This window comes from Prunus dulcis, chromosome 4, assembly GCF_902201215.1.
Source record: "Prunus dulcis chromosome 4, ALMONDv2, whole genome shotgun sequence".
Classification (NCBI taxonomy): Eukaryota; Viridiplantae; Streptophyta; class Magnoliopsida; order Rosales; family Rosaceae; genus Prunus; species Prunus dulcis.
In genome coordinates this window covers 1428772-1494956 of record NC_047653.1, presented here as the reverse complement: position 1 = coordinate 1494956, position 66185 = coordinate 1428772, and the positions used below count along the sequence as shown (strand labels likewise).

Sequence of the window (66185 nt, the reverse complement as noted above, 5' to 3'; positions counted from 1 at the left end):
TACAAAACTGGAGGTAACAATTCATGATTTTCCGTTTATAACAATATACACACACAACACCGTAAAACTATTATTAATCTTATCTCTGGAAATTGCACACAAATGCATAACCCATGGGATTGATTCAACGGACCAGAGATCTGTAAACAACAATCATTCAGCCTCAAATCACACCAATGGCTATTAAAGATTACATTAAACAAATTTGGTAAAGGGGGAGGGAGGGAGAGGAGAACATGAATTATTTAACAAAGAAACTTAATAATGCACTATTTCACAGCTTATATATTGCAAGTCCATCACGAGACTCAAAAAAGATTTAAAGGAATCAAAGCCATACAGTGTGATACACCATATTAAACGTTCCCCTGCCCGCCTTCCCCACCTCCCCCAAAAAAAAGATCAATATCCCCTCTATTTCCCTGAGCCGATAAATGTTCAGATTGGGAAAAGATATCTCATGTTTCACTCACCTTTACGCCATTGAATTCATCCTCTTAATTTATTTATTTATTTTTGTTCAAAAAACAGCAGAGATTAAAAAAGGAAACCACAATCAAAAGCATGGATGGAAATCAAAAACATATTCAGACCTGTCTCTTTTGGCATTTCCTTCCAATTGTTCAAGAGGCTGAGACCGGGGCTTAAGATTCAATTTTGGACGCTCCACCGCCTGCTTCCCACTATCAGAGCCTGCTGAACCAGGTTTTGGAGAATTCATATTTCCATACACTTCATTGACAATTTCGACATGAGACTCAATCACCCTTTGGTACTCCTATATTCAACCAAACAATGAGAATTTAGTGCATTCAGTGCAAGGTACCCTTAGATTTGAGAGACAAAACTCCCTATAACACACACTTTGATAACCTTGTCAATACCTGTGTATGATCGACAACTGGAGCTTCCAAACCATCCACTGGCTTTGTTCTTGGAAGCAACTTCAACTTAGGTCGCTCTATAGGTTCTGGAGAAGCTGAAGCCTGCAATTCAGCCTGACCAAATTTTCCATCAGTCTGAGCAGGTTGAACCCTGTTGCTATAAGCAGTTGCGTTCCCCGCCTGTACCTCTGAATTAATCAGGGCCCCAGAACTCCTATAATCAGGTAGCTCCTTCATGACACCCTGAATGCCATCATCAACTTGTAGACCCCTTTCAACATGCCTCGCCAATGTCACATCATGACGTTCTCTCTCAACCATCACATCCGTCCTCTTGTAAGTATCATTACCATAACCCTTGGAATGTAAGCCACTCTCTGATTCGGGAGATATAACAACATCAATATTTGTCTGGTATGGGATTGAAGGCTTTGACTGCCATCTACCCGAAGACACCTTATCCAGGGCACTGGCATTAGCAAGCTTTTGAACAGCACTTTGTCCAGACCAAGCAGATTGCACCGGCTCAGTAACACCCGCCATCTCCTTCCTCATTGCCCAAGCATTTGGATGAGCCCCGCTAACGCCGCGCCCACCATTGGCACTTAAAGTCTGAGAATTAACCCCTGCATGGGCTGCCTCGCTAACCCTTTCCGAGTAAGAACTCGCCGCCCCCCTGGGGGATTGTGGTGCTGGAGCCCACCCCTGCGCGCCAGATAAGCCCCCTGAAGACACAAACACCGGTTTGGGCTCGGCATGGGTAGGCAGAACCCGAATGCTATCATCGCTGATGGTCCGGCGTGGTGTGGAGACACCATCAAGGGGCTTGCGCTCATCCTCATCAAAGTTCCGGCCAATGTGCACGGAGTGAGTGAGAAACGGAGTCTTATCATCGAAATGCCTCGTGGCCGGAGACGTATGGGGCCGAGACCGGTGATCGGGCCGCCCCATAGGGTTTCCCCAAGAGGTGGGTCGGTCGTAAGTCGAACGATCCGTAGGCCTAACAACTCTGCGAAAAAGAAAATTCCAAAATTGGCTTGAAAATTAACTAGGGTTTTTGGATCCATTTCTTTGGGATAAGCGTAAACAAATCAAATAAAAACGCTAGATCTAAAAGCAGAGAATTACAGATGAATCAAAATCAATAGGGTTTTTCTTTTCATCGTTTTCTAGAGCAAAAAAAATATTCAGAAAAATAAGAACGATAGGATGGAAGAAAGAACATGAAAAGGGGTAAACGGGACTTACACACCAGGAGCAGAAGGGAGAGGGAGATCAGAGGGAATAGAACCGCCATGAAAGTCCTTAAGGGTCATAGTATTCCCACTCACTTTCTTCTTCGACATTCTCCCCCTCCTCTCTCTCTTTCTCTCTCTCTCTCAAACACTTGACAGATCTTCCTGAGCTCCGCTTTGATTTGTTGTTGAAGACGATGGTACTTTTGATTGGAGATTTGGACAGAAGAAGACAGAGATATAGAGAGAGAGATTGTGGAGAAGAAGCAGAGGGAAAGCTCCCGAACCTTAAAGATCGCCTCTGCTTCTCTCTCAAAACTATTTTGCTTATTGGGACTTCACCACTTGCGTTCTTTTCCGTCCGTACTGTTCGTCAGACTTTCTATTAGATGTGCCTCTCTCACCTTCACTCTGAGCCGTCCGATCATTAACCGACCTATGTGATGTATTTATAAGATATTCCCTCCATTTTTTCCATTTTTTTTTTTTTTAAATAATGTTATTAAGCATTACATAAATGGTTCTTCTTTCTTGTTTCTCCTCCTTTTGATCCTTTGCTAAATTGCCTTTTGCATGGGTAAGGTCTTGTAGCTCAACTGTGTAAGAGTAAATATTCATGCACCCGTTTGGTAGTCGCATGTTTGAATTCTGCTCCTACAATATTGCTCGTATTAAAAAGAAATAACATTTACGTAGTCTCAAAAAGAAATTAACACATATATAGTACATTAGTCTTTAACATTGTCAAAAATAAGATAAACCAGGAAGAAGAAAAAAACAATATCTTACATCTATCACATTTAATGTGTCTATTGTTGATCAAAATAGCTAAGAAAATAGGCAAATGAATTGGAAATAGCCAATTCTCATGATCATTTAGGTTTACATGAGCTAGATTGTCTTTTTTGTAACCAAGACAGGTGAGAAGTTGTCGATTTAAAGTTCAATTCAATTTCAATTGGGCTTTATTTTCTCTTGTTGGGGTAAAGATTAAAATTTCAACAAAAATAAAACCAGAAAGGCCCGAGTCCTAATATAGAGAGACAAACTGCGACTAGGACTAGGAGGACCAGAGGTTGGCCCAAAGTGGAATGAAATGAGTAGAAGTAGAGGTTCCACTTGAAGCATCGCATGTAACATAGGATAAGGGTTGATGAAGGAAGGAGCGTCGCCTCTCTTTTCTTTTGTTCAGCCTGTTAATCAGTTGATTAATTAATATACATATTATATTAAATGTCCTTAATTATCTCCATCACCATTCATCATGCTCATCAATCACCATTCATCGTGCCTTGTTTAGTTCTTTGACTTTTATTTCATTGTTTAGTCATCCTTTTGTATAACTTAAAAGGTTGTACACCCTATGAAATTCACTGAACTATAAGACAATGTTCCTTTTATAACATGGATATATTTTTGCTCATCATTTTAACAAGGCTTAACCTAGTTGTGGTTGGGAACTCGTGGACTAGAAACCTCACATTAATATTTCACGTGGAAAGGTTCAATGTTCTGACCATTCTTGTTTGAATTGTCGGGCTTTAATTAGTTATTTCTGTTGGAATTTTAAAAAGGTTTAAAATTTTAACCGTTTTAATTAATTTAATTATTTTGGCTGTTTTATTTATTTATTTATTGTGGGGGTTATAAATATTTAATTTTCAAGTTTTATTTCTATATTTAATGCCTTAATTTTCTAGTTTAATGTGGTGAATGTTACATGTTATTGGATGCCTATAAAATGCCACTCCTCCTTTATATTTGAACAACCACAATACACCATCAGAATATCACATACCACAATCACCACCAATATCTGATTCTCTCATCTTCTACTTTTTATACTTTCTCTACTTATATTATTATTCTGGGCAATGGTTCTGTGACTTGGATACCTATATTCGTCTATGAACGTGCTCGTAGCGGATCTTGAGTTTGTGTACAAGAGGTCGTATCTTGGAGTCTTGTAGACCGTCAGTACCTGCACATAGGAAGGCTACAAAGGTTTTAAGATAGCATCTTTGACGTGCTTCACCGTACCAAGCTCACCTTTTTACTTATAATTTATTTTGCACAAGGTATTCATTAACTTGCAGAAAATCAGCTCTGAGGGTAAAAAGAGTAAGGCTTCCAAGTACCACTTTGCTCAAATGAGGGAAAAAAAATGCTCTCAATCCAATATAGTTGCAAAGTTCAAGGTCAAGGTTCAAGGTCTCACTCTCTGGCGTGAAAAAGATATGCACAAATCATAAGACATGTTTTGATAAGAAAAGAGCAAATTACTCCATATTCCATTGCTATACCAACCCAAAGAATACGACCTCTCGAAGATATATACGGTTTATGCTGAAAAGATGCAAAGTTGTAATTGGAAATTCGTGGACCAAAAACCTCACATTAATGTTTCACGTGAAAAGGTTGAATATTCTGACCATTCTTCTGCAATAGTGATGTTTTCGGGGTTTCCTGGAAATTGCTGGGTCTAAATGTTCTCAGCGCATGTCTCTATCTTGTTGTATTGCTGTTTGTTTCCTCTGCGTACCTTTTCTTTTGGGGCCCTTGGAATGAATTCCCTTTCTGACCCAACAAAGGAAGAATTAAATGGTGGGGACTAAAATGACTACATCATGCCAAACTCTTGCAACAAAACCATATCTTTTGGCCGATAATGTTGATCCAATGATAAGTACATCATCCAAAGTAAAATAAAAATGTTCGTGCTGTTAGGAAATTACGCAGATTTCCCTATAAACCAGATTAGTGAGAATGCGAAATAACAGAAGAAATAAGACACACAGATTTGATAACGGAGTTCAGCCAATTGTGCCTACGTCTCCGGACCTGCTGCAGATCATTTTACTAAAGGGAGAAAATATACAAAGTGTTTACAACACTCACAACTCACAACCCACCCCGAATTATACTAAGAATTTTTCTCACAAAATTCTTTCACAAGCTTTGCTCTTAAGCTTTTCTCTCAAACTCTCTCTTATTCTTCAATTCTGGGATGCATTTCAAATGAGAGTTGTGGGGATTTATATAGGCTTCAAAAGAACATAGGTTGCCTAAGTTAGGCACCCCTTATTTTGACCAAAGATTGCCTAAGTTAGGCACCTCTTATTTTGACCAAAGAATGCCTAAGTTAGGTACCCCCATTTTTGACCATGAGTTAGGCATCCCCTTATTTGGACCAAAGAATGTTTGGTGCCTATCTCTTTGACACGTGCATCATATTATCACTTTATTCTAATTAAATAGATAGAGAGCTTAATTATTAGTTCAATTGATCTCAAAGTAGTAAAGGCTGTGGGAACACCTCGTGGCATTTACTCAAAAAAAAAAAAAAAAAAAGTAGTAAAGGCTGAACTACCAATATACTGAGATGGTAGCATATTGATCTCCTTTTGTTCGTTTTTCCATTATTAAATTGAATTCTTTTAATCAATTACCAATTTCAAGCTCACCATGGTTCCGTTAAAAACAAATATGCTCCAGCCCAGCTTGGAGGGATAAGGGTACGATCCATAAAATGAATGCTTGCGGAAGAATTTGGAAAAGAACAAGGGAGAAGAGAGACTAGGGATGTTAAGTTTCACGTTCGTTTATAGTTGGTTTTTTCTTTTTTAGTATTAGAAAATTGAGGTTTTATTTTAAAGATGATGTGTATAACTTGAACTCCTTGGATTAAATTTTAATGAGGTGTCACATGGAGGAAAGAAGTGAAGCAAATCATAATAGAGAGAATCCAAGCAGAAGATCTGGATCCCTTCATTAACTTGCAGAAAATTAGCTCCGAGGGTAAAAAGAGCAAGGCTTCCAAGTAACACTTTGCTCAAATGAGGAAAGAAAAAGAACTCTCAATCCATTATAATTGGACAAGTCTTTTCTCTAGCAAAGTTCAAGTTCTCACTCTCTAGTGTGAAAAAGATATGCACAAATCATAAGATATGTTTTGATAAGGAAAGAACAAATTACCAAATATTCCATTGCTATACCAAATATGGTGGTGGATTAAGAGCTTGGTGGATTAAATGGAGAGTATGTTCTTTCATAGAGTAGTAGGAGCAGGAGAACCAAAGTCTTTCCATTTAATTTCATAGTAGGAAAAGAGGAAGTGTGCTGGTGTTTCTTCCAGGAAGAGGAATTGTGTTTTCCTCATTCAATTTCATAGTTTTTTTTTTTTAAAAAAAAAAAATAAAGTTGGAAGCTGGTATATATATAATATTAAAGAATTTTGGGGCCCCCTTAGTTGGAGGCCCATGGCTAGGGTCCTTCCAACCCACCCCTAAGGCCGACCCTACCAATAGACACGTGATGAATATTGAGAGGAATAATAATGATACACCTTAGGTTAAAATGGTGAAAAAAAAAAAAAAAAAAAAGCTCCATTTATAGCATACATAGTCATTCTATAATATCATATCATAACATAATTAACAATGAAAGATTGGATTTCATTATAACGGAAGTTCCCAAATCATCGGTGAGTTGAACTATGAGAGAGGTATTGTACACAAGGTCTTCATTAACTTGCAGAAAATCAACTCCGAGGAAAAAAGAAATAGTTTCAACAATCTTTACAAGCTATATAGCTTATATATAGTATGTTGAAATGAGCAATGCTGCCAAGTACCACTTTGCTCAAATGAGGAAAAAATACTCCCAACATCTCCTCCTCAATCCATTATAATTGGACCAATTTTATCTCTTGCAAACTTCAAGTTCTCACGCTCTGTCACCGGTGTAAAAAAGATATGCACAAATCATAAGACATGTTTTGATAAGAAAATAGCAAATTACCAAATATTTCATTACTATACCAACCCAAAGAATACGACCTCACCGACTAAAAAAAAAAAAAAAAAAAAGAATACGACCTCTCTGAGATATATATGGTTTATAACGAAAAGGTAGAAAGTTGGAGTTGATAACTTGTGGACCAGAAACCTCACATTTCATGTGGAAGGAGAGGAAGATTTGGATTGTCGGGTCCCCCAAGTTTCATTCTATATGGGTAATTGTCAATTGCTGGTCTAAATGTTCTCAGCTGATGTCTCTATCTACCTTGTTGTATTAATGTTTGTTTCCTCTTCGTTCTTTTACTTTTGTGGCCCTAAATTAATTCCAAAATTAATTCCCTTTCTGTCCCAAATGAAGAAGGGGTGCAAGAATTATATGGTTGAGACTACACCGTTTACTTTTCAAGAATGGAGAAAATAAAGAATCGAGGAAGAATCATTCCCATTAAGTTGCTTACTAACCATATTGTAATAACCCAAAACAAAATATCAAAAAAAGAAATAAAATATCTAAAAAGAAGGATTAATATCTTCTAGCAAAAAGACAAGTTTGCCCTCATATATTTTAATATGAAAAAAGTTAACTTTTTGATCGAGAAAGAATTTGGGAATTCCGCTTGCGCCGTTGCGTAGAGCGCGGCGAAACGAGTCCGTAGACACGGCATAGACCTGAATCGGAGTTCCGGATACTTCGGAATCGCGAACCCTGGGGCTAGGGTTTGGATTTTAAGCGATAAAGCGATTTTGGCCAATCCGACCGTCCGTTTCGGACCAAATTCGTGGGACATGGTTCCTCCTCTGTGAGGAACCTTCAGAGAAGCCCAGATTGGCCATCGGAAACTGTGGACCTACGGGGTCCCGGATCGGCCGGTCTGGTGGTTTATCGCTTAGTTAAGCATCGGGTCTTCCAAAACTGATCTAAGTGTCTGAAAGGCTAATGTGGGCATAGGAGTAACTTGAAATGAGTGCACGTATTTCTAGGAGCCAGGGGCAGGGTGTTTAATTTAAATTCTTTTTATTTAGCAGTTTATTAATTTATTATTCATGATTAATCATGCACCAGAGGTCCAGTTGACCCTCAGGAGGGACCTTCGAAGGGTCCAGCTAGCGCGGACCATCAGTGAGTGGACTTTCTTTCATAAATGATTTTATATAAATAAGTTATATAGATGATTATATAAATGAGTTTACGTAAATGGTTTTATATTGATTTTATATAAATAAGTTTTTATAAATAAGTTTATAAATAAGCGAATTTCATTATTTGATCTTGAATAAGTATTCTTGCAAGTCTTGAGCATGTTTTATACTGTTAAATACTTTGAGTTACATATATTATTGAGGTTATATTAGCAGCAGACCTTGAGCTTTATATAACAAAATAGCAACAGCATTGAGACTACAGTTAATTTATCAGATTTCAGAGAATTATCAGATTTTCTAGTTAGATCACCATGTACCCATTTATTTATGGTGATTACCCACAGTCGGACCGATGTCTACGGACATCTAGTCTGATTTCAGTTTACGTCAGTACACTTGACTTTGCCTCACGAGTTTCTGGGACGCTCGGACCGTGAGTGCCAGGATTTGCGGCTTGGCAGACTTGGTGTCCCGAGACCTGGCAGGATTGTAGCTCGGCTGACTCTGTGTCCCCGAGACCTGCCAGGATTGCTGATCAAGCTGACTGCGGTCCCCTGTATCTTGCCAGAGCGGCTCGAGTCGACTTGGTGTCATCGGGACCTGCCGGCGGATTAGGCTGACCATAGTCCCCTGATTTCGCCAGTTTGCAGCTCGGGTAGACTGCGTGACGCCCGAGACTTGCCAGGGGAATTGACGGATATGACAGGGGTACAATTAGGTGGTAGTTTCAAAGGATTTTAAGCTCTTTTATTCAGTTATGATTTTCAGCTATTTCAAACCAGTTTCTTTGATATTCGCGCATTTTATATCTTTATATAATTGCTCAGTTTTACGAATCTATATACATACGATTATATATATATTCAGATGAATACCTTATACTAAACACAGGTGAACTCTAACCTTACTTATCAAGTTATTTTTACTATGGGGGTTATTATGATTTTAAACTGTTTTCAAGAATCTTATGTTTGGTCCACTCACATTTTCAACCTGTTTTCCGCCCCCAGGCCGTAGAAGTGCGCAAGATCCACCACCAGGCCATTCATAGCTTCCGCACCACCAAGTAAGGTAGAGTGTTGTGGAAAAGTTCTTGGAACTCTGTGAACTTTAGAAAATGCTCTGATATCTAGTTTTAGTGGAAAAATTGAAGCTGGTAAATACTAGGTTATTCTATTCTGGCAGTTGGTGTAGTTTTATTTGATTGTTTGACAGGTGAAAAAATTTGGGTTTGGTCAAAATACAGGGGAGACTCTGCCGAATTTTCGGCAGAAGTCTAAGGGAAATTTTAAACAGCTTTTGAAACGAGAAGGGTAAAAAGGTCATTTGTGCCTGACATTCGCTAGGTGTCGGACACGCACAGGACTTGGCTCGAATTCCAAAGTGGAAATTGGGTCGGGTCCTGTCATGGAATCATCACAGAAATGAAGTTTATTCCCATTATTATTGTTTACTAATTCTCATAAATCAGAACCTAAACTAATTTAATTACTAAAATGTCCTGCACATATAAATATATATTTTTCACCTAAATAACTTGTAAAAAACCAAATTGAATAATATAAAATACTATATAACGAGTGATTAAAAAAAAAACTAGTATATAATAATATAAGGAATATAATAGAAAAAAATAGCCATTGAAATAATAAACAAGTTGCTTTTTTCCAACGGTGATTAATAAACATCCATTGATTTTTTTTTTTCAAACAAAAAAGACTTCAAAAGTTTGGTTTCTTCATTTTATGGGATGGAAGAACATAACAAGTGTCAATAGTTTTTGTTTTATGTTCATGTGTCCTCCAGATTGTGGTGCTAAAGTAACTAATTTCAAATAATATTTGAACGAAATTAAATTGATAATATTAAAGTGGAGTGAGTTTTTATTTTTATAGGGTTTGGGTGTTTTGTAATTATTTTAAAGTGGTAAGGGTATTTTGGAGGGTAGTAAGGGAAAAAAGGAATGGGAATTGGATCAACTACCCCTCCCTAGTTGATCTTACTCCTAATTTTGAGGGAATGTGATTACGGATTTTGAGGTGGTATCCACGTATTTCTTCATTCCTAATTGGAAGTAAATGAGTAGGAAGTTAGGAATGAAAATCATTCCTTTTTTTCCCATACCCATCACTGATGCGTAAACATGACTACATCATGCCAAACTCTTGCAATAAAACCATAGAGATTAAGGCTAAAAACACAAAAAATACTGTTACATCAAAAATCAATGAGGAATCCAACACCAGTAATCGGTATCGGTACTTCTTTTTGAAAAGTAAACAATCATCCATTAAAAGAAGACAAACAAAACTAGATTCAAAATGCCAATGCCAGCATTAAATATAAAGACTTTCTGGATTGTACTTATTTTGATATAGCAATGGGAACTGTTGAGTTTTTGGTTTTCATTCACTACTAACAAAAGCACAAAGGCACTACTAGTGTAGTGGTTTAGAGTATTTACTCCTTCAGGTAAAGTCCTGGGTTCGAGTCCTAGCATCCGTGTTGTGTGTATGAGAAAAACTCACATATACATATTTTATATATATATATATATATATATTACTTAATGTTGATCCAAAGATAAGTACATCGTCCAAAGTAAAATAAAAATGCTGGTAAATCATGTTTACCTTATTCTAGTTAAATACATAGAGAGCTTAATTATTAGTTCAATTGATCTCAAAGTAGTAAAGGCTGAACTAATAGAGACTGAATCAGGATGCGAGTCCCTTGCTCTTGATCACCAAACGCATCTCCATCTTGGTAAAGGCTGTGCGCCACTCGAGCAATATTTGTGGTAATGTTGATGAATGGTGACAGAGAAGGCACTTGTGGGGTTCTCAAGCATTTTGCATTTATTTTCTTCCATGCATTCTCTATCATGTCCTTGATGTTCTTCTTAGCTATATCTTCACAAACATTCACCTCTCTCATGTAACATAGGATTGCTGAGGGAGCATCCCCTCGCTTTTGTTCTGCCTGTTAACCAATCAATCAATTAATTAATTTGATTAGATTTGATTAGATTATATTTGACTTGTTTGATTAAGAAAACCTAACGGAGAAAGAAGATTACTGCAGAAGTTCCCAAATCATTGCTGAGCCGAACTATCAGAGATAAATTATACACAAGATCTTCATTCTTGTGCAGAAAATCAGCAATCTCTTGGATTCCCTGATGATGAGTTGTGGAGAAAAATGAATGGACCAAAAGCACTGAAACTGATGATGAAATGCATCCAATACTGAGGTACTCTTCCAGGGATGGTGTATAGGCCCTACTGTACCACTCTGCCTCCACTAATAATGCTTTACAAAAATCTGCCCACTAAAGAGTCAAAATAATAATTTCAAGCTCAACCATATATGAAGATATAAAATTTTTAAAAAAAAAGAAAGAAAAATGAACAGGCCTAGCTAGACCAGTACCACTTTCCTCAACTGAGGTAATACTTGATTCCAACAATTTTCCTCCTCAATTTCATGAGCAATTTCACAAGTAGTGTTGTAGAGCACTTGGAAGCAGATCTTCATACACTCTGGAAGCTCCTCAGTTTCCCCAACATCCCACCTGAGTTGAAGACATTGATGACAATTATCTAGACATTATGAAACTAACCCTTTTCCAATACTAATGTGTTTTATACCAAAACTAACTAACCGGTCAACGGCGTCGGTGAAGCACTTTAGCTCTTCCAATGAGCCATAAATGTCGTAAACGTCATCTATTATCAGAATCAGGTTGACGACTTTAGTAAGCCATATTCTAAAAGATGTGTAGTCAGGCTGGAAATTTAACCCCACAGCACACATGAAACACTCGACCAATCTATCTCTTGCAAAGTTCAAGTGCTGTGTGAGGCCCAGATTGTTCCACCACCTAAGTCACGCATCAGAAAACAAAAAGGCAACAACATTGTTAGCATTAATTTTTTTTTTTTTTTTTTTTTTATAAGACACCACGTTCCTTAAATTATATATTCTTTCGTTATCCAAAGAAGATATTGATTGGTTGGTTTGCTTTTACTTACTTGGATGCCTCCCTTAGATCTTTTTGCAGTTTTGCTTGAATCATGTTAAAGTTAAGTTTAGCCAATTCAAGTAAAATGGTGTTGACGTGATTGTCTTTCTCATAGGCGTCTATGTGCCCTTTAACATTGAACCACCGCACTCTTCTGTGTGATGAAAGCTCCAAAGCATGGACCACATGCTTGGCAAGGTTATTGTCCGGATTACAGATATTGGAATCTCCGAGAGCTACCTTAGATGAAGCTTTTATCTCATCTAAGATATCTTCACCTTCTAAAGCCAGGTTCGAGGTCTCAAAAAGTTCAAGCATTCCTTTGACATCCGAAAGATGGCTTTTCTTTAATGTACCCTCCTCATCCATGAAGCCACCAAATAAATCTGAAATAAGATAAAGTTATGGGAGTTTTTTACAAGTTCATGCAAATATATGACACTTAATTCTGCAACTAATTAATATATATTTACCTTGTGATACTTTGTAGCCCTGCTGCCTAAGGATCTTAAAGTACAAGGCAGTGGTATAGAGGTCATCTGTTATGCTTATGCAGGGGCTGTTATTTTCAACAGATGCTATTGTGTCTAGGGTTCCCTTGATTTCCTTTTCAAAGTGGTTCGTGAGGCCTAGTTTTGCGATGATGTCAACTAGCTCTAACTGAGCTATTGAATTTTCAGTTTCGACAAACATCGTATTCTTAACATCTTCTATGAGCTTCTCAGATTGCCTTTTATAATCATCTTCCTACACTCAGTTAAGATACGCAATATTAATTATCATTCATTAATGAATATTGAAAAAATAATAACTATAGCAAGAAGTTAATTTGGAGGAGAAGAAAAACTCACATGGTATTTGTTGTCAAGGGATTCAAGAAAACCATGTTTCCAAATATTTGGTTTGTAATTGGCAGATCGTCTTTCGTGTTGTTTCAAGTCGTAAGAGGCTTGGGATTGCATCTGGCATTCAAGAATTTGCTGCTCACTAGCTTGCAAGTGTGTTCTAAAATCCATGATGGAAACTTGGTGTATGGAAATCTTTCTTGGAGGGGTTTATATAGGCAAAGGCATGCACTGTTTATGATATTATATGACGTCATGTTTCATGGCCATATAGCCTAGCATCCAACGTGAAACAGGGCAACATTTAATACCAAACAAATCTGATTTTTTCGGTTCATGATATGAAATGTTTACGTGGTCCCATAAACAGATGAACCTTCATGTACGAGAGCGTGCTTGTGTTTCATGGTGTGATGTGTTGTTCAAATTGAGAGTCTCACCACTGACGGACTCATGAATTTTTTAACAGAGTGCAATTTTGAAAGGCTAAAAACTCTTTATAGATTGAATATCTAAGCTTTTTATCTAGATTGACCTTAGGTCCCTTTATGCATTTATATCATACATGAAAAATTGTTCTATGTAAAAATATTGACTAAGTATGAAAAATGGTTTTTCGGAATAATCATTTTCTCAAGATAATTTTTGGCGGTTTTTATTCCTTTCACTTCAAATAAGAAAACTTGATTTTATGGGATTTTATTATGAAGTATATATTGACTTAATGAGCCATCATTTTTTGCTTGAATAGTATTTTGCACTAAAATTGATTTTTCATATTTTAATATGAGGGGAATTTGATTTTTTAGTATTTTTATTTTGAATCCAAATGGGGGATACTTCCTTATTTACATTGTAAACTTAAGTAAATTGAGTAATATAAAAATAAATGAAAGTAAAAGGACAAAGACATTTACTTAAATGTTGAAGATGGAAATAAGGTAATCTGTACACCACCACTAGCTGAGTAAATGAGCAATTTGAAGTATCTACAATGATTTTTCAGACGATGAGAAGTGCATCTGTACTTCTTTACGCCTTAACATGTCCGGCCGCCAGTGCCTCTCACCACATGAAACAAGAAAATATCACCACTGACTTAGATGTTATTGGAACAGAGTACGTAACAATGACTCGTGCCAAACCTTATTAATTATGACAAGAAAATGAGGCGGGTCGCATAAACAAAACTCTCACGTCACCCAGACGAGAAAAACATTCATGGCACGGGATACCAGGTCAGAAAACCCATTTCATATTCCATTCCAATAAGATTGCGACATCTGTCCAATATGCACAGTAAATCTCTTCTGACGGTGCAAAGCAAAGTTCCCATATGCACAGGAGAGAGATGGCTTTGGGAAGATTGGGCAGGTGGCACAATATTATTGGATCGGGATATGAAATGGATTTTCTGACTTGGCAATTTCCATATATGCAAACTTTCAGAAATGTTGTTCAATTTCAAGCATGGAATTTAAAAATGAAGAGAACATCTTCAATCAACCTGATTTGATGAAATTAATTACAAGATCTCCGCTCATATGGTAGTCATCCAAAATAAAAACACTACCCAATATATGTTTTATTTTTCCATCTAATAAATTAGGTGTCGAACCATTTTTCTCGTTTTAGCTACGACATATATACTACGCACATATCTTATAATTTATCTCCATTGATTTTCTGTCAATTAAGTTCTCTTGTTTCACTTTTGATCACATGTCAATTACGTTATTAGCAAAGCTAATTACAAATTTACACCAAACTTACTCATTTTGATTTTCTACCCTTCTAGGGGGACAACATAAACGACACCCTCGTGGCTACCTCTTCTCTTTAAAAGAACGTCAAAAACCAGTGACACCGCCACCACGCCGTCATTTGGTGAGTTGGTTTTTGATTTATAAACCCAACAAAAAGAAGAAAGAAAAAAAAAAGATGATGAACTCAATCATATTGCATTTGGTGGTAGGCATTGTTGCAGGGTTCGCATTGGGATTGGTTCTAGGAATTGGAGTGGTCTGCTGCCTCAGAATCCGAAGAAGAAGGTGCACAAGGATACAATCACCGAGGTCCATTTCAGCGCAGAGAGAAAAAGCACCCAAATTACCAGTCAAAGGAGTGAGTAACAATGGCGTTGACTCCAGTAACACCAACACCACTGTCTCTGAGTTCTCCAACTTTGGCCAAGACTCGCCCAGAACTTCGGAGTGGACCAACATGCCCCTCTGGCTGGAGGGCCTCAGGAGAAAGAGCGTCGTCTCAGCTTGCGGCATACCCAAGTATTCTTTCAGGTCTGTATAAATATTTCTCTATGTCTATGACTATGTATGTGGAGAGAGTGATTTACTGGGTTATGTTGGCAGAGATGTACAGAAGGCGACTTATAATTTTACGACAGCTATTGGGCAAGGAGCGTTTGGGCTTGTTTACAAGGCCCAAATGAGCACTGGTGAGACTTTTGCTGTTAAAGTTCTTGCTGCTAATTCCACGCAAGGCCAAAACGAGTTTTTGGCTGAGGTAATTGGTTCATTGCATTTGCATACCATTCATTGATTGATATAGTTTGAGTACATGTACATGCCTTGGTCGAATTGTCTATCTATTTACGCACGTGCATAAATCTGTGTTCAGGTTCTTTTACTTGGAAGATTGCACCACAAGAGCCTTGTCAACTTGGTGGGATACATGGCAGACGTGGGGCAGCATATGCTGCTCTACAAGTACATGAGTAATGGCAGTCTGTTTTCTCATTTACATGGTAACAATTCTCGTGAATCACATCTTTTTTTTCTTTCTTCCGTAATGCAACAATTCACATTATTTTCTAATCGTTTAAAGCAATTCAATTATACCATTCAAGGTTCATTGAGTCAATGTATGACTGTTTCTGGTGTTCATGGTCATTCCCATGAAATTTCCTGTAACTTGAATTCATTCTAGCGATCGATAAGCCCGAGATCGCTGTGATAATCACTTGTTACCAAAGTTTATGTCAAGTTCATTTTGATGGATAATAAAAGGACAATTTGTATTTCTGTTGTGCACATATCTTAGATTGTTGGGACATGCAGGGGATAATCGCAAGCCATTGAGCTGGGATTTGAGAGTTGACATAGCTCTTGATATTGCAAGGGGATTGGAATACCTACACTATGGGGTATGCTTTCATTTTAGTTTCCAGGTCAATAGAACTGATTTGGAACTGCCTGCTTATTTAGCTCCATTCTCCTTATGGCAGGCTGTTCCTTCTGTTGTGCACCGCGACATCAAGTCTTCCAACATACTGTTGGACCGATCAATGAGAGCCAGGGTATGTGACCCTTTTTTTCTTTCTTTATTGTTAACAAATGTGGTATCAAAACACATGAAAGAACTAGTTGCAAAAGTTCAATACTAATTAGCCTTCAAAGAACTTGTTGCTAAACTGGAGGTTAATTACTCTTACCAAAAAATGTATGACTATTGTTTTTACCAAGCAGGTTGCTGATTTCGGGCTTTCAAGACAAGACAGGAGCAAACTTCGTTCATCTAATATCAGGGGAACATATGGATATGTTGATCCCGAGTACGTGTTGACAAAGACATATACCAAGAAATGCGATGTTTATAGTTTTGGAGTGCTGCTGCTTGAAATTATTACAGGCAGGAACCCGCAGCAGGGCCTTATGGAATATGTGGAACTTGTAAGAACCGTCTCTTGTTCATTTGGCTACTTGGCCTTCACCTTCACCAAAGTTTCATTGTCCTTCATTTCAATTAATAATAATAATAATAATAATTCTGTAACATTCACATTCGATGAGTTTTCATGCTGATGGGTAGGTGACAATCGACACGGAGGATAAACTGGGGTGGCAAGAGATTGTGGATTCTCGTCTTGATGGAAGATTCAATGTAGAACAACTCGCTAATGTTGCTGATCTTGCTTACAAATGTGTGAGTGGTCTGTCGAAAAACCGGCCTTCCATGAGGGACATTGTACAGAGCTTATCATGGATTTTGATGATGAAACATAACACGGAGAACTGCAAGCAGACCTCAAATGATGCAGCTGAAGAAACCTACATTGAAATAGATCTGCTGGACAATCAGGATCCTTTAATTGAACGCTGAAGAGAGACAAGCAGACATCAAACTTATAAGCTGAAGCCTTGCAATTGTATATTCAACTTTGTTCATTTTATGATTTCAATTGCTTTTACGGAAACAAGCCAAACCTCTAGATTGAAGGATTTAAATGTAGGGCCTCGTGTCATGTAGAATCTTTTGCTTTCATTAAAGTTCATCTACAATAAAGACTTTGGGGACCTCACTTTTAATCCACTTGGACAGGACAAACTGATTTTCTGTATCAGCACTTCCATATTTTTCTTGTAGGGTGCTTTTTTTTATTCCTTGCCATTGCCAACCACCATTTACCAGCCCACTTTAGTGTTTTCTAAATCATGGTGAACATGTATTTTGTATTTTCTAAATGGCACCATCACAATTGGACCATCGCTGTTATTTTCACTGCCATGGTTGGTCGGAGAAAAAAAAAGTTGTTCGAGTAATTTTCTTAAAGGGTACAATGATGATTAAAATTTTGTCTTAAGAGCACCAGGAACCCCACCTGATCAACAACTTTTCTTCCATAATGCAGGAAGACACAGAAAACAGATGCTTACCAATAATATTAAACAAAAATGGAAAGCAAACAACAAATGGTTTTAATTTTAATGGGAACATGAAATTTTGCAGTAAATATGCGGTTTGAGTTAATCACTGTACTTAGACGATTACCGTCATGTAGAAACGACATACTACCTGCTGGAATATGAACTTGGCCTTACAGAAGAGATAAAGAAGTTGTGCTTTTCTTGTGGTTGAACAAAAAGCAAGAAAGCATTTTATCAGAAGGTAGCAACATGTCGCTGTGACTTTGTTCTGTTGTATTTTATTACCAGGAAATGACAACTTATCATGCTTCAGAAACTGCACTCAAGATACACCATTGCCAAACTCAACAAATTATGATTGAATTTTATAAGAGTACATACGGCCACGCCAGAACATAGCCAGATAAACGCCAATCACACATATGTGATCCATGTAACAGGATCATAATTAAACTACCAAGACTTAGTTCTAGTTCTGCAGCAGTCCCTTAGCCTTGAAGTAGTCCACAGCTTGGTCATATATTTGTTCAATGTTGTACTTAAAGTCGAACCCCTCCTTGATAAGCTTCTCCGAAGAGAGGATCAACTTGGCCTTTGAGGGAAAATCTCCAAACCTGCAATTGCAAATGAGAGTCAAAATAACCATCTGAAATGGTGCAATAACTATTGAAGTTCACTTCAAGGTTCCCCAAAGATGAGACATGAATTGTTTTAAAGGGCATGTCCTTTGAATGTTACCTCCTGACTATTCAATATTGTTTTAAAGCAGTAATATAGATATCTAGATGTTGGAATACTTGGAGTAGGGGCTTACTCAGTGGGGACTTTGTACTCAGGGTATCTTTCGTTGAGGAACTTTGCAAGCTCAGGAACACTGGTATTGACAGCGCAGCATATATACCGACCAGAAGCAGATTCTTTCTCAGCCAAAAATATATGAGCCCGGCAGACATCCTCCACATGTGTAATGGAGATTGAACCTGATAGTAGTTGCATCCCTTTCAAGGCATGATTTATGAGGAAGTCATTTCCTGTAAAACATTAAAAGGAACCATCAGAACACCACCCATCTATCTGAGGTACCGTGCAAGTAGTGTTTTTTTCTTTTTTCTTTTTTTTCATTCTAGCTACAAGGCCTCAAGTCAAAGGAATATGGACGTGTAGCTTATTCTGGCCTCTGGTTTCACACCTGTAATTAAAGACATGGCTAGGCCGATACTGCTGGGGACATCTGGAGTGAGAGAAGAACCAGCCATAAGAGAAGGGATGACTGTGATGAGATCAATGTTGTTTTCTTCGGCGAATTTCCAAGCTGTCTTCTCGGCTAGTGTCTTGGAGGCAGGATAGCCCTGAAAATTTGAGACAAAGCTTTTGTTCAATCACCCAAGTGTAATGAGTTCAGTATAGGCCTACTGTCTTATTAAAGCTTAGACTAAAATGATTGGGCAATTTACCCAAGTAGGTGGCTTTGCGGTACTCAAGAACTCGACATCACTCCAATCGTTCTCGTCTGTAACCAAACCTGTTCCATTAAGTGTGTTGATCGACACTGCAGCTGCTGATGATGTCAAAACAACGCGTTTAACTGTTTTGGCTTTCACGCATGCTTTCAGAACGTTTAGCACCCCTTGAACTGCTGGTTTGATCATGTCGTTCTGTTTTTTGGAAATGGAAAAAGTAGCATTGACCTTAATATGCAACAGCTACATTGAATTTCAAATTTAATTAAGCGAATCCAACAAATCTGTACCTCAGGGTCCTCAGAGGCAAAGTTGACAGGTGTGGCAACATGGAAAACAAGGTCACAACCTGCTATGGGGGCATCAAAGCTCCCTTCATCAGTTAGATCTGCTGGTAAAATTTCTAGTTCACCCAAATCTTGTAGTGCTGTGAGGTGAGAGATCTTCTTCTGATTGTCTGCACCCAAATGCACAAAATGAATGAAATTCATGCCAGCATATTAAAATCTTAATCTGGCAACTAAATCAGTCTCCTTAATGTATTCCAACGGTATGTTCATATGACTAACTAAATCATTTTGTACACTTTCAGCTTCTTTGGTTGATCACTAACACTTCTACATAATGGTGTGAACTATAACACCTTGGCATCAATCATTTTAGTGTCATCAAAGATACCCCATTTTCATGTTTCAGCTAATGTCATCACAAACGGTTATATAGAAACATCATTAGCAGAAGAAATGAAACTGGGCCCACAGCATTATATATGTTTCCCATTTTGATGTTTTTACATATGGTTTCAGGGCATAACTTGAACTTGATCCCAAAAAAAAAAAATTAATAATAATAATAACAGAACTTGCAAGCAACAGACAAACTGCAGTAAAAGTTGACACTGAAAAGAAAAGGGGAAGAAGAGGAAGCCTAACCAGGGTCTCTGACAGTGGTTTTGACGGCATAGCCCTTCTCTAGCAACAGCTTCACCAGCAAAGATGCCACGAACCCTGTACCTCCGATCACACAGGCTGTCTTCTTTGAGATGGGTTGGGTGGCCATGGCTCTTTCAGTTGCTAAGTTTCGGAGTTCACTGGTGGTTAGGACTAGGAGGAATTATGAGACTGGTATTTCTGTCAACGGATGTTTACTTCTTAAATAGACTAGACGCTGCTCATCTCCATCTATTCTAATTGAATCCGGAGGAAGAAGGTGAGCACGTGATGATCTATGCACCACCAACTCAAAACACAATTTCTTTTCTTTCTTTTTGAAGTTTAATAGGAAGAAATATCTTATTAGTTCTAATTTTTTATTATATTAAAACCCTTTTGACTTTTGAAAAAAAAATTCATTTCCACCTACTATAAGCTGTTGGGCGACTCGTCTAGATTGAATTAGATATTCAGGTGTTAGCTGGGCAGCGGCCACCCGCACGCGTGACGTCGTAGCCACGAGAAGAATTACAGATATCACATTCTTTTCTTTTATTCTTTTTTTTTTTGGGGTCTGAAACCGACCTCACTTGTTCATCCGTCATTATTTTATTTTTTATTTTTAGTTAAGATTGATACTATAATATAATGCTTTATATTTGTTGTCTATATACAACATCCTACGTATATGATCTTCTTCCTTGCGGCTTTGGCCACTGAACTTTATGCACCATACATTTACAAAAATAAAATACATAAAAGAATACAATTGCTGGTGGAAATATCAAAAATACTGTATTGTAATACAAATACATCAATGAATTTCAACTTGGTGTGAGGAGACGAAAGTCATGAGTTTCATGAGTGGAGATCAGTTGCAACAATGATTCTCAAAATCTTAAAAAGTAATGTCTGGAACAAAGGTTATATTGAAGAAAGTTACATCAACAGCACAAATTCACAAGACAACAAGACCAGATCCAACAAGGGACACATACACATACTACCATAACTTTCTCCCCCTTTTTATTACAAAAAGTTCAGAACAGAAAATACGAGGAACCCAGCACAGATGTATGGTTCTTACCTAAGCTTCGTCCCCGGAGGCACTCCAGATCCATCACTTGGGAGTGATCCACAAACAGATTCATCTGAAAATTCAGGCAAACAAGAAGGATATAATGACATGCAACACATTTTACCAATAAAAGAAATTATGTAAAAGTTTATGAAAGAGAATTATACCCTTGGACCATACTGTTTGATGAACCACTCTGATGTTCTTGGATTTGATGCTTCAAACATGGTCTTCTCAACACCAAGACGCCCAATGATCTTTGCAATTATGTCTGCCCGCATTGAATCAGCTTGTTTACAGACATCATCAGCATCAATCATTATCATGTCAGCCCCTGCTTCTAAGCATCTCTCGGCCCTTCTAATCAGCAGATCAACATCTTCAACAAATTCTGTGCAAACAGAGACAATGGTCATGCTATAAGTCATAACCAACAACCATAGAGATGATTCTACTACCTCTCCTTTCTGATCATATGTTCAGAGAAAATGTTAACATCACAGTCAAAAAACAATATCAGGAAGATGAATGGAAGAATGAACAATCATCACTCTGAAAACATGACTGCAGCAAACTTCAGACAAGCCAAATAATATCATCAAACACAAACTTGTGGGCAGAGGGTAATCATAGATATAGGATCCAAAACGGTTCTTCCTTTTACAATTTGAAAAGTTTATGTAGTAGTGTTTGAATCCAAATAGTTTCTATATAGACTATAGTGCCCTATTCAGTAATATTAGTAATGGTCAACTCGTTTTCTTGGTATTATGCTGCCTGGACATCAAAGTGAAAACAGATACTAACATTACATACACCAGACAAATTTGATTATTTGGGGTTTCATCCATTTCCTCATAGATTCTACATTTCTTCACATAAGTTAAAGTCCCCTTTTTCTTTTCTCCTTTTACCTTCGACAGTTGTACCATGCTAGTTCTTTGCAGAAAAAGAGTGACCCTTTCCATAAAAACGGGACAAAAGAAAGAGGAGTGGCAATTTTCTCATTCAGTTTCTTCCCAACAACAAAATCTAAAAGTTCCATTCACAACTCTTCAGACAATATCTAGTTATGAAGGTAAGCATATCAATCAAAATTTGTTTCAGGAAAGAGTGCACCCATACCAGATGATCGTGGCCTCGGGACAACGTAGGCTCCAAATGCTCTATCCCCTATGGGAATGTCAGACTTGTTAATCTGGACTGCAAACTGAGGTTTCGCTTTCAGGCCACCGCTCTTAATTAAGCGCACAAATCTCAGAAGAGTTTCTTCAGGAATTCCAAGAGATCCCACATTCAACTCGATTGTGTCAAACCCCAAGCTCTTACATTCCTAAAGAAATCATAACAGGACATACTGATTTAAAGCCCCCAATAACACCACCCACAAATTTACAACACTGAAATAGTGGAATTCTTAAAAGCTTCTCACCTCCACATACTCTTTGAAAGCTGAGGGACCTTTGCGAAGCAAATTTTCAGCCCAGTCACCAGTGCTGACATAGATATCATGTTTGTGAGCAACATCAGTCACTTCCTTAATAAACGATTTGGGCATCAAGCTATGGGAACCTCCAGCAAACTTCAACCCATCAACGAACTGCCCCACGGACTCAAAAATATCCTGCCAAGAAATAACATTTCCAAATTACAACAGAGATGTTGATAACCCACATCATCTTCCACAATTACACATTGATCTTGCACCCAAAACCCCCATATCATCGTCAAATCTTGAAAGAAAGAGGAATCTTTGACATTTCACAGCATGCAATGAGATCGGAGCATGAAAAAAAAATTGTAATTTACATAAAGATTTGTCAAACATTTAGAAGTAAAATGTGCAGCACTTTGATTTAAGTAAATAAAAAGAAAGAACAAAATGATTTTGGGAATACCTGAAGGACGTTTTGGCTTAAGAGGGTGTAATGGGGACCTCTCATTTCGGTGACGCCATAGCTTCGAGGCTTTTCGGGACGGTCTTCGTTCTCGTCGAAGCACTTCCATCTGTACGCCGCCATCGTCTCCTCTAGAACGCGAGTTCACAGAATCACAGAGAGAAAATTGGAAAAAGGAAGGGAAAGACAAGTCCTCTCTGGGTGTTCCCTTAGCTTTCTCTAGAACTTTCATTTTGGGAACAGTTGATCAAGGAAACCAGTTCATTCCAGAATAGTTTGTAATCATACAGGAGGCAACTGAAATAAACTGCCACGTGTCAAGCTGTTGCATTTCCTCTTAGGTCCTTGTCTTTTCTATTTTAGTTTTGAGTTAATGACTGAAATGGTCCTTCAATTATTACTCATGTATCATTTTGGTCCACCAACTAAAGTTTTCACTTGAATCATCCTTCAACTTTTTATTTTGCATCAAGATGGTCCTATCGTCAAAATCTGTCAATTTTATTGTTAAATTAAGGGGTAAAACCGTCCATGTACAATTATTTTGATTATTTGTTAATTTTTTTGTATTTATTTGATTTTAAAAATTTTAATTAATTTAAACAATAGAGAAAAAAATTATTACTTTTTAAGTCCATATCAGCCCCAAAAAAAAGATAATTTTTATATTTATGTGATTTTATTTTTTTTAATTAATTTGAACAATAGAGAATTTTTTATATTAATCATTAGGTCAATCTCACGAAAAAAAAAGGTCATGTGGTTGGTGAGATTCAATTTTTTAAAATTTAAATTTTATAATAGTTTCCTTTAATTGTTAATTATATATTACTATTTTAATTCATAGAGACATTTTTACCCCTCAATTTTACAATAAAATTGACAGACTTTAATGGTAGGACTGTTTTGATACCAAATAAAAAGTTGAAGGACGGTTCAAATCGAAATTTTAGTTGGTGAACCAAAATAATACTGGAGCAATAGTTGGAAGACCATTTCAGTTATTAACCCTTTAGTTTTTCCTTTTCCTAAAACCGCCAAGTCTTTCAACGGTTTCACTTAAGTATTGGTTTTCCAAGATTGCAGTCTATAGCTCTGGACGACACATTTCTTTTCATTATATAAGCGATATTGAGAGAGAGACCCAAAACACAGAACTTCACATACAAGAGATATTGAAAAAGAAACTCAAACACAAAACCTCACATACAAAAATAACCTTGACCATCACATTTTTAGTTAGAACTCAATATAGCAGTCTACATGTTCTACTTACATATTGAGATACTTGAGCTCTTTAAGACTTGTCCAAAAATAAAAACGAGAGCTCTTTTGGCAACCAGTTGATCGAGGAAACCAGTTCTTTCTAGAATAGTCTGGAATCATACAGGAGGCAACTGAAATAAACTGCCACGTGTCAAGCTATTGCATTTTCTCTTAGGTCCTTGTCTATTTTATTTTAGTTTTTCCTTTTCCTAAAGCTGCCAAGTCTTCCAACGGTTTGACTTAAGTATCAGTTTACCAAGACTGCAGTCTATAGCTCTTTGACGACACATTTCTTTTCATTATATAAGCGATATTGAGAGGGGAGATCCAGAACATAGAACTTCACATACAAGCGATATTAAAAGGTGGGACTCAAACTCAAAACCTCACATACAAAAATAACCATGACCATCACATTTTTAGTTAGAACATAGAACTCAATATTGAGATACTTGAGCTCTTTAAGACTAGTCCAAAAATAAAACGATAGCTCTTTAGGCAAAGGGACTGGTTGAATTGAAGGAATAATTTGAAGTATTGGTGATTCTTTTGAGTTGTCATACACGCAAGGATCAAAGTTAACCATTCCTAATCTCATTCCCATTCCCACATGCAGGTGATTGATACTCTGCTTTCCTTGCTCCCCATGAAAAGAATCCATGTTCAAAAAGAAACGAATAACAAGTTAAAAGAAGAATAAAGAAAAATGTGAAGACAAAAGAAGCTTTTACCCAAGCATCACAGCTAATTTCCCTCCTAATATGGCAGATAGACAAATAAAATATGCATGCCTCCCCCTCCTTTATAACCTATTCCCCCTTCCTCTGCTAAATAAACCCAGCAGAGGCAGCATCTGCATATAAATCTCACACCCATCCCCTCCTCCTTCAATCAATCCTACAAACATGGTGAAAAACATCACCCCTCTGGTCTGCCTCTCAGTCTTGCTTCTGGACATCGTGGCCGGGATACTTGGCATCCAAGCTGAAATTGCTCAAAACAAGGTACTTTACCAAATACATACGATCGTTGTAATTGAAGAAAGGAAATTTAAGTTAATTCATTGAGTATATTGAAATTACTTGGGATGAAAACAGGTGAAGCACTTGAAGGTGTGGATCTTTGAATGTAGAGACCCAAGCTACCAAGCCTTCAAACTGGGGTTGGCTGCTGCTGTGCTTCTAGCAGTTGCCCATATAATTGGCAACTTGCTTGGTGGGTGCATTTGCATCTGGTCCAGGGAAGATTATACCAAAGCCACAGCAAATAGGCAATTATCTGCTGCTTCCCTCATTTTGTCATGGTACTTATCAACCCTAATTCAAATACCATAAACATGATTAGCCCAAGCCCAAATATAATCAACGCATGTTTGTTTTGCAGGATCACATTGGCTGTGGGATTCTCACTGCTGATGGCAGGGGCTTTTTCTAACTCAAAATCAAGAAAATCATGCGGATTATCACACCATCGCATTCTGTCCATCGGAGGCATCTTATGCTTCTTCCATGGATTGTTCATGATAGCATATTACGTCTCAGCCAAGGCCACCATCACAGAACAAAACAGATCCCAACAAAAACAAAACCCTTCTGGTGCAGTTTAATTCACTAAAGTTTCCAAATTTCCCAATTGGGAATTCAAGAGTGTTTAATTGCAACTCACAGCATTTTTGTTTGCGCCATTATTTTATCCGTTCGCAACTGTAATTTGAAAATTCCGAGTGGAAATTTGATATAATAGTTGGATAAGAAAATAAATAAACGATTGGAACACAATTTGTTTCTTTAAGTAGATCGAATATAAAATTCATAACAACAATCCAACAGATCAGCTAACCTCCCTAAATCACTCTATTTTCCATCTTACTTTTTTACAAAAGGGAATTGAGAGAAGCTCGGTTACTCTTCTAGTCGTCAGAGGGGCCAGATTTTCCCGTGCCAGTTTTCTTAGGCAAGAGCATGTTGTGGATGTTGGGCATAACGCCGCCGTTAGCGATGGTGACGGAACCGAGCAGCTTGCTCAGCTCCTCGTCGTTCCTGACGGCCAACTGGATGTGCCTCGGCACAATCCTCGTCTTCTTGTTATCCCGAGCAGCGTTCCCAGCCAATTCCAACACCTACAATTATTAAAATTTCACAAAATTAATTTATATTCACAACAACAAAATTAAAGAGAAAATATCAAAAATTAAATAAAATTAGGGTTGAGATACTGACCTCAGCAGCGAGATATTCGAGGACGGCGGCGAGGTAGACCGGTGCGCCAGCACCGACTCGCTCGGCGTACTTGCCGGCTTTCAAGAACCGGGCGATACGGCCGACCGGGAATTGCAGACCGGCCTTGCTGCTACGAGATGTAGCCTTCTTGGCGGCACCAGAGCCAATTGATTTTCCTCTTCCGGCCATGGAATCTTAAAGTAGTACACGTGTGAGGAGAAATCTACGTCTAGCGGTGTGTTTGAAGTTAAAACAGAGGAGGGTGAAGTGGATTAGGGGTTTCTTAGTTTATATAGGGGAGCCTAGCCGCTTGGGAAGAAAGAGAGCCAATCAGAGATAGTCACGCGGATCGACATCTGTAGCCGGTCGTTTTAAAAAATTTGGACGGTTAGATGATGATGTTTAGAACGGGGGGTTTTCGTGTGCTTCTGCGTTCGTGTGAAGCGGGAAATACAAATTTTGACGAAGCGCTCCCCGAAGTATTTCTTTTGGCTACGAGGAATCAAATTTGGATTTACCACGTTTAAAATCGTAAATTTTTGGATAAAAAATGTATTTGAATTTTGATGCAAGTTCTTACGAATTAGCGGGATTTCATAAAATAAAATTAAAAACTAAAGTCAAATTATTATCGATAATATCCCGGTATTTGTTTGCAGCTAAATTAATCTTGCTTTATAAAATTTTGTCAAGTGGCTAGCTTGTATTCCTTTTTTCTTTTTGTTTGGTGAAAATGGGAAATTAAATCAATTCAAATTCCAAAATAAATAATTATAAAATTTACACAGTGCAAAAAATCACTATCAGGTTGTAGGGTGAAAGGCTTGAAGTAAAATGTCGAAATTTCATAGAAATAATATTAAGGCTTTTTATCACAAAATGTCCCTGACGTTTGCGAAACTATCAGATTGCATTTTTATAGTTTTTTTGTATCACTCATAGTTCCTAATGTTAATATAGGTGCACTTAAATAGTCTCTGTCAAAAAAACTGTTAAATCTATGGATATAATCATCAAATCAAACCAAAATTATTATATATTTTTTTTATAATTTCCTTTGTCAAATACAACTTTGCATCGCATCCGCATCGTACTGATTTTCCCTCCTTGAGATGCTCCACGTTGGCCTTTTTTCTTGTTGATTAAATCCTGACCGATAATAAACAAAATCTCCTCTATATATCCCTAAGTTTTGGCTTTCAGTTGAGCGTGCTTTTCTAATTGAAAACCCATTCTTCCGGGCAAAATTACTGTAGTATTCCAAAGCATCATCATCAGTTTTAAAAATTTGACCAACATAAGGAGTGAAGAGCAGCTGCAGCCGGAAGTTCAAAAAGATGAGAGAGAGAGAACAGAAAAGAAAGAGGGGAGAGAGAAGACTTATATATATATAAAATAATTTTAAATTGATTTGACAATTATATCCATGAATTTAACAATTTTTTTGACAAAGGAACTATTTAAGAGCACCTATATTAATGTTAAGGACCATGAGTGATACAAAAAACCTTTAAGAACGAGTGATACAATTTTTTTGACAGAGGGACTATTTCGCAAAGACGTTTTGTGATAAAAAGCCTAATATTAATTTACACAACACGCCAAGCTAGTATTGGTAAGATCATTATCATCCCACATCCATATATCAGATCAGCAACAGCAAGCTCACATTGCTGGTACTGGTACAGAACAGAACACACATAACTTTCAAGTTTCAAGAAGCAACGAACGAGCTAAAATACCTTGGGCAGAAGAAACTTTCATTACAAAGAAACTTATGCCTACCAGCTACCACCTTAGGAAGGAGATCATATAAACTACCCAAATCAAATCACAACTATTCTTGCTAACTGCAGATTACTTAGAGATCATACGACAAACTAACCAAATCAAATCACAACTATTCTTGCTAACTGCAGCTTACTTGAAGATCATACAACAAACTACCCAACCAAATCACAACCATGCTTTGCTAGCCTATACAGACTTAGGCTTTGAGTCTTCTTATTTGCTCTTTCTCTTCTACACCAAGATTACAGTGACTAAAAACACGAAGACAGTTGCAGCTATGCATAACTGAGATAATGTAACTAAGAATTCATGGACACTCAGCAAGATTACTGCAACATTATATAACCCTGCTTATTATTATCAAAGGCATCACCACCAATAACACAACACAAGTGACGAAAACAAAACTGACAAACATTGCCACATAAATAACTTTAAATCAACATCATAGAGAAGGACAACAATAGGCAGTACTATCCATGCACGGAAAGATCTAATAGACAGACACACTAAGCAACTAAATGCTACAAAGTTCTTAATTAACAATTACTAAAACTTTTAAACATTTAATCCAATGTTCTAATGCTTAGATGACTTTAACGCCTCCAGAATCACCTTAGCCAGATCTCTTATCAACTCATTCCTTTTCACAAAAAGGTCCAATTCAGCAACATGCAGCTTCTTCCACTTCTCCTTCAGCTCAGCTCGCTTGGAACTCCAAGCCCTGCTTTACCCCAGGAAAGAAAGAATGCTTTTCTTTTGATTTCAAAAGGTTGATTGATAATTACAATTGTACAACAATATATATAAGGAGATTGACTCCTTGATTTATGCCACAATTGGCGCCACAATTGGAGGGGAGACAAAGGAGACAAACTAAAGTGATAAAGAACAAGTCAACACTCCCCCTCAAGTTGGTGCATGGATGTTGCACATGCCCAACTTGTCTAGAAACCTGGAGAACTTGTCACTCGAAATCGCCTTAGTGAGAATATCTGCTACTTGATCGTCCGTTCCTATGGGAGGAACCTCAATTACTTTGCTATCTAGCTTCTCCTTAATAAAGAACCTGTCAACCTCTACATGCTTGGTCCTATCATGTTGCACCGGATTATGAGCAATATCACGAGCAGCTTTATTATCACAAAATAACTTCATCGGCTGACCACATTTGACCCCCACATCTTGTAATAGAAACTTAAGCCACAAGAGTTCACAAATACCGAGTGCCATGCCTCTAAATTCGGCTTCTGCGCTTGACCTTGATACAACATTCTGCTTCTTACTTCTCCATGTTACTAGATTTCCCCCAACAAAGGTAAAATACCCGGATGTCGAGCGCCTATCATCCGTTGATCCGGCCCAGTCAGCATCCGTATAGCACTCAATTCTGAAATGCCCATTTCTTCGAAATAAAATTCCTTTACCAGGGCTTCCTTTCAAGTAACTCAATATTCTCATAACTGCACTCATGTGTTGTTCTCCCGGATTGTGCATATATTGACTAATTACACTTAAGGCATGAGCAAGATCCGGCCTAGTGTGAGCCAAGTACATCAATCTTCCCACTAACCTTTGATATCTCCCTTTATCAATCGATCCTTGGTTCTGATCAATACCCAACTTCATTCCTTCGGCCAACGGAGTAGACACTGGCTTGCACGCTGTCATGCCAGTTTCTTTCAACAAGTCAAGAACATACTTCCTTTGTGATAGAAATATCCCAGACTTGCACCTTGACACCTCAATCCCAAGAAAATATTTCAAAGAACCAAGATCTTTCATTTCGAATTCTGTGGACAAATAATTTTTCAAGGCTGCTTGCTCAACAGGATCATTACCAGTAACCACCATATCATCCACATATACGATGAGAGCTGTAACCTTTTCATTCCTGCGTTTCAGGAATAACGTGTGATCCCAATTACTTTGCATATACCCGAATGCTCTCATGGATTTGGTAAATCTACCAAACCAGGCTCTTGGAGACTGCTTCAATCCATACAATGATTTCTTGAGCCTACATACCTTTTGTTTCCGTATGTCCGGATCACTCAGCCCTGGTGGAAGGTCCATGTAAATCTCCTCAGTTAGATCTCCATGGAGGAATGCATTTTTCACATCGAACTGTTGCAAAGGCCAATCTAGATTTGCTGCTAAGGAAAGTAGAACACGAACTGTATTAATCTTTGCCACTGGTGCGAAGGTATCAGTGTAGTCGATGCCATATTTCTGTGTATACCCCTTTGCCACCAATCTTGCCTTAAAGCGATCTACCGTTCCATCTGCTTTGTATTTGACCGTATAAACCCATTTGCATCCCACGGACTTCTTTCCGGCTGGCAAGTCTGTTATTTCCCAGGTAGCATTCTTCTTCAACGATCTTAATTCTTCGTTCATTGCATCTTTCCAGCGGGAATCTGCTAAGGCCTCCTGCACACTGTTAGGAATAGATACAGTAGATAATTGATATACAAATGACTTATTTGATTCTGACAGGTGACAGGTAGACACATAATTGTTTAGTGGGTATCTCACTCTTGAATCGGAATTTGGCTCACTCAAGGGATACTTGTGTTTACACTTAGGATCTGCCTCGTAAGTGGGTTTGGGAATACCTCGATTAATACGCTCTGGAAGGCGACGGAGTGGAGTTGCATCCGGTGTAGAAGACGATTGGTTATGAGAATTAAGATAAGATGAGTTTATACTTGGATCTGATATAACATCGGAAGGAAAATCACGTGGCAATTGCTGTAGTTGCTGTTCGGTTCCATTGCAAATAGTGGGCTGCAGCTCATCATCAAGCCCAAACCCCGTGGGACCTATGGGATGTTCTTCCTCCTCCTGCAATGTTTGCTGCTCCTCAGGGACCTGCTCAGTAGACTGATGACCAAAGCACACGGGTTGCTGCCCGTCGCCAGATGTCGTGAGTTGATCACCATGACACGTGGACTGCTGCCCTTCCCTAGGTGCTGTGTACTCCAGACGTGATGACTGCAATGGTTGCTCTTCATGCAGCTCATTTCTAGCCACATGAGAGTAATCAAAGGTCAAAACTTCAGTATTATCTCGGGTCAGAACTTCACTACTTCTGTACTCCCCCTGAAGTGAGGATGTGGGGGATCCAAAAAACATTTCATTCTCATGGAAAATCACATCCTGAGTAATAAACATCTTTTTACTCGAAGGATGATAACAACGATATCCTTTCTGGGTAGTAGCATAACCCAAAAAAACACAACGAATGGCTCGAGGCTCAAGTTTATTATGCCGTTGATGGGGATGGAGGTGAACAAAAGCAACACACCCCAAGGTCCGTGGGGGAAGATTGGGAGTCGGTGGACTGCTAGTCTGAGATGTGAGCGCCTGAAATGGTGTATGGAAGTTGATAGTACGAGAAGGAAGACGATTAATAAGATAAGCTGCGGACGTTAGCGCCTCTCCCCAATAATGTAGAGGCAGATGTGCCTCAATGAGCGAAGCACGAACCATTTCTAACAGGTGTCTATTTTTGCGTTCAGCAACCCCATTCTGTTGAGGAGTATATGGGCACGTGGTCTGATGAACAATACCATGCAGTTCTAGGAAGGAACGAAGTTCCATATTAACATATTCACCACCATTGTCACTTCTAAGAACCTGGATATTCCGATTGTATTGCACAGCAACCATTTTATGGAACCTTTGAAAGGCCGAACTAACTTCGCTTTTCGATTTTAACAAAATAACCCAAGTCATTCTGGTGCAATCGTCAATAAAAGTAACAAACCAGTGAGCACCACCGAGAGTAGGTATTTTTGACGGTCCCCATACATCAGAATGCACGATCATAAAAGGAATGATACTTTTATTGGAACTGGGATGAAATGAGGTTCGATGGCTCTTAGCCATTTCACAAACATCACACTTGAATTGAGAAACATCAGTCTTGACAAACAAACTAGGAAATAACTTATGTAGATAGCTAAAGGAAGCATGCCCAAGGCGCCTATGCCACATCCAGATGTCCGACACTTTATTAGTATCCCCATGAGAATCATCAACAAAAAGAGCTTGAGTCAGCAAGCTAGAACTACTGGTGGTCAATTCCAAGTAATAAAGTTTTCCTCTTCTAATACCATAACCAATCGTCTTCCGCGTCCGGATGTCCTTAAAAACACAAAAATAGGGCCAAAAAATAACCAAACATTGTAAGGCAAGGGTTATTTGAGCAACAGACAACAAATTATAATTTAAAGAGGGAACCACAAGAACAGTGTCAAGTTTCATGGTTTTAGAAAGGGAAACAGTGCCTTCCCCAATAACCGGGACGACATTACCGTTAGCAACATTGACCTCGGTTTGTGTTGATGTTTTTAGTGATGGAACCTGTCTAGAATCGCAAGTCATATGTTCAGTAGCTCCGGAATCAATTATCCATGTATTATTCATAACAGAAGTAGAGGTACTTAGTGCCTTACCATCACTACCTGCCGCAGCAATCATGGCAGATGCCTTGTCTGCGATTTGGTCCGAATCATTCTTGGTTTCTGCAACAGAGGCTCGAGACTTGTTGCACCGAGGATCACGGGTCCTATCCCAATTCTCGGGATATCCAATCAGCTCAAAACAGCGACTCTTGGAGTGTCCTGGCATGCCACAGTGTGGGCACTTACCTTGAGGACGATCTCGGCTTGGCTGGCTAGTCCGAGTTTGTCCTGGCCGGTTTTGTGACCCTTCTCGGTTAGGCCCATAAGGTGATCCACGGGCCTTTGCTGCCATGGCAGCGGGTTCACTCTTGTCAACCTCCGTCTTCATTGCTTCCTTCCGATCGGCTTCACGACGAACATATGCATAAGAAGCCTGAAGGCCAAGTGGGGGATCCTTCCGTAGCACTTCTCCACGCACCTGATCAAACCCATCATCGAGACCACCAAGAAACACATAGACTCGTTGTCTCTCAGTGGATTTTTGAAACACCTTGATGTCATTTTCACACTCCATGGATACTTTATTAAAGTGATCCAATTCTTGGAAAATCTCAGTTAGTTCCCCAAAATAGGTAGCCAAAGGTCGGCCATTCTGACGAAGACGTGATGCCTTCTGATTCAACGAATAAATTCTAGCCTCGTCATTCTCATCGAAGGATGCTGTCTTAAGGGAGTCCCAAATCTCCTTCGATGTAGACAGCCTAATGTACCGTTTCATAATCTCAGGCTTCATTGAAGACAAAAGCCAACTCTTAATTTTTTGATCTTCAGAGAACCAATCATCATATTTAGGATCATCTTCATTATGTGCCTTGATAGACCCACGAAGATATCCCATCTTCTTCCTTCCAGCAATATGGATTTGAATGAGAGGAGCCCATAAATCATAGTTCTTTTCATCCAAAACCATACCAATATTAAAGCTTGAATTCTCTGACTGCACCATAATTGGAGCGGCCGCTGGAACAATCTGAGAACCAGCTCCCCTTTCTTCAGCCATCTCTCTTGCTGTCGGTATAGCCTAAAACCTGCAGCGTTGATGGGATTCTGGAACAATACGGACAGACTAACAAAACAGGGGCAGCAACAACTTCACAATTGCTCGCTGCAATTGATCAAGAACACGGCAGAAAAAAAAAATAATAAGAGAATGCTAGCTCTGATACCAAAAAGAAAGAATGCTTTTCTTTTGATTTCAAAAGGTTGATTATAATTACAATTGTACAACAATATATATATAAGGAGATTGACTCCTTGATTTATGCCACAATTGGCGCCACAATTGGAGGGGAGACAAAGGAGACAAACTAAAGTGATAAAGAACAAGTCAACAAATTCCACCTTCTCACACTCTTTTGGGGGCTCCGGTGAACTCAAAAGCTCAGCTTTAAGTGAAGCCAAAGTCTTGTTGTTACCCTTCTGATTTGTCCTAGCCTTCCCATTAGACTTGGACTGTTCAGACAACCCACTGACCCCAAGGGACCCTTCGCCGCTGCCCCATACCTTTTTCGACAAGTCGAACACCTTTTACTCATGAGGCTTAACAGGATTATACTTCTTCCCTTTGGCCACATTCATCTCATACTTCTTCTTATCTTGGGTCTTGTTCACATCGGCCTTCAACGATTTCTTGATAAAATCATGAAACGCACCCATATCAGAATATGGGTCCGCCCCTTTCTTCGTAGAGTAATCAATCATGCCTTTCAAGATCGTAATCTCATCGTCATCGCTCCAAATCCTCTAGAATAGCTTCTTCAAGTCGTCTCTACCCGCCTTCTTCATTTCCTCTCCGGCATGGTCTGGCTCCTGATCCGAGTCTAGGATCTTCTTTTTGGGCCTCTTGGAATCCTTGGGGTCGCTCTTGCCTGGCCGCTTCGACCCAGCTCTTGCCGCCGGTGTAGTAGTAGCCGAGGCCATCGATCTGGGCTTCTTGGTCTTGGGCGTCTCTTCCATTGGCTTCGAAGATATCGGCTTTACCACCATATCCTTATCCAATTACGAATCGGATTCGAACTTGAACTCTGAGCCAGAGGATGAAGACTGCGGCTTTGAATTGACAGTAGCCGAGTCCGGTTTCTTCGGTGGTGGTTTATTTTCAGCAACAGGAGTAGGTGTTGCCTTTGGAGGCTCAGGTTCGTCGGACTCGGATTCGGATTCTTCCTCTTCTTCTCCGTCTACTTCTTCTTCAGACTAGACTACCTCTTCTTCTGAAGAAGAAGCAGCCGGAGGCTCATCCAGAGGAGATGGGCGCTTGGGTGCCATTGAAGAGACGACACAGCAGGGTTTTGGGAAATTAAGGTTTCTAACTAGGAATTGGGTTTGTGTGTGCGAAGGAAGGAGTAAAGCTTCGACAGTTGGGCTTGGAATCTTGGATGTCGTCGTATTATAGGGGAAAGGTTAAAGACTTTGGAAAGTAGCAAAACATATCAGGACCGTTGGATTTTAAATTTGTTACTCCCTTGTATTTAAGTCAAGAATGAAGCTAAAAAAATCTCTCTTAAAAAAAAAAAAAAAACAAATTTATTAGAAATACCTCAAAAGCTAGTCCATAATTCTTCTGATCAGGGTAAACTTATTATCTCAGTCAAATTATATACTAGTTTATTGGCGCGTGATGGTGCGTACGCAAAAATGCGTGCCAATTATCGAAGATTTTGATGTAATATGCTGAGAGGGACGAACTCACTTCTTATGTGGCATATATTATTATGCAATAGATATCGAATATTTTGACGTAATATGCGGAGAGGGACCAAATCACCTCTTATGTGGCATGTATTGTTAAGCAATAGATTAATACATGATCCAACTCATGTTTAGACGGTGGAGAATTCAAATTTGGAATTGGGTGCAACGAGACGCTTTAATGGTGTGTTTACCAATCAAGAATTGAAATTCAAATTAGGAATTAAATTCCAATTATGGAGAATTCTTGTATTTGCTTCACATCAAGAAATTAAAAAATAGTTGGGGTTAACCAAAAAATTTGGTCAAAGCTTGAGTGTCAAAATCATGTAACTAATACGATAGAACTTTAGTACCATTATGTTGGTACCTAAACTTACAAAGCTAGTATTTAAATATAAAAGTTATGCATTATTTAGTATTTAATGTCAAAGCCCTCTATTTTCAATATACACAACTTAATTATCAATGATTTATTGTAGATGTAGGTTATGCCAAGTTGGTCAAGATAATAATGACATAGATTAGGAGAAATTGAATTGAGGAGGAGTTTGATTAAGGAGAATTAGATTCAAGATTCCTATTGAAGTTGTTTATTAAACCATATGGATTTAGGAGAGTTTGATTCCGAATTTCTATTGAAGTTGTTTACTAAACTATATGGAATTTGGGTAATAATTGTTCTAATTACTAAAATGTCATCGTTGTTGGGTTAAAGTAGATGACAAATTTGAAATTTTAAAAATTTGGAGCTAGGCAAGAGCAAATCGCCTTAGGCGTTGCGTTGTTTAGTTGTTTGCATGCTTAGCGTGCTCATCGACAGCGAGGCATAAGAAGGCATGCGCTCTGCAGTGTGAGGCGGAGCTGCGGGGAAGAAGATGACTTGTTGAACCCTTTGTTTTTTTTTTTTTTGGGTAAGACGATGTGGTTTTGTGAGATGATGTGGTTTTAGTTAGAGAGAGGAGGAAGTGGGGGTAGAGATGGCAAAAATCCCTGTAGGGGCAAGTCCCCGACCCTAACGGGATGAGATTAAGGGCTAAATGGGTATTTGGTACAGGGATCCCCGAACTTGAAAAATGCCCGACGAGTATGGGGAGGAGATGGTATTGGTGTCCCCATCCCCGAACCCGACCTGAAAATATATATGTTTATATTTAAATAAATAAATATATAATTATAATATTTATGTTTAACCCTAAGTTAACTTCCCTCTCCTAATTCTTCCTAATTTTCTATGGATTTTCATATTGATGTGATTTTGAATAGTTGAGTTGAACTTTATAGTTAATTTGGATGTATTGAATGATAATGTAATATGAAACTTAATGTTAAAATGTATGATAAATATTTTTTTATGAAAAAAATCTGGGATTCGGGGCAGGTATGGGGGATAGTCCCCCGACGGGGACAGGGACGGGGATTCCCCGAAACCTAATAAACGGGGATGGGTTTGGGGACGGGGGTGGGGATGGAGAGCGGGGATGGGGATGGTATTGTCATTGACAGGACCCGACCCAATTTCCACTTTGGAATTCGAGCCAAGTCTTGTGCGTGTCCGACACCTGGCAAATGTCGGGCACAAATGACATTTTTACCCTTCTTACTTCAATTTTTCTTTAAATTTTCCTTAGACTTCTGCCGAAAATTCGGCAGAGTCTCCCCTGTATTTTGACCAACCCCAAAACTTTTCACCTGTCAAACAATCTCAGAAACCCTACCAACAGCCAGACTAAGTCAACAAACAGATTCCAACCTCAGTTCCTTATGTTCAACATGATATCAGAGCATTTTCTAGGGTTTTCAAGGTTGCAAGGATTCTGCAAAACTTTACCTTGGCGCGGAAACTATGATTGGCCCGGTGGTGGATCCCGCGTCCTTCAACGGCCTGGGGGCGAAAAACAGGTTGAAAATGTGAGTGGACCAAAGCAACAATAATGTTCTTCAAAACAATTCTCATAAACATAATATCCCCCATGGTAAAATAAATTTAGCTAAATAAAACTGAATACTTACTTATTATATCACGCGTAGTCAATTCAAGGCATTCTATATCAGTCATAGTCAAACTTGAAAGTTTCATACAAACCACTGAATTCAAAGCTTTCATAAAAGTACTGAAATCCAACGCGTATAAAAACTCTGTACTCAAATCTTTCATAACTGAACAAATATAAAGGGATCTATATCTGAAAAATCAGAAAAACTGATTTATAATAGCTGAAAATCAACATTTAATAAAGAAACTCAGAATCCTTTGAAAATACCACCAGTATGTACCCCTGTCATTTCCGTCAATTCCCTGGCAGGTCTCGGGCGTCACACAGACTTACCCGAGCCGCAAACTGGCGAAATCAGGGGACTATGATCAGCCTGTCCCGCCGGCAGATTCCTCGATGACACCAAGTCAACTCGAGTCGCTCTGGCAGGATGCAGGGGACCGTAGTCAGCCTGATCCGCAATCCTGGCAGGTCTCGGGGACATAAAGTCAGCCGAGCCGCAATCCTGGCAGGTCTCGGGACACCAAGTCTGCCGAGCCGCAAATCCTGGCACTCACGGTCCGAGCGTCCCCGAAACTCGTGAGGCAAGTCAAGTGCACTGACTGAACTATAATCAGACTGGATGTCCGTAGACATCGGTCCGACTCTGGGTAATCACCATAAAGAAAAACGGGTACGAGGTGGTTTTAAAATAATGTCCTTTTAAAAAGAAATATCTGAATAATAACTGTAAAACTCAAGTCGTGCTGCGGTCTTAACTGATTCAAAACTCAAACTCTGTTTCTGTAACTGGTAAATAAGCAGCACCGACTTATAGAACTAATATTGTACTGATCATGTTCAAAATCGTAATAAAACTTACTCAAAGACTGACTGAAGAAACTTACTCAAATAAACTCATTTATAAAACTCATTTATATAAAATCATTTATAAAATTTATTTATATAAATGCACATCAATTCATATAAAAGCACATTAACTCATTCATGAAATCTGATTTATGAAAGAAGGTCCACTCACAGATGGTCCAAGCTAATTTGACCCTTTGAAGCTTCCTCATGCTGATCGGCTGGACCTCTGATGCCTGATTATCCATAAAGATTAAATTAATAAACTGCTGAATAAAAAGAATTTCAACTAAACACCCTGCCCCCGGCTCCTAGAATTACGTTCACTCGTTTCAGGTTACTCCTATGCCCACCTTAGCTTTTTAGACTCTTAGGCCAGATTTGGAAGACCCGACGCTTACTGAAGCGATAAGCTATCCGACCGGCCGACCCGGGACCCCGCGGGTCCACGGCCTCCGATGGCAAATCTGGGCTTCCCTGAAGGTTTCTCATACAGCGGGAACCATATTCTGCGAATTTGGTCCGAATCGGACGGTCGGATCGGCCAAAATCGCGTTATCTCTTAAAACCCTAACCCTAGCCCCAGGGTTCGCGATTCCGGAGTATCCGGGACTCCGATTCGTAATCCGTCGAATCCTACGTGATCCTGAAATCACGTAGACCGACATATCCAAAATTCAGCTCGATCCGACTATTTAACGACACAGCACTCACGGATCACGCGATATGGAAAATCCGTTCGGGGCTCAAACGGACTCCGAATCGAGATCCGCGAAATCCCACACGCTCGTGACGACACGAGGGTCACAAATCTGCACAGAATTATATCAGTACCCTCGCCCACGCGCTCCAGCACGCGCGGGCAGCTTTGGGTGTCCAAAGCGATACCGGGTGGCCGAAAAATCTCGGAAACAAGACTCCAAACTCCTACCCTAGGTAAAACACCCCATTTGGAGTCACTTTTGTTCTTGGACCACCCCCAAAAAGTGACCGGAAATGGTAGTTTCGAGCGGCCGAAGTTTCGGCCAAACTTCAAGTCGTAAATCGAACCCATTAACGCTAAAATCGATCGAAGCCCATGTGGCCAACAGCTAGAGCACGAAAAATAGGTCAAAAACCATACCTTACTCGATCGATTTGGTGGAGAAATGGAGGAGAAATCTGAGCTGGAAGTTCGGGTGGCTTTGCAGGAACCTCCGTCGGAAAACATGGTTTTCCGGCGAACTCAGGGCGTCCCCGGGGTTGAGATCGGTCAGGTTGTGACGGCGACACGAAGGTGGACCCGTAGGTACCAACGGCGGAGATCGGCTCGGCCTGTGGTGGCCGGGCCGTCCCTTGGAAGGCGAAGGGTCGCACGACCCCAAATCGCGCGAAGGAGAGAGAGGGAGGAGAGAGAAAGTGACGGGGAGAAGAGAGAGAGGGGGTATAAAATCTGACTTTTTGGCCAAATTACCATTTTGCCCTTCGCGGTTTTTAGACCATAACTTCTTCGTTACGGCTCCGATTCGGGCCTACTCCGTGTCTACGAACTCCTTTCGCCGCGCTCTACGCAATGGCGTAAGCGAAATTCCCAAATTCTTTCTCGATCAAAAAGTCAAATTTTCCCCATTAAAATATGCGAGGGCAATTTGGTCATTTTGCTAAAAGATATTTTCCTTACCTTTCTAGATATTTCTTTCTTTTTTTTGATATTTTGTTTTGGGTTCTTACAGTCATACCCGGCCCCTACCCGATCCCTTGCCATCCCAGGGGGGAGGGGGGTCGCCTTAGGGTTTTAATGAACCTGTGAATTTTGGGTGTTATTTTTTATTTTTTTATTTTTTTCCAAAAGTTATTGTTTGAATTAACAAATCAATCTTTCTCTCCTACCCAATGCAATCAAATCAAACAGACTTAAACCCCAAATTCATTCTTCTCAACAGCATGTCTATTAAGCTCTAACCCTTCTCTCAGTTTATGAACTAGCCTCCCTCTCAACTGCATGACCAATTGAGTTTTAAGATTGACTATTATAATTAGTACTTATATTTAGTTATATTTGATTTATTATTAAGCTTCAATGCCAATTAGTGGTTTAGTTTAACTATATTGTATTATTTATAAATTTTTCTTATAATTATAAAAATAATTATGTCTTAAAAGGCTTACGCCTCGCTTTGCAGGACCAAAAACGCATTGCCTCTGCGCCTTGCCTTTCAAAACATTGATGAAAATATACAAGTATATAACAAGGCTAGTGGCAATATTCATGAATGCGAGTGAAGATAATGATTTCCTTCAAATAGCATCCACATAATTTCGTCTCATAAACTGTCAAATAAAGCTTACAGCCTTACATACAAATACATTAATCCCCTTTTAGCCAAGCTTTGCAATAACATCATTCAGGGAAGATACAGTCGCCGCATAGTACTTCTCTGCTTCTGGGGTGCTCTTGATCTTTGCTGCATGGTCCAACTGTCCCCAAACACAAACACAAACACCAAAAACAAGAAAATTATATGAATTGAAGGTACATTATTGTCTACGGCATGTCATCAACATGTTAATTACTTGGTGACAAAAAGTTCGAGTATATATGGACTTACATTGTCAATGTCCTTGAAGAGCTTTCCAGTGAGTTCCTTGAGTGGTTCCTTCTCTGTTTTGGATTTGGCAGAAATCACAGTCTTGAGGTCATATCGGAGATACGAGGCCCTGAGACGAAGATCGTTCTGGACATAAGGCCAAGCCTTCTTGTCTATGTACTCCTTCACAGCAACAATTTCCTTGGCTGACTCCTTTGCCCTCTGTGCAGCCTGAGCTGGGGTCAAGGGTTGGATGAAGAACCTCTCCTTCAATGGCAGGTCAAGGTCTCTTGCCTCATCCGAGTTTAGAGTTCCAGCTGCCATAACACCAAATTCACTTACATAAGTTCTTGAACAAACCCAATAAACGATTCCATGCATTCCACATTCTTAATTTTTTGTTGGTCAAATTAAATTGATGTGTAATGTACTTGCATCCCAATCCAATTAATAGTTCAAATTATAAACTCAAATTTGTACCTTGCTAAGACTAAAAACAAGTGACAAGGGCAAGATTGAAGGGCTTACGTAATCCGCCGGAAGGGGGTGGAGGTGGACCAACTTTGATGGGCTTAGCCTCTGCAAGCACAGCTTGGACAAAAGAACCAGAGGCCAAACCAGCGGCCACAAGACCAAGCATGGCTCTACGGCTAGTTTCAGGCTCTGCAGGCGCTTGCTGGGCTCTTATGGCGAACCCGGACTTGGTCACAGCTAGCCTGTTGGTGCTGCTGGCTATGTTCAAGCGTGATGAGCCACTTAGATGAAGGCTGCCTTCCAACACAGCCTGGGATGAACCATGTAGGCCAGACATTGAAGCCATAGCTTGTGCCATTTCTCCTTAACCTCCCTGCCTTACCTTTCTTTCTGGGTTTTATTTCTTCTTAAAAATGATCAGTTTCCAAGTGAGGATAAAACAGAGGCAGAAATGTGGAAATTATATTTCTGGGTGCATGTGATTGGTGGTGGATGATGTTTAGTTTTGTTCTATGCTCATGTGATGTAGGGTGATTTTGGGCAAGGACCTTATCTGACATTTTCCGGTTGGATAAGTTGGATATGGATTTGTCCAATCGGAGGTTGACAAGTGTCCCTCAGTGCATTTTCTATTTGACAAGCTGGATAATGATCCAACACGGACTCTGTCATTTTGACACGTGGACTCCATGAGATTATGACAATGATGTTAATATCATCCATCTAAAGTTTTTTATTTTTTATTTTTTCACAAAATTAAAAGGAACGTCGTCTATTTCCAAATCAATTATGAATATATTGAAATTCTTGATTAAACATTTTTTTTTTTTGCATATAGGAAATTTTATTAAGAAGAATAGAGAGACATCTCCTCCTGCCAAATACTAGTATAATTATGAGTCATTTCAAACTGTTCGCATATTTGAAGAATCAAAATCCATTTTCACAGAAACCACAAACTCACAAGCAATTTCTACAAAGCATTTGAAGTTCAAACTTATTTGTCCAAATTTCAAATCATGCATAGCAAATATGCGATATTCCTTATTTGGCCTAGTCAAGAAATGAAATTTCAAAACTCATTCAATGAATTTATAGTGATACAAATCTAGATTATAAGTTCGAATTATAAATTCTGTTGCGTCATAAAAATATAAAATAAAAAAACAATTAAGAAAACACTCCACCTCATTTTGGTTTTCAAATAATGCTATTTATTTGCAACTTTAAAATCTAGGTTCTTCTTGTGATTAGCCTTCAAATTTGACTATTTATCTTTTATGCAATAGCATCCTCAACAGTCTTAAATTGCAACACACATGAAGTGAAAAATAGGTACTCGATACTTTCTATTATTTGAGAAATTATTGAATCTCATCTTGTTCGCCTTTTGTGACAGTCTTCCTTTACTATTTTTCTACTTTATAAATTCATAATCAGGTAGTTTTTACGATTTCATGGCCAAATTGAGCAATGACTAATTAGGTCTTTTTTGAGGAAAAAAACAATTCATCTAATGTGTAAGAAAAGTGTGGGTTGTGCTAGTAAGTAGGGCTGGCATTTTTGTATCACAATACTGTAAAAAACCGATCAAAGTTTTATAGCAATGAATCGACATGTCACAAAATCCGACCGTAATATGTAGTTTCTTAGACTGATCGCAATTAGGACCAGCCTTGAGTTTTCGAGAGCCCAAAATGAATGTAAAGAATTAGGCCCCTTCAAATTGTATCACAAATTTTTATTTTTATTTTACTTATGTGTTTGACTCAATAACTAAAAATTAACACAAGTTAAATAAAAATTTATCATTCAAGATAAATAAATAATATCAATTCAAACTTTAATATACAAATTTTAAAATCTAAGACTAAGGCTATTACATGAGATTATGACAATGATGTTAATACTATCCCACAAAAGGTTTTTTTGTTTGTTTTGTTTGTTTTTGTTTTTGTTTTTGTTTTTTGCACATATGGAATTTTATTAAGAAGAATCAAAGAGACCTTGGATCAATGAATCAGAAAGACATCTCCTCCAGCCAAATAATAGCATAATGAGTCATTTCCAACTGATCGACATATTTGGAAGAATCAAAATCCATTTTCACAGAAACCACAAACTCACAAGCAATTTTTACAAAGTATTTGAAGTTCAAAATTTATTTGTCGAAATTTCAAATCATGTACAGCAAATATGCGATATTCCTGATTTGGCCTAGTGACTTGTAATCAAATTAAAAGTGTAGTCAAACCAAAATGAAATTTCAAAACTCATTCAATGAATTTATATTGACATAAATTTAGGTTATAAGTTTGAATTATGAATCCCTCCTCCTGTCATAAAAATATAAAAGGAAAAAACAATTAATAAAAACGCTCAACCTCACGTTGATTTTCAAATAACGCTATTTATTTGCAACCTTGAAATCTAGTTCTTCTCGTGATTAGCCTTCAAATTTGACTATTTCTCTTTTATGCAAGAGCATCCTCAACAATCTTGAATTACAACGCACAAGAGGTGAAAAATAGGTACTGGATACTTTCTATTATTTGAGAAATGATTGAATTTCATCTTGTTTGCCTTTTGTGATAGTCTTCCTTTGCTATTTTTCTACTTTATAAATTCATAATATGGTAGTGTTTACGATTTCATGGCCATTGTTGGGTCTAAAATAGATAACAAAGTAGGGTTGGTTTAGACATGATTGTGTAAGAGAAATATTTTTTTTTTTTTTTGTGTGTAAGAGAAATTGAGTAATTACTAATTAGGTCTTTTATGGAAAAAAAATCATCTAAGGTGTAAGAAAAGTGTGGGTAAGTGGTGAGATTCAAAAGAGCAAAAACCATAATAAATTAATTAACTTGGGCCCTTGGACTTGGCTGGTGGTAGTCCACAAAAACCCGGTTCGGCCCAAATAAAGACTAACGTCTTTGTTGAAGAGCGTGTTAGTTTGTACCGCCAGATCCAATTTCAAAATTTTCAGTCGCTCTCTCTCTCCCCTTTCTCTCAGACACACTTTTTTGAACTCTCGAGCCCTAACTTCCCCCCAAGTCCCAAATCGATTTCACTCAAAATCCAGTCTGAACAATCCAAGGTCTGAACGTCACACTGCTATCTCCGACCGTCGGCTCTATCATATCGACGGCTGAGAACGGGACCTGATTAATGGCTTCTCGCAACCAGAATAGGGCTCCTCGGAGTCCTTTTACTGTAAGCTCTAATTTACCTGTTTATTTCATACCAATGATCTTTTCCTTCTGGGGTATGTTCGGTTTTTAAGAAAATGAAAGAAATAAAGTTCTCTATCTTAGATTTTGTTTGCTTACTTGGGTGGCTGACGATTTTGTTGTTTGGGCGCTGAAGCAATGGAAAAAGAAAGAAATGAAATTGGGGTTTTGTTTACTTAATTCTTTTTATGATCTTATTGATCCCTTCGATTAGAATTGTATGCTGCAATGTTCCAAATGGTGAATTTTATGGGTCAAACACCTTTTTATGGTTATTTAGTTCATTTCGGTGACACAATGACTGGCATCTTTATGTACAATAGCCTTGAAAAAAGAGGTTAATTTTGGTTTTTTGTTTGTGTAGAAAAAGAGTAGTGCTGATGAAGTTCCCGTAGACAAGCGCAGGAGGATTGAAACAAGAAAAACAGACGCACAAGGTAGCATGGGCCGCCCACGACCGCCACTTTCTGTTAGACAAGAGGCAGCACCTACCAGTGACATAGGCAGCACAGAGGGTTCTGAATGTGCCAGTGTTGAGTTCACGAAGGAAGAAATTGAGGCATTGTTGAATGAGAAGCTAAAAGTGAAGAAGTTTGATCATAAGGTCTATTTCTTACCCAACTGTTGGCTGGTATATTTTAAATAGGTTCCTACTTATTTTGAACTATGAATTGCTTTTTCTATAACGTTTTCTATTTGGTTATGTGCCAGGGGAAAGCGGACCAGTTAGCTGATTATACAAAGAGGCTTAAGCTTTGCATCAAATGGTTCCAGCAGGCTGAGGAAGGCCATCTTCTTGAGGAAGAAAAGCTTCGGAATGCATTGAGTTCTGCTGAACAAAAGTGCACGGATACTGGTAATTTTGTATTTTTATCCGTGAAACTATCTGGCTTTGTAGATAATATTATGTTCACATGAGAAACCATGTGGCTTCTAATGTGATTGATAAAAAATTAAGGCAATTGTAAAAAGGAACAGATTTGTAAAATATGTGTTGATTTTTATTCTTAAGAGGTGGAGATGAAGAACAAGGTAGATGAGCTCAATGCCGTAAGTTCAAAGCTGAGGGAAGACATAGCTACTTTAGAAAAGAAAGTTGCAAAGGAAGAATCAGAGAAGCTGGTAAGTTTTCCAATCATGGCATTGTGCACTAATTTTGTGATATAATTATATGTCCTGCGTATTTCTTCAAGTTTTTATCCTTCTATTCGTATTTTATATTTTTAATTCTTTTGTTTGGCATGCAGGATGCAATTACTAGTCACAGAAGAGAAAAGGAAGCAAGGCATGCTGCCGAGAAGTTGCAAGATTCTCTCTCAGTGGAGCTTGAAAAAGTCCGGGAGGAGAAATTAGTTGCTGAGCAAAGAGTAATATAAGCATATGATTTTGTTACTAATTCCCCTCCGGTTGTTCAAAATCTTTATTATGCATATGTCTAAAGTTGTTAAGCTCTGCAGGTTGCTTCATCTGAGGACTTGTATAATCGAGCACAAGAGTACAACAAGAGTCTACAGCAGTACAATAGCAAACTCCAATCTGATCTTGAAACAACCACTGAGTCTCTCAAACGAGTTGAAGATGAGAAAAGAACTGTTGTGGAGACCTTAAGCAATTCTAGGGGACACAATAAGGCATTGCAAGATCAGTTGACTTCACTTAAAGTAAGTATCTCTGCAGCATTCGTTTGCGGAGCATATTTACTTCTTTGTTTCATCTGAAGAATTTGACTGGTTTCCCAATTCTTGAAAGTTAGTGACTTTTTTTGTTTATTGAAAGCTAGTATCTGCCTAATTCAAACTCATTGTGGTAATGAGCATTGTATATTGAAATTGTTGGTCAAGTTAGAGACAGTTTGCTTGGGATATGACCCATTTTATTCAATTGCAATCCCATACTATAGCACATGCCTTTACTGAGTAACACACATCATTTGCATGTAGGCTTCACTTGATGATGCACTGAAGCAAAAGGAATCATTAGTAAATGAGCTCAAATGCCTTCGAGGGGAACTGCAACAAGTTAGAGATGACCGTGTTCGCCATGTACGAGAGATTCAAGATTTGAAGGATGAGGTGGTGAAGTATAAGGAATACACTGGGAAGTCATGTGCAGAATTAGATACCTTGACAAGAAAATCAAAAGCCGTGGAGGTTCGTATCAGATACTATTCTCATGATTTCTCGCTGTGTCAGGTTTCCAATATTGCAGGCATGTTTTTTCAGGAGAGATGTTCATCTCAAAGGATGCAGATTGATACATTGAAGCACGAGTTAGAAGCCGCAAATGAGAAACTTAAGGTAATATTAATGCTGTAGGTGTTTTTAAAATGTTGCTATATCTGTCTACTCATAAGTTCATAACATCTATTATTTACTTTCTTCTAGATGGCCGATCTATCTGCTTCAGAAACAAGGACAGAATTTGAAGAGAATAAGAGAATTGTGCGGGAGCTACAAGATCGACTGGCCGAAGCAGAGCTTCAAATTCTGGAAGGAGAGAATTTAAGGAAGAAGCTGCACAATACTATTCTGGTAGTTTTTTTTTCCTTATATATATATATATATATTCCTTTTATGCTTACTCTGTTTCAAGGGTACTAATCTTCTTCTATAATAGGAATTAAAAGGTAATATTAGGGTGTTCTGCCGGGTGCGACCATTGCTACCTGATGATGGCAATACAACAGAAGCCCCAGTAATTTCTTATCCTACATCAACTGAAACTCTTGGCAGAGGCATTGACTTGGTACAAAGTGGTATGGATACGTGTGCTTTTATGTATTCAATCAAATGCTGTTAAAAATCTTCTAGAAGTTTCACTTTTGTTACTTAGTTGTTTTTTTTATCTAATTATACTTTAACTATTTGCAGGGCAAAAATATCCTTTTACATTTGATAAGGTGTTTCATCATGAGACTTCACAACAAGATGTTTTTGTTGAAATATCGCAGCTTGTGCAGAGTGCACTTGATGGCTATAAGGTACGCACTGCGTCTATATATTGTTTTATCTCCTTTTAAAGAAATTACAGGTGCATTAGGATATGTTATGTACTAATTTTTTTAAAGAACCAAAAAATTTAAATGCATTATTGGATTATGTCTTTGGAATTTTAAGACCATTATGGTACTGCTTATACCCTCTTTGGTGAATTCTTTTCACATTTTATACATGCAGAGGCATGCACTAAAACGAGTATTGGCTGTCTTTTTGTAGGTCTGCATATTTGCGTACGGTCAAACAGGTTCTGGCAAGACCTATACCATGATGGGTAGGCCAGATGCTCCAGAGCAAAAAGGATTAATACCTCGTTCATTAGAGCAGATATTTCAAGCGAGCCAATCTCTTCAAGCCCAGGGATGGAAATACAGAATGCAGGTACTATAACTTGTTTTTCATTAGTCTACATTTGCAAATTATAACGTTTCCTTCTAAACATATGCAGGCCTCAATGCTTGAGATATACAACGAGAACATTCGCGATTTATTATGCACAAGTCGATCAAGTGGTGCAGACTTGTCGAGGACAGAAAATGGTGTCTGTGGAAAGCAGTATACGATAAAGCACGATGCAAATGGAAACACGCATGTTTCTGACCTTACGATTGTTGATGTTTGCAGTATAAAGGAAATTTCATCTCTTCTACAACAAGCTGGAAATAGCAGGTATACTTCAAACTTTTCTGAATTGGTCTTGTGAGGTTTCATAACTATGTGTTGCGTGTCCTTTTCACTGAAGATAGCATATTGCTATCAAACTTTTAATATTGCCTGCTAAGAAGTTCATTGAGTTTTTGCTGCTATTATATATGATGTGTTAGGTCTGTGGGCAAGACTCAGATGAATGAGCAATCTTCAAGAAGCCATTTCGTGTTTACATTGCGTATATCGGGCATGAATGAGGTTTGTATTCCTTGTGGCTGCTGTGATGATTGCGCTCTAAGAAATCTTTCATTCTGGTTTGCTCGTTCTATGTGTATCTGCTGATATGCTTTCTTGCCTTACTAGAACACCGAACAACAAGTTCAGGGGGTCTTAAACCTTATTGATCTTGCTGGAAGTGAGAGACTATCAAGGAGTGGCGCAACCGGGGAACGTTTGAAGGAAACTCAGGTCTTTCTTCTTGGAAATTCCCAATCTTCTCCCTGATAGATGTAACTATATGTGAGACATATTTGAATGGGTTAGCTAACACGTTTGTGAATAACAATCAGGCCATTAACAAAAGCTTGTCATCTTTGAGTGATGTCATATTTTCTTTGGCGAAAAAGGAAGACCATGTTCCTTTTAGGAACTCAAAGCTCACCTATCTTCTTCAGGTATAGTAATTTATGTGTTAGTTTGCTGCATGAAAGTTGTGATATTTCTAAGCAGGACCTAAAATACCATCTTTGCTTTCGTTCTTCATGGTATAAACAGCCATGTTTGGGAGGGGATTCGAAGACGTTGATGGTCGTCAACATCTCCCCAGATGCTTCTTCAGTCGGCGAATCTCTTTGCTCTCTTCGATTTGCTGCGAGAGTGAATGCCTGCGAAATTGGGATCCCTCGGAGGCAGACAACAACCACGCGGCCGCCTTCAGATTCTCGCTTAAGTTATGGCTGAGATTGTTTGTGTCTTTGTTTTAGTGTGTGACTGCATTTGTTCGTAGCAGAAGCACGTTGTTGTTTGTAACGGGAAAAAAAAGGTTGTGTTGTGTATAATGGAGTCAGATTGGCTCTCTATCAATTTGTTTGCAGATCTTCTGCTTGAGGCCTACTTACTAATTTGTACTTCTCTCTGAGATCCCTTATCTTTTTTTTTTTGTTTTTTTGTTTTTTTGTTTTGTTTTTTTTTTTGTGTTTGGTTGTATGCTTATGAGTTATGACAATAAATATTTTGTGCTATATGGAAAATGTTCATCCCTTGACGAATGCAGGGATTGTTAAACTTTTGACTTTATCGTTATTTGAAGCCAAATAATCTGGTGCTATTTTATTTCAGTGGAAGGATATAGACACCCAAGTAACGAAACAAGACATTAGAAAAATCAGGGGACGTTTTTGTCGCAATTGCAAAAACAGGCTGTCTCACTTGCAAAAACAGGACATCAAAAAATGGTAAAGGGAAAACGTAGTCCGGATTATAAAACGGAAGTGGGCCCAACTCTAACATTCATACCTATCCTAAATATATATTCTTGTTTTTTTCTTGTTGGTTTTGGTCAAATATCTTCCTAATCTCATCTCATCTAGCAGCATCTAGATTATAGAGTCGTAGACAGGGCTATAGGTTGTCAATACACTCAAATACTAAAACGCCAGAAGAAACAGAGGAAGGAAGACAGAGATGGATAGTCAAGTACAGGAAGCGCAGCCCATAAAGTCCAGAGTCATGAAGGTTGATTCTGTGGAGACTTGGGACTTGTATGTAACCCAAGCCACCAACCAAGGCTGCCCTGTAAGTCTCCTCAGACATCTCAATTGAACACAGTTCCGTGTTCTTATGACTTTGTTGTTGAATTTTTAGTTTTTGGTTTAATTTGTGCGTTTGTTTGCCGGGTTTTTTTTGGGTCTACTTGGGTTGGAATTGGATATGTCGTAGATTGTTGCACACTTTACTGCTTCATGGTGCATGCCTTCGGTGGCTATGAACCCATTCTTTGAGGAATTGGCTTCAAGCTATTCGGATGTTCTGTTTCTCGCGGTTGATGTGGATGAGGTTAAGGTAATTAACTTAGCCTAATTCCTTGACACAAAAGTATGTCTAATTTTGGTATATATATCCTAGAATCTTCTTTGTGTTTGAAATTGACTATCTTCCACTGACCAATTGTCAATTATGAAATTGTTTTTGACTATATCAGCATATATATATACCTATCTTTTTCTGGTACTTGAGCCTTGCTCAAGACTGAGCTGCTAGGTAACATAGTCATCTGATATTGTTTTATCTTCTTTGCTTATGCTTTTTTGGATATTGCTTTTCATAAGACTTTGCTGTCTGGTATTCATAATCATTTGACAATTAAAGATAGGGACTAAAAACTCTTGGAAGGTTTGATGCTGTTTATGATGGTGAGATGGATATAAAAATCTCTCCTTTTATTTGTTTTCTTAGGAGGTAGCGACTCGACTGGAGATAAAGGCTATGCCAACTTTTTTGCTGATGAGGGAAGGTGCACTGGTTGACAAGCTTGTGGGTGCCAATCCTGAAGAGATAAGGAAATGGATCGAGGGTTTTGTTCAGTCCATACGTGTTTCTGTTGCGTAGCAGCAGTGTGTGATATCACACAGCTTCAAGTTTGAACATGTGAAATAAGTGGTTGTGATGGGTTATAGCACAGATATGGATGATAAGTTCTTCTTTGGTTTGCTGTATGGATGTTGAACTTTGTAAATGTAACATTTTCTGCTTGTAATTCTTTCTGTTCTCATATGTCATCTTACATGGTGCACATTTGCTTGTGATTTTTAATAAAAGTTCTTCCCCAAAAAGATATCTTCTCACCAGTGGCTTTCATGCGTTGGCCCAAATTGTTGATAATTTTGATTCTCTTTTCCACTGTTGGGTTCATCGGGCCTTGTAATGAAAATATAGAGAGGTTCTCTGTTTGTGTAAAAGCCCAAGTTTTTTTTATTTATTTTATAAATAAAAGTTATAGTCTTAAATAGAGGGGGGAGATATTTTTCACACATACATATAAAAGCCCTTAGTGTAGAATTCTTGTTCGACATTCTATAGTGAGGAACTTATATATGGCCCTTAAATGAAGTCTTGGTTCTTAACTATTGGATTAGGTTAACCAATTTTATCGAATGGCTAAGAAATATGGCCTTACCTAAAATCTACATATAAGACCTTCACTACAGAATTCTTGTTCCAACATGACACCTTTGATCTGCAAGTAAAGAACATTTCTCATTACACTTGACCGTTGACAAAAGCTAAAGCCCGAGGTTCTTGAATTCTAAGGCCATATCCAAAGAACAAGTGACCTGAGAAATAAAGTAGGAAAATAAAAGTGGCGAAAATTGAAAAGGAGACTTTTATAATGGCACGTTTTGTGGTGGCTGCGTGTGCAGTGTGGCGAGAATTTGGAGACCCGCCAGCGCCTTCCTTTTGTACGCTTTCCATAAATCACAATATCTTACCTTTTCTTTCACTTCCATATGCGCAATAATAATCCGAACCACCGAAACCCTTCAACCAAAATTGGCTCAAAATAGTTTTTCATAACAATAATAATTGTTTAAAATTTCCATCACGATTCCCAAGCTCCAACCCACAACGGCGGGCTCTGTCCCTGCAAAGGGTCACCGCCGGAAATTCAGAATTTCCGGCGACCGATAAAACATGGGTTCGCCGCCGCAAAATCACAACTGGGTCTTCGATTATGGAGTTTTAGAAGATATTCCTGTACCTGGCGGTGACCTACCGCCCCTTGACCTGCCCGGTTTCACTTGGCCGTCTCATTCATTTGTCGCTGCGGCCGCTCCCAGGTACCGCAATCCATTTACTTTCTTCAACCAAGTTAATCATTTTGCTGCAATTGGGTTTTCCTTGCTGTTGAATGTGAATTGGGTGTCTGTTTTTTTGGAGGGTAAATGTTGTTTTTATTAGTACTTTATTCGAAGTCTCAATTTCAAATTTGTTTTCGTTATTTATTAATTCTGGAGGTTTTTCTTTGACGAATGAGGTAATATAATAATATTGCTGGCCTGAAGTATAATTATTTTCTAGCCTATATGAAATACAGTAAAAAGTTGGATGCTTTATGATAATCATGAACTGCAAGTCGGCTAAGCAAGCATTGCATGTGCAGGGTACATGCTCAGAGAGTATTGTGAATATAAAGTTGTTATTAGCAGCTTAATTGTATCAAAATGATAAAAAGTGGATCTGTGGCTGTTCTCTAATTTAACACGATGTCGCTAAGTTCATTAAAATGCTGGCCGCTTTGGTTATAGACTTGAGCATATGCTATGTCCATTTTAGCTGAATTTACTTTAAAAAGTGATTATATTAAGTTTAAATCCTTGAGGATTTTCAAGGTTGGCTAATTATTCGTAATTGGTTTTATCATCACCTTCATTGAGTCTGTGGCTATGAGGATGCCATTTTTGCAGGGTTTATGATGTCCTCCTGCAGTTCATTGAGTTCATTTTTTTGTTTGCGCAAATTCAAGTATGGCATTTTTGTTTACATATGTGTGTTTTAAGCAGTCTGTTATGTTAATCTTTAATGGGTTATGAGGATATTTGGTAAAAAGAGTATTTTGGAGTGCAAGCAAGATGCTGCTGGTATAAGGGAACTTACTAAAACTTATCTGCATTTTTCTCTTTCTCTGAGCACTAAATTATCATTTTTTCATTTTTTTCCCATTCTGCTTAATTAACAACCTGGCTATACTATGTTGACGAAGATCAACTTTTCTTTGTTCTAACGACAAACTCATTTGTTTTCTGCTATTTTCTCAGCGTGGACTTTGATGACTCATTTGGAAATTCAGACAGTATCAAGGAAAGTGGGTTTCGAAAACGGTATATCTATTGAGTCTTATTCTTCTTGACTTGTTAAACAGGAAATGGTGTATTACTACCCGTTTGCTGTTTCCAGGTTTTTGAATTTGTTTATTGAATTAATGCTTTAGCATGGATGGATTTTTTATTTATTGTGAATTTGGTCAGATCCTCAATACTTATGCTATATTTTCTCCTTCTGTTTCAGCATGATTCATTTGTGTTTATTGTTTCCATTATAGGGTGAGGTCTGGATCATGCAATGTGACTGGTTCTAAAGCATGCAGAGAGAAAATGCGGAGGGATAGACTGAACGACAGGCATGCTCTAGTTCCCTAATACTCAATGATACTCTCTCTCTCTCTCTCTCTCTCTCTCTCTCTCTCATCTTGACTTGTTGCATAACTTTTAGGTTCCTGGAATTGAGTTCTATGCTTGAACCTGGAAGGCCACCCAAAACTGACAAGGCTGCTATATTGGGTGATGCTGTCCGAGTGGTGAATCAGTTACGCGGAGAAGCCCAGCAACTGAAGGATTCAAATGGAGATCTGCAGGAGAAGATAAATGAACTAAAGGTGTGCCTGCGTTTGTTCTGTAGTTTTTCTTTTATGTGTTATAAGCCGTATTAGGATGCAGTTCATGTAAGGAGATTTGCTTGCTGAAGTTGCTTGAGTAGACGTCCAAATTCTTGTTGGTTCTTTGATAGGATGCTTTTATTCATTTACTTGTATACATTTTGTACAGGCTGAGAAGAATGAACTTCGTGATGAGAAGCAGAGGCTCAAAACAGAGAAAGAGAACATTGAGCGGCAAATTAAAGCCTTGAATACTCAGCCAGGGTTCTTGCCTCACCCTGCTGCAATTCCAGGTCCATTTTCTGCCCCAGGCCAAGTTGTTGGTGGCAAACTGATGCCCTTCGTAGGATATCCTGGAGTTTCCATGTGGCAGTTCATGCCACCGGCTGCAGTTGATACCTCACAAGACCATGTTCTCCGCCCCCCTGTTGCATGAGTGCCAGGCTTTTATTTGTCTGCCTTGTGCTTAATGATAGCCTTTTTAGCTGTTGTTTCTCGTTGTTGATTTTTGTGTTCTAGTTTTAAAATCTTTCACATAAGATTGAATTTACTGGATGAAAGACTGGATATTTTCATTGACTGCTTTGGATAAGTTGTAACTTGTAGTTCTCATGAACAAGTTTCCTTCATAAAATTTTCCAATTTTGACCTCTCAACTGTTCTGGTCCAAAGGTGTCTGTGTTCTAACTTACAAAACTGTGAAGCATACATTATGCTACTCGTTGCCCATGAAAACTGAGCTAAACTTTGACTATGATTCTTGATGATGAAGATGCTAGTAAATTTGTACGACACGTCGTTAAGAAAGTTCTGAAGTGGAGAAGCAATAGGACACTAGGATGACTTAACTGAGTAGTTTGCTTAACAGTGCAAGATTTTTCAAGCCCAATCTTTTTAGTTTTGATAAGAAAACTAACTAGGTAAAGTAGCAACTACGAAATTTGTTTTGACATAATTTTTTTGTTTGTTTGGGATTATTGTTATTATTAACATGGTAGTTTGAATCCCATGTATTTTCCAGATACATAGTCTCTCCACACATCAAGAGCCCCAAAGCTTGTCATCAGAACAGTACTCAAAGCCATCACTGTACTGACTGAGAATACAATGAGAGAAGCCCTTCCATACACTTTAATTGCTCTCTGCAGAACTACAAGTCCAAGAAGTGATGCAACAAAACACATGATGGCAAAGACGAGTGCAGTATCTGCATGCTCCATGCCCAACAACAAGTACTGAAACGCCGACATGGAAGACGAGAAGAACACCATGAAAGAACAAGTTGCCGCTGTTACCTGCACAAAATGTGAATTGGTGAGAAGTTGTCTAAACAGTTTTGAAGATAGAATTGTGATGGATGAGACCATAATTTTACCTCAGGTGCTATCCCAACTTGTACAAGAAGAGGGCTTATAAGCATTCCACCCCCAATCCCAAAGACACCCCCCAAAATCCCTGCTAATAGTGCCATTAGTGGGAAAATTAGTTTTGATGGTCTAACCTTTGGCAGGTCCTCAATATTCTGCACCAAGAGTAAAAGAAACGGTTTAGTTTTATTGAAATCCTTGTCGAAAAGACTAACAAATTTTAAATACCTTTTGGTTTAAAGTATGATGTTGAAGGTTCTCTTTTCTGCATAGGATCCAGGCTGTATAGATTATGGCAAGAGGGATTTGGACTGATGAGAGAACCCAATAACCTATTCCACAAGGCTCTATTGGTGTGATACCCTGCAAGGATCGAAGAGTCACATTCACAAAAATACACTTTCGAATATATGTGCTTTGAAGCTGTGCCCTACTGAAATCGACTCTTTCCACTTGTGCTGATGCTTAAAATTTGATTTATTTTTCAATTATAGCTAGATTTCCAGATTTAAATATGGTCTCTAGGCGGATGTTTCCAGGACTATCATTTGACAAAACAGAATGCATAGCATTCATAGATTTTTCATTGATGAAAAGTGAGTCTTAAACATCATTTGATGTTTCTATATCATACTGGAGGAAAACTGAATAAGGAGCAGCCTAACCTGTCCATACCGGTTGCCACGAAAAAGGTAGATGATGCAGAAAGAACACCATACCAGAACTAAGACCCCCATTTTTGTCCATGGAAGTCTTAGTATGCACTTTCCTTTTGTTCCCAAGAGGGGTTCTGCAATAGCCTTGACCCCTTCTGTTTCATCATTCAACCCATTTCCCAAATTCTCACAATCATTTCTCATCAGCTCCTCTGACTCCATTTTCCAGTACACCAAACCATTTTTGCAGCTCATTGAGGTAGACCAAGCAAGAAACAGAGCAAAGAGTATGGTGATCAGCCACTCTGGAAAAACAAGGTTGCAAATCACTCCAACACTTACTCCCAGCAACATACACGGCTCTGACAGAAGTGCTATGTCATAATCAATCACATTTTTGCCACCAAACTTGGCACTTCCTTTGCACAAGTTGTAGACGACATTTGCAACTGAGCCTCCTGTGACCATGAAAGCTGACAGACTGGAGGCTGTTCTGAGGTCTAGACCTGCCACCAAGGTCAATATAGGTATGAACAGCCCACCACCACCAATTCCACCAGCACTGGATATAGAGGCAGCTAGGAAGCAGAAGATTCCTGCAAACACAATGGGGGCTGAAAATTTTAGTTGGGTTTCATGGTTGTGCTGTGCTCTTTGGTGGCTCAACCGTTCATAGGTTTTGTTGAGGAAGTGGTCAATTCTGTGGAAATCTGAGATGCGCTGAATTTGTTTTGCATGAGAATGACTGAAGAAGGTGATGAGAATTGAAAGGGAAAGACATAGCCATGTAAGTTTATGGTTCTTCATTTGCTTTGAATAATCCTTGATGGTTCTGGTTCTGGTTCTGTTTCTGTTTATGAGATAAGCCATCTTATGTAGTGGTCTTTTAATAAGGAAAATGAGCAAGTGTTCGGTGGCATTTGGGAGCAAGTGGACAGAAGCGACAACATCCGAAAACAATAATAACAAAAGATATTTGTGTTTTTTCTAATTGAATTGATGTTTATTTGGTTGGTAAGACTGTCATGGCTTTATGATATAACGGTGCTCCTAAGTTTGTTTTGATACAAGCGGAGGCAGCCGAAGTCTGTTAATCTATCGTTGTTGCGAATTTTTTGTTTTTTTAATGTTCTAACTTTACAAGGAGCTCCTCCTTTGTTTTGAAAAGGAACTTCGAACTTATCTTGAAATGAAAAAACCGAGAAAAAGGGGCTTGCAACTTTACCTCACGACCATAAGGGGTGAAAACTATAGTGGGCAATGGACCAGTCCCATCTTTCCCTATATTCCTACAAACTGTCACTGCCATTTCGATAGAAACTCCTATGTAATATGTTATATTCACTTTATCTTTCTCATCATCATATGATCAAAGTTAATTAATTAATTAATTATGCGACGAGAGAAATAAAGAAAAACAACTAATATACAACACGAGTGTGATGCTGATAAAGAGATACAATGTGTGATAGGTAAGTTTTTTCGCAGCAGCATGGTAAGTTGGTAACCATGGCTTAAATTCCAATTGAACATTTACTGAATACCAAATAGACAATCAATTAATCTCTCAATCAAAACACGTAGAGTCTTTCCATTCTGAGACAAGTAAGCTGCAAGCTGCAAGCACAAGACATAACTAGTAGCTTGCAGCAGATACGTGTTCCCTAACTGGCAGAAAACTGCCTAGCTGCACCATAGATAATGTGAGCAGTATATAGGAACCGTGGAAAGTTTGCTTTCCAACAGAGCTTCTTGTTCTTTTCTTTTTTTTATACAAATATATATGCCCCTTTTGGGTGTTTGTTGTTTGATTTATCACATCACATGTCCATACATTCAACATTGCATCATATGTATAATATCTGAGGATGTCTGTGTTGTCACTTATGTGTATATACAAGTTCGGTTGTGCTCCCAAAAATTTCAAAGTGATTAGAACTCTTCCACTATATGGAAAATTACAAAGTTCGATAAGACTTTGTAACCCGGGGGAGACTAGCGCAACAACCCACTGTCACGGCCCATACTTAAATTTTGGTTTGATTCTGCAGAGAATCGAACTCATGACCTATGAGTTCGCCCTAACCATTCGGTTACCTATCAGATTGGGTAAAACATAATATTTCATTCATATTGATATATAACAAATAGGAAGGTTATATATACAGAGCCTAGGAAACTATTCTAGGAAAGTAATTATGTTCCTATAATCTTGCATAATCAAATAGTTGACTTAGACTAATTAGGAATGTACAGCTCATTGACACTCCCCCTCAAGTTGGAGCATATATGTCGTCAATGCCCAACTTGCTAAGTGAGCTGTGAAATACCCTGCCTGTGACTGCTTTGGTGAGGACATCTGCAAGTTGATCTTCGGATTTAACAAATGATACCTTAATGATCTTTGCCTCGAGCTTCTCCTTGATGAAATGTCTGTCAACTTCAACATGCTTGGTTCTATCATGTTCACTGGATTATGTGCAATATCTATTGCAGCTTTGTTGTCACAATTCAGTTGCATGGCATGTTTGGGTTTGAACCCCAATTCCTCCAACAAATTCCTTATCCAGAGTAGCTCACATACTCCGTGTGCCATACCTCGATATTCTGCTTCAGCACTTGATCTTGACACTACTTTCTGTTTTTTACTTCGCCAAGATACTAGATTGCCTCCTACAAAGGTAAAGTATCCAGATGTAGATCGCCTGTCAGTAATAGAGCCCGCCCAGTCTGCATCAGTGTGACCCTCAACATCTAGATGACCATGTCGTCCGAACATCAATCCTCTTCCAGGAGATGACTTCAAGTATCTCAAAATTCGGTTTACCGCATCCATGTGGGCTTCACTTGGTGCATGCATGAACTGACTCACCACACTTACAGCATATGCTATATCAGGTCTAGTGTGTCCTAGATAGATTAACTTACCCACAAGGCGTTGATATCTTTCTTTGTTGGTGGGTACTTGATCTGGATATTCACCAAGCTGATGATTCAACTCCATTGGCGTATCTGCTGGTTTGCTGGCTAACATTCCAGTGTCAGTCAAAATGTCAAGGATATATTTCCGTTAGTCAAGGATATATTTCCGTTGTGATAGAAATATTCCTTGTTCTGAACGAGCCACTTCGATGCCTAGGAAATACTTCAGAGCACCAAGATCTTTCATTTCAAACTCACTTGCCAAGTGGTGCTGCAATGTTGCCTTTTCTACTGGGTCATTCCCGGTAACTACCATGTCATCAACATATACAATAAGGGCAGTGACTTTACCTTTCTTATGTTTCAAGAAAAGAGTATGATCTGAGTTACTTTGCTTGTATCCAAAATCCTTCATTGATTTGCTGAACTTTCCAAACCATGCTCTGGGTGACTGCTTCAAGCCATAAAGAGACTTTCTCAGTTTACACACCATGTTGCTAGTATTGGGCCCCATCTTGCACCCTGGAGGGGAATCCATATAGACTTCTTCTTCTAGGTCGCCGTGCAGGAAGGCATTTTTGACATCAAACTGGTGTAATGGCCAGTTTAGGTTTGCTGCCAGAGAAAGAAGTACTCGAATTGTGTTTATCTTGGCTACAGGGGCAAATGTCTCCCCATAGTCAATCCCATAAGTCTGAGTATAACCTTTCGCCACCAATCTTGCTTTGTATCGTTCAATGGTGCCATCTGCCTTGAACTTTACTATATATATCCATCTACAACCCACTGTTCTCTTCCCTTTGGGAAGGATAGTCATCTTCCAAGTGGAATTCTTCTGAAGAGCCTCCATTTCATCATTCATCGCTTGAGTCCACTTGGGATCTTTTAAAGCTTCCTGCACATTACTCGGAATAGATACAGTGGATAATTGACATACAAATGATGCACATGACGGAGACAACCTATGTAGGGACACATGATTAGCAATAGGGTATTTAACTTTTGTTTTTGGGTCCGGGTCATACTGTTGTCTAGGAATCCCTCTAGTGGTACGAATAGGTAACTGATAACCTGTGTTTCCTGTATGACTCGACTCATGTAAAATGCTTAAGTTGGAGTTTAAATGCTCAGTTACCTGCGGGGAATCTTCAGGACCTGATTGGATGATTGGTGATGGTACTGTAGTAGGAGGGAAATTATCTAAACTATCATCTGGAGTTTCCAGTAACTCTTGATCTTGTTGCACTACTGTAGCTGGTTGCTCGGACACTGACTGCTCTAAAACAGTTTGTTGAATTTGGATGCTCTGAGTATCTTCTGCAAAGATAGAGCTCTCCCCCTGCAGAGGATGCTCAGAAACTCCCCCTGAGTAATAGAACTCACTCTCGTGGAAAGTCACATCTGGGGTAATATGCATAGTCTGAGTGGGAGGATGGAAACACTTATAGCCCTTCTGAGTGGCAGCATAACCCACAAAGACACAACGCAGTGCACACGGATCAAGCTTGCCACGCTGATGTGGATACACCTGAACATAAGCAACACAACCAAAGAGACGTGGTTCGAGATTTGGTGTGGATGGCATGGGGAGGAGAGTGGTCAATGTCTGAAATGGAGTTTGATACTGAAGAGGGCTGGATGGTGTTCTATTAATGAGGTAAGCAGCAGAACAAAGAGCCTCCCCCCAAAAATGATGAGGCATACGGGCCTCAAATAAAGAGGCACGAACAACCTCCAAGAGATGACGATTCTTACGTTCTGCAACGCCATTCTGTTGTGGTGTATAGGCACATGTGGTTTGATGAACAATTCCATGTTGACTTAAAAAAGTATGTAGGTCATGGTTGACGTACTCTCCTCCATTGTCAGATCGAAGCGTAGTGATTTTCTTGTCAAACTGAGTAGCAACATATTGATAAAATAACTTGAATTTGGCGGTGACTTCACTTTTCTGCTTGAAGGGAAAAACCCAGGTCATCCGGGTGCAATCATCAATAAACGTCATAAACCACTTAAAACCGCTAATAGTGGGAACTCGTGATGGTCCCCAAACATCAGAATGGACAATCATGAAAGGCAAAGAACTTTTATTTAATCTTAATGGGTAAGAAATACGATGGCTTTTGGCCAAAATGCAAGTTTCACAATGAAAGTCTGATTCAGCAAACTGGGAAAACAAATCTGGAAATAAAAGTTTCAGATAACCAAAAGAAGCATGCCCTAATCGTCTATGCCATAGCCAAATTTTCTTCATCCTGATAGACTCATCTCCTTTCACATGATGTGTCTGACTCAATCTTGTACTGCTGTCTTCTATCAAGTCCAGATAATACAACTTTCCTCTCCTAGTACCACATCCAATCACGGTCCTGGTGAGAAGATCCTGAAATAGACAATACAATGGCCAAAAACACACGGTACAATTAAGGGAATCAATGATTTGAGGAACAGATAACAAGTCATAGTCGACTGAAGGGACAACTAAGACATGATCAAGACTTAATGAAGATGTAAGAGATAAAGACCCTTCTCCCATAACTTGGGAGGTGGTTCCATTGGCACTGGTAATGTGTGTTTGGCTTGATGGTTTGGTAGAGTGCAACCCAGTAAAACTAGATGTCATGTGATCAGTAGCACCAGTGTCAATAATCCATGATCTATTACAAGTAAGTGAAGATGTGCAAGAGGTACCTGAGGTGGCCAAGGCCTTGGAGCCAGATGTACCTGATGGAGGTTCTGATGCAGTCTCCTCGGATGACTGAGCGGATGCAAATGAGGCTCTGGTAGAATCCTTTTTTCGCACTTTGTGGACCCATCCTTCTGGATAACCAATGATCTCATAACAGCCCTTAATTGTGTGGTTATCTAAACCACATTTGGTACACTTCATTGGAGGCCGGTTACGAGTAAGGTCGACACTATAGGTGTTCGGTCGAGATTGTCTGGACCTTGCAGTAGCCAAGGTCGTGGCTTCGGAGGTTACACCAACTTCAGACATGGTTCCCTGTCGGTTACTTTCTCTTTTAATATGTGCATATGCGGCCTCCAGTTTGGGTTTTGGCTCAATCCGCAAAATCTCTCCTCGGATTTGATTGAAATTATTGTCCAAACCTGCAAGAAATATATAAACTCGGAGACGATCAACCTCTTTGCGTCTAGTCTCAATGTCTTTCGGATGCTCCATGGTGCTTGGACTTAATTGATCAAGCTCCTGAAAAATCTCAGTGAGCTCACTGTAATATTTGGCAACTGATGCACCAGCTTGCTTCATTATGAATGACCGTCTGTGAAGGTCATAAATCTTGGCTTCATCAACACCATCTGAATAGGTTTGCTTGATTGCAGCCCAGACTTGCTTTGCTGTGTCATAACAAATAAATCGTTTAATCTGATTAGGTTGCATGGAGTCGAACAACCAACTCTTGACTTGGCAATCCGATGCACGCCATTTATTAAATGTGGGATCTGTGTCTGCAGGTTGGGCAATATCCCCGGTCAAGTGGCCATGTTTTTCTCGCCCAGCTATCTTCATCTCTATGATTTGATGCCATAGAGAATAATTATTCTCATCCAGTTTGATTCCTGCGGAGAAGTTGGAGGTGTCACTCTGCAAAGTGACGATTTGTGTGGTAGTTTTGGAGCCTCCTGACACCAAGGATTGATTGGTGTTTGCTGACCCATCATCGTTGGCCATGATATTGGCTTACAAGTGATGAGAGAAAAAAGAGGCAAAAAGAAATATGTAAACGTTACTCTGGGTAACTAAAGAGAAACGGTGATTTGAGTTGGTTTGTGAGATTTGAATATTTGTTGAATGACGTGACAACTAGCTTGACAAACTGGTGCTGGGTTGTGAGATGAAATACAGGCTGGTTTGCAATAAGAAATAGAGGTTTTGGGAAAAAGAAGGCAAGGGAACGGTTGAGTGATTTTCTGGTGCTGGGTTTGTTGACGGCTGCTGTTGCGGAAGCGATTGCTAGGGTTAGGTCAAGAGACAGTCATAATCGACAGCTCTGATACCATATCAGATTGGGTAAAACATAATATTTCATTCATATTGATATATAACAAATAGGAAGGTTATATATACAGAGCCTAGGAAACTATTCTAGGAAAGTAATTATGTTCCTATAATCTTGCATAATCAAATAGTTGACTTAGACTAATTAGGAATGTACAGCTCATTGACATTACCAAGAGTGGGTAATAATACACATATTATAATGTGAATAAAAGACATGATTAATATTCATAAATTTAAAATATATTATTTAGTTTCCAAAATAGGCATTAGAACGCTACAGTTTCTACTACTCACTCCCAGTACTGTGCACAGTGCATGTTGATATTGGTTGGTCCAAGTGTTTTTTTTTCTCTAGAAGCTTTGTGTCTTTAAGTGAGTTGATAGCTTATTATTATTTGAGTGTGTGACGGGCAGTACTTTTTGTTTTAAGTTGCTTTCCATGTAGATGCTTTTCTCAAATCCAGGATAATAATAAGAATTAATTGTGGGAGTGTTGGATCGGCAAAATGTGGAAGATCCAGATAGATTAAGTTGATACAATATTAATTCTTTTATGTCATGCTCATGTTGATACTGTGGATCGGTGGCCATCCTGTAGTAATATTGTGCCTCGTGTGTTTGTCTTGAAAAGCAGAAAAAAAAAAAAAAAAAGCAAGAAAATCCATCATTCTGATCTTGAATGCTTTGTATCACCGGTCCATATTTAAAAATGAATTCCAAACGAATAGAACTTGTAATGAGAGATACTAAGATGGATCTCAATTGATGTGTTTGTTCTGAGTGGTGCTGGTGCTTCTCAAATAAGAAATAAGAATATATAAAAGCTTCGGCCGGAGCTTTTTATTCTCAGAAAGTAGAGCTCTGAGTTAAATCGATGCTTCCAGTTCCAGTTAATATTGCACGTTTGTTAAACGGATCAATTCTTGCTAAAAGCGCTTATTTTTGTTGTCAAATTGCTAAAAGCGCTTATTAGAAGTCTGTAGAACAATGGAATCGGATAAGGTTTGGTTTAACTAGAAGCATCCTTCTATTAATTAATTAAATTTTGCTAGTTAACAATCATTCTCTCTTGTCCGATCGTACAAGCATCAATATATATATATATATATATTCTTATCTCTTAGAGTTCAAAAAATTTGTAATCACTTACCTTGAAAGAGCTAATGGCAAAAGTTATAATACATCGCCGCCATAGTAGAACATGGTTTACCTTAGTGGAAGACCAAGACGAAGACTCCAACATATTTTAATTATAGTGCTTGCACTTTTTTTAATTTTAATTTTTTAAGCCTCTCCGTGGTCCATGCATGATCATGATCCAGACAAAGAGAGCCCAATTATAGATTTCTTGTTTTTTTCATAGCACATTTTTTCAGTTGACCCTGGTAAGCTAGTCGATCGAACGAGGAGAGAAAGCCCATAAGCTCCAAACCCATTCCAACCCCCAGCACATGTCGTCTTCTTTTCTAGGCAACTTACTTGCCAATTTCGCAAGAAAACTTAGAAAAGAAACCTTGTCAGTTTACAAGCTGCAGCTGATGTGAGTTGGGTAAACTAAACACAACAAGTTTTGATAAATGTCGTGTAATTAAGGGTAGATTATACTTTTAATGAAGTCAATGAACATCTCATTCTAAGCAAAGCATGTGACGAAGACTGGTCCGAGAGAAAAATAAAAAACTTGACAGAGATGGGAGTGGGCAACAAAACAAGCCAAATTAGTCAAAGTCGTCGTTTGATTGATTGCCTTTTCTTCTATTGTGATTGCTAAACCACCTAATCGAAACTTCTGCACAAGGTGAGCCTAACAATTCAACGGACACATGCATTGACAAGTCTTATTCCGCACCTAACCTAACCAAAGGAAATGCTAAATTGCATTAAAAAAAATTTAACAAATGTAAGTTTCCATGTATGCATCTTCAGGCTATCGAGGATATACTTCTGTGATCATTGAAACCTCATCTTCTGGTGCTTTAACAACAGAGTTGCTCTTCGATCGATCTGACCCGGCTGTCAACCCTGAATTGTTCGTCCATCCCGAAGAAGACATGTCAGATCCAACGCTACTATGCCTGAAAAATGCTGGTTGTGAGGGTACTGGAAGAGTGACAGAGTAACTATTCAGCATTAGAACAATAGAAGCCATGGTTGGCCTATCAGCTATATTTTCTTGCACGCATAATAACCCAATGTGGATGCATCTCATTATTTCAGCTCTTGAACCAGTCGTCAATGTTGGATCTATTACATTTGAAGCTGTCCCTTCCCTCCAACTTTTCCATGCCTACAACCATTAATTTGTAGAAATAATAGAGTTAGACATAACTTCTTTTCTTGGTTCCATTCAATTCAATTGCAAACGCACATAAACTACTATATATATGTACACATTTACTTACATAGCTTAGCAAATCCTCCACATTCTCTCCACGGCGAAAGCAATTATTTTTTTGCCCACTTACTATCTCCAAAATTAACACACCAAAACTATAGACATCTGATTTAACAGAAAAGTGTCCATGCATTGCATATTCTGGAGCCATATATCCGCTGCATATCAGTAAAAATGTCTATGTTATCATTAACATGGATGAAAATTTTGGATTAGTGATATAGCAAACCTTCACAATTATAATATAATAAGCTATGTAGCCTAGTCAAGTACTTACTACGTCCCCACAATTCGACTGGTATTGCCTTGTGTTTGATCAAGCACAAATAACTTTGCCATGCCAAAATCTGATATTTTGGGGTTCATTTCTGCATCTACCAAGATATTACTAGCTTTGAGATCACGATGGATGATTCTAAGTCGAGAATCTTCATGAAGATAAATGATCCCTCGGGTAATGCCTACTATGATTTTGTAGCGGCTATCCCAATCCAGTTGTGTGCGCTTGATTGGGTCTGCATATTCATGAAAACGATTCTTTAATGTTTGTTGGAAGTCACACCAGTGAAAAGAAAATCTTTGAAGTGAAAAGAAAGAATGAAAGATCATTGAAGCATATATATATACCAAATATGATGTGATCGAGACTGGAATTAGGAACAAACTCATAAATAAGAAGCCTTTCAATTCCTTCCAAGCAGAACCCCAAGAGCCTAACTAAATTTCGGTGTTGGAGCCTGGCCACCAACAAGACCTCATTTTTGAACTCCAAATCTCCTTGTCCAGAATTTGTAGAAAGTCTTTTCACAGCAATATCTTCTCCATTAAATAGCCTACCCTGAAAGAATATAATTAAGAACAAATGAGTTGTATTCAAGGAAGATAAACTTATTGTTACTTTGGCATGTAATTGATATAAATAATGATATATTATCACCTTGTAAACAGAACCAAATCCGCCTTGTCCTAGTTTATTGGCTTCAGAAAAGTCATCTGTGGCAATTCTAATGGTGTCAAAATCGAATTGCAATGATTCTGCACTTCTAATTTCATCTGCATCTTCGCCTGCTGAAAATTCAACAAAAATTGATCGAGTTCAAGGTTTATAGTGAAGTAGTAGTTGTAACATAATTAAATCGATCTGCTACCTGGAAGTATTGTAAGCTTCTTCTTTGTCTTCCGCACTCTTAGCCAAATGCCGATGGATATAATTAGTACCAAACAAACGACG

General features: G+C 38.6%; 13 protein-coding genes and 1 pseudogene across 16 annotated transcripts in view; 5 read left to right on the top strand and 9 right to left on the bottom strand.

Moving 5' to 3' along the window:
- LOC117624519 overlaps nt 1–2537 on the bottom strand; it is a 4309-nt gene extending 1772 nt beyond the window's left edge. Inside the window, exons 1-3 of one of the 2 annotated variants that reach the window (XM_034355814.1) lie at nt 2133–2537; nt 885–1893; nt 594–778 (exon numbers count right to left, since the gene is read on the bottom strand). In XM_034355814.1, the coding sequence (XP_034211705.1) occupies nt 594–778; nt 885–1893; nt 2133–2230 (1292 nt within the window). In that variant the 5' untranslated portion in view covers nt 2231–2537. The remainder of the gene's footprint in view (nt 1–593; nt 779–884; nt 1894–2132) is intronic. The other variant, XM_034355815.1, reaches the window with a different exon arrangement.
- An 8097-nt stretch (nt 2538–10634) lies between these two features.
- LOC117624979 ((E,E)-alpha-farnesene synthase-like) lies at nt 10635–13101 on the bottom strand. Its single transcript, XM_034356529.1, has 7 exons — nt 12937–13101; nt 12559–12832; nt 12096–12471; nt 11726–11944; nt 11494–11635; nt 11141–11392; nt 10635–11043 (listed from the first exon to the last, which is right to left on the bottom strand). Exons 1-7 carry the CDS (start codon nt 13099–13101, stop codon nt 10744–10746), a joined length of 1728 nt encoding a protein of 575 aa, XP_034212420.1. The 3' UTR covers nt 10635–10743.
- Nucleotides 13102–14766: 1665 nt separating this feature from the next.
- On the top strand, nt 14767–17255 carry LOC117625749 (calcium/calmodulin-regulated receptor-like kinase 1). The gene is made up of 7 exons (XM_034357292.1): nt 14767–15227; nt 15300–15453; nt 15568–15694; nt 16008–16093; nt 16175–16246; nt 16416–16619; nt 16759–17255. Exons 1-7 carry the CDS (start codon nt 14872–14874, stop codon nt 17047–17049), a joined length of 1290 nt encoding a protein of 429 aa, XP_034213183.1. The 5' UTR covers nt 14767–14871; the 3' UTR covers nt 17050–17255.
- Nucleotides 17256–17899: 644 nt separating this feature from the next.
- Nucleotides 17900–20416, bottom strand: LOC117624652 (anthocyanidin reductase ((2S)-flavan-3-ol-forming)). The gene is made up of 6 exons (XM_034356031.1): nt 19987–20416; nt 19345–19511; nt 19049–19249; nt 18784–18943; nt 18409–18625; nt 17900–18208 (listed from the first exon to the last, which is right to left on the bottom strand). The coding sequence occupies exons 1-6, from the start codon at nt 20111–20113 to the stop codon at nt 18064–18066; spliced, it is 1017 nt and encodes a 338-aa protein (XP_034211922.1). The 5' UTR covers nt 20114–20416; the 3' UTR covers nt 17900–18063.
- A 331-nt stretch (nt 20417–20747) lies between these two features.
- Nucleotides 20748–23213, bottom strand: LOC117624257 (protein HEAT-STRESS-ASSOCIATED 32). The gene is made up of 5 exons (XM_034355409.1): nt 22963–23213; nt 22497–22688; nt 22190–22397; nt 21232–21455; nt 20748–21137 (listed from the first exon to the last, which is right to left on the bottom strand). The coding sequence occupies exons 1-5, from the start codon at nt 23083–23085 to the stop codon at nt 21027–21029; spliced, it is 858 nt and encodes a 285-aa protein (XP_034211300.1). The 5' UTR covers nt 23086–23213; the 3' UTR covers nt 20748–21026.
- Nucleotides 23214–24997: 1784 nt separating this feature from the next.
- LOC117624259 lies at nt 24998–25971 on the top strand. Of its 2 annotated transcripts, none has more exons than XM_034355411.1 (3): nt 24998–25256; nt 25332–25531; nt 25612–25971. In XM_034355411.1, the coding sequence occupies exons 1-3, from the start codon at nt 25134–25136 to the stop codon at nt 25832–25834; spliced, it is 546 nt and encodes a 181-aa protein (XP_034211302.1). In that variant the 5' UTR covers nt 24998–25133; the 3' UTR covers nt 25835–25971. The 2 variants fall into 2 exon arrangements, with proteins under 2 accessions (XP_034211302.1, XP_034211301.1); XM_034355410.1 differs by having other exon boundaries at nt 24998–25232; nt 25326–25531; nt 25612–25965.
- On the bottom strand, nt 25959–26705 carry LOC117624260 (histone H2A.6-like). Its single transcript, XM_034355412.1, has 2 exons — nt 26448–26705; nt 25959–26347 (listed from the first exon to the last, which is right to left on the bottom strand). The coding sequence occupies exons 1-2, from the start codon at nt 26634–26636 to the stop codon at nt 26138–26140; spliced, it is 399 nt and encodes a 132-aa protein (XP_034211303.1). The 5' UTR covers nt 26637–26705; the 3' UTR covers nt 25959–26137.
- A 7071-nt stretch (nt 26706–33776) lies between these two features.
- On the bottom strand, nt 33777–35054 carry LOC117624158 (annotated as a pseudogene).
- A 5415-nt stretch (nt 35055–40469) lies between these two features.
- On the bottom strand, nt 40470–41798 carry LOC117624610 (oxygen-evolving enhancer protein 3, chloroplastic-like). Its single transcript, XM_034355963.1, has 3 exons — nt 41340–41798; nt 40833–41128; nt 40470–40701 (listed from the first exon to the last, which is right to left on the bottom strand). The coding sequence occupies exons 1-3, from the start codon at nt 41641–41643 to the stop codon at nt 40603–40605; spliced, it is 699 nt and encodes a 232-aa protein (XP_034211854.1). The 5' UTR covers nt 41644–41798; the 3' UTR covers nt 40470–40602.
- A 2454-nt stretch (nt 41799–44252) lies between these two features.
- LOC117624420 (kinesin-like protein KIN-14C) lies at nt 44253–49297 on the top strand. Its single transcript, XM_034355652.1, has 17 exons — nt 44253–44498; nt 44880–45119; nt 45227–45371; nt 45528–45637; nt 45763–45882; nt 45973–46176; nt 46456–46665; nt 46738–46812; nt 46900–47046; nt 47132–47270; nt 47386–47495; nt 47731–47892; nt 47960–48180; nt 48336–48417; nt 48523–48627; nt 48729–48833; nt 48934–49297. Exons 1-17 carry the CDS (start codon nt 44454–44456, stop codon nt 49117–49119), a joined length of 2406 nt encoding a protein of 801 aa, XP_034211543.1. The 5' UTR covers nt 44253–44453; the 3' UTR covers nt 49120–49297.
- A 424-nt stretch (nt 49298–49721) lies between these two features.
- Nucleotides 49722–51015, top strand: LOC117624421 (thioredoxin-like protein CXXS1). Its single transcript, XM_034355653.1, has 3 exons — nt 49722–49953; nt 50098–50220; nt 50614–51015. Exons 1-3 carry the CDS (start codon nt 49843–49845, stop codon nt 50764–50766), a joined length of 387 nt encoding a protein of 128 aa, XP_034211544.1. The 5' UTR covers nt 49722–49842; the 3' UTR covers nt 50767–51015.
- A 509-nt stretch (nt 51016–51524) lies between these two features.
- On the top strand, nt 51525–54246 carry LOC117624766 (transcription factor ILR3-like). Its single transcript, XM_034356206.1, has 5 exons — nt 51525–51995; nt 52974–53036; nt 53258–53335; nt 53428–53590; nt 53760–54246. The coding sequence occupies exons 1-5, from the start codon at nt 51850–51852 to the stop codon at nt 54024–54026; spliced, it is 717 nt and encodes a 238-aa protein (XP_034212097.1). The 5' UTR covers nt 51525–51849; the 3' UTR covers nt 54027–54246.
- Nucleotides 54247–54430: 184 nt separating this feature from the next.
- LOC117624765 (sulfite exporter TauE/SafE family protein 5-like) lies at nt 54431–56466 on the bottom strand. Of its 2 annotated transcripts, none has more exons than XM_034356204.1 (4): nt 55623–56466; nt 55186–55320; nt 54966–55112; nt 54431–54885 (listed from the first exon to the last, which is right to left on the bottom strand). In XM_034356204.1, the coding sequence occupies exons 1-4, from the start codon at nt 56418–56420 to the stop codon at nt 54577–54579; spliced, it is 1389 nt and encodes a 462-aa protein (XP_034212095.1). In that variant the 5' UTR covers nt 56421–56466; the 3' UTR covers nt 54431–54576. The 2 variants fall into 2 exon arrangements, with proteins under 2 accessions (XP_034212095.1, XP_034212096.1); XM_034356205.1 differs by having other exon boundaries at nt 54966–55154; nt 55623–56453.
- A 7760-nt stretch (nt 56467–64226) lies between these two features.
- LOC117624157 overlaps nt 64227–66185 on the bottom strand; it is an 18205-nt gene continuing 16246 nt past the window's right edge. The window contains 6 exon segments of the mRNA XM_034355297.1: nt 64227–64846; nt 64962–65112; nt 65232–65469; nt 65582–65792; nt 65892–66022; nt 66103–66185. The exon segment at nt 66103–66185 is cut by the window's right edge and continues 49 nt beyond it. Coding sequence (XP_034211188.1) covers nt 64487–64846; nt 64962–65112; nt 65232–65469; nt 65582–65792; nt 65892–66022; nt 66103–66185 — 1174 coding nt within the window. The 3' untranslated portion in view covers nt 64227–64486.

Excerpts from the sequence above, each read along its gene's own strand:
- LOC117624979 (XM_034356529.1), bottom strand. The coding sequence starts at position 13,101 with ATGGATTTTAGAACACACTTGCAAGCTAGTGAGCAGCAAATTCTTGAA. Across the intron at positions 12,833-12,936 it reads CCCTTGACAACAAATACCAT|GAAGATGATTATAAAAGGCA; the intron begins GTGAGTTTTTCT and ends AACTGAGTGTAG. Across the intron at positions 12,472-12,558 it reads GGGCTACAAAGTATCACAAG|ATTTATTTGGTGGCTTCATG; the intron begins GTAAATATATAT and ends ATCTTATTTCAG.
- LOC117625749 (XM_034357292.1), top strand. The coding sequence starts at position 14,872 with ATGATGAACTCAATCATATTGCATTTGGTGGTAGGCATTGTTGCAGGG. Across the intron at positions 15,228-15,299 it reads ATACCCAAGTATTCTTTCAG|AGATGTACAGAAGGCGACTT; the intron begins GTCTGTATAAAT and ends TTATGTTGGCAG. Across the intron at positions 15,695-16,007 it reads TCTGTTTTCTCATTTACATG|GGGATAATCGCAAGCCATTG; the intron begins GTAACAATTCTC and ends TGGGACATGCAG.
- LOC117624652 (XM_034356031.1), bottom strand. The coding sequence starts at position 20,113 with ATGGCCACCCAACCCATCTCAAAGAAGACAGCCTGTGTGATCGGAGGT. Across the intron at positions 19,512-19,986 it reads AACCACTGTCAGAGACCCTG|ACAATCAGAAGAAGATCTCT; the intron begins GTTAGGCTTCCT and ends ATTTGGGTGCAG. Across the intron at positions 18,626-18,783 it reads AGCCATGTCTTTAATTACAG|GAAATGACTTCCTCATAAAT; the intron begins GTGTGAAACCAG and ends AATGTTTTACAG.
- LOC117624257 (XM_034355409.1), bottom strand. The coding sequence starts at position 23,085 with ATGGCGGCGTACAGATGGAAGTGCTTCGACGAGAACGAAGACCGTCCC. Across the intron at positions 22,398-22,496 it reads CTTTCAAAGAGTATGTGGAG|GAATGTAAGAGCTTGGGGTT; the intron begins GTGAGAAGCTTT and ends TGATTTCTTTAG. Across the intron at positions 21,456-22,189 it reads CCCGAGGCCACGATCATCTG|AATTTGTTGAAGATGTTGAT; the intron begins GTATGGGTGCAC and ends CTGTTTGCACAG.
- LOC117624259 (XM_034355411.1), top strand. The coding sequence starts at position 25,134 with ATGGTGAAAAACATCACCCCTCTGGTCTGCCTCTCAGTCTTGCTTCTG. Across the intron at positions 25,257-25,331 it reads TTTACCAAATACATACGATC|CACTTGAAGGTGTGGATCTT; the intron begins GTTGTAATTGAA and ends AAACAGGTGAAG. Across the intron at positions 25,532-25,611 it reads GCTTCCCTCATTTTGTCATG|GATCACATTGGCTGTGGGAT; the intron begins GTACTTATCAAC and ends TTTGTTTTGCAG.
- LOC117624260 (XM_034355412.1), bottom strand. The coding sequence starts at position 26,636 with ATGGCCGGAAGAGGAAAATCAATTGGCTCTGGTGCCGCCAAGAAGGCT. Across the intron at positions 26,348-26,447 it reads TCGAATATCTCGCTGCTGAG|GTGTTGGAATTGGCTGGGAA; the intron begins GTCAGTATCTCA and ends TAATAATTGTAG.
- LOC117624610 (XM_034355963.1), bottom strand. The coding sequence starts at position 41,643 with ATGGCACAAGCTATGGCTTCAATGTCTGGCCTACATGGTTCATCCCAG. Across the intron at positions 41,129-41,339 it reads ACCCCCTTCCGGCGGATTAC|CTGGAACTCTAAACTCGGAT; the intron begins GTAAGCCCTTCA and ends GTGTTATGGCAG. Across the intron at positions 40,702-40,832 it reads TCTTCAAGGACATTGACAAT|TTGGACCATGCAGCAAAGAT; the intron begins GTAAGTCCATAT and ends GTTTGGGGACAG.
- LOC117624420 (XM_034355652.1), top strand. The coding sequence starts at position 44,454 with ATGGCTTCTCGCAACCAGAATAGGGCTCCTCGGAGTCCTTTTACT. Across the intron at positions 45,120-45,226 it reads TGAAGAAGTTTGATCATAAG|GGGAAAGCGGACCAGTTAGC; the intron begins GTCTATTTCTTA and ends GTTATGTGCCAG. Across the intron at positions 48,418-48,522 it reads GTATATCGGGCATGAATGAG|AACACCGAACAACAAGTTCA; the intron begins GTTTGTATTCCT and ends TTGCCTTACTAG.
- LOC117624421 (XM_034355653.1), top strand. The coding sequence starts at position 49,843 with ATGGATAGTCAAGTACAGGAAGCGCAGCCCATAAAGTCCAGAGTCATG. Across the intron at positions 49,954-50,097 it reads CCACCAACCAAGGCTGCCCT|ATTGTTGCACACTTTACTGC; the intron begins GTAAGTCTCCTC and ends GATATGTCGTAG. Across the intron at positions 50,221-50,613 it reads TTGATGTGGATGAGGTTAAG|GAGGTAGCGACTCGACTGGA; the intron begins GTAATTAACTTA and ends TTGTTTTCTTAG.
- LOC117624766 (XM_034356206.1), top strand. The coding sequence starts at position 51,850 with ATGGGTTCGCCGCCGCAAAATCACAACTGGGTCTTCGATTATGGAGTT. Across the intron at positions 53,037-53,257 it reads GAAAGTGGGTTTCGAAAACG|GGTGAGGTCTGGATCATGCA; the intron begins GTATATCTATTG and ends TTTCCATTATAG. Across the intron at positions 53,336-53,427 it reads AGGGATAGACTGAACGACAG|GTTCCTGGAATTGAGTTCTA; the intron begins GCATGCTCTAGT and ends CATAACTTTTAG.
- LOC117624765 (XM_034356205.1), bottom strand. The coding sequence starts at position 56,420 with ATGAAGAACCATAAACTTACATGGCTATGTCTTTCCCTTTCAATTCTC. Across the intron at positions 55,321-55,622 it reads GTGGCAACCGGTATGGACAG|GGTATCACACCAATAGAGCC; the intron begins GTTAGGCTGCTC and ends CGATCCTTGCAG. Across the intron at positions 54,886-54,965 it reads AAGTTGGGATAGCACCTGAG|GTAACAGCGGCAACTTGTTC; the intron begins GTAAAATTATGG and ends CATTTTGTGCAG.